The sequence below is a fragment of the Polypterus senegalus genome, unplaced genomic scaffold (assembly GCF_016835505.1).
Source record: "Polypterus senegalus isolate Bchr_013 unplaced genomic scaffold, ASM1683550v1 scaffold_3279, whole genome shotgun sequence".
NCBI lineage: Eukaryota > Metazoa > Chordata > Cladistia > Polypteriformes > Polypteridae > Polypterus > Polypterus senegalus.
The window spans coordinates 1-66,168 of NW_024377817.1; the positions used below are offsets into that span (position 1 = coordinate 1).

The window sequence follows — 66,168 nt, forward strand, 5'->3', positions numbered from 1 at the left end:
ACCCCTCCCAGGCGTCCAAACCCCGGGGCCACTCTTCCTCTCCCACCCACGGCCTTCCCGAGGGACCTGGCATGTCCGCCGGCTCCAGGCGCTGCAGTCGGCTTCCCTGGTTCGGCCGGGCTGGGCTGGGCAGGGCTGGCTGCAAGTTGCTCATCCTTGCGCTCGCTGGCGAGCCTGCCCCGCCTGCGACCCAAGGCGACGATGGTCCCCAGGGATCGCCTACAGTTTGGGTCCTCGCCCCTTTTGGCAACTCATGGTTTTTCTCACACCTGGAATTATCAGGCCTGGCCCAAGTGTACTGTTTGCACAGGGAAGTGCAGTCTGCTTACCTCGGCATAACATAGCAGTCTTCCTCTGCATTGCTCTTATGAAGAAGACAAGCAAGAGTGGGCTGGTGCCTGGAGTTGTAATGCACGCCTTATCAGATAGTTTAATTATTAACTGATTCTTAATGTAATACTGATTGTTATTGAGCAATTAAAATCTTGGAACGGGAATGAACTGTGTTGTCTGCCATCCGTCGCCTGATGATCGCAGAGGGCATTTCCCTACTGACAACAGCGCAGCTTGCTGGAGCCCTTATAGAGGAACCTAGCTCAGCCAGGCGGCTTGATTATTGTTTATAGTATTAATATCAAGGTTGTAGATTTGCTTACATTAGAAAGTTGCGCCGCTGGGATCGCCACTTGAGTCCTCAGCATTCCAGGATGCTGTCGGGCCTATGAGCCCCGCTGTTGGGTGGGCAATGCTCGGACCACCAGCCTGTCCCTGCCGAGCCTCTAGCCCCAAAACCACCGACCACCGAGGCTTCTGACTGCGCCCCTGTCCAGGCCTGTCCCAGCGCCTAGGAGGCTTCCTTTCTATTCAGCAACACTGGAGATGTAGCTGGAAGCTGACTGTTGTCCGGGCCAGTTGGCCACGCTTCACTGCGCTCTTTGTTTGTGTCTCGCGGGATGACGTGGATGGGTTTGAAAGCGCCTTTCCTGGCTGGCTTGCCCGCCCCCAATCCGACCTGGCAAATCCAAAGGACCACGCCTTTCTCCTCCAGATAACTCCCATCAGTCTATGATGTCTTCGAGCGAAGAACAGGGTTTTGTCCAGCATGGAACCCTTGGCTTTTGATCAGCTTGGTCAATTGGCAGCTTTTCCTACGGTTAAAATCAATGCCAGTGCCTGGCTTGTCTATGCAGGTTCCAGCAGAATGATGTAGCTGACTGAATTAATGATAACTAATATTATGTGATTAATTGCAAGCTTTAAGATAGACTTTGCTGTAGACAGCTTTAACTTCAGCATCTCGAATCAGGCCAATGTTTGGGACATGAGAGGGCAGGAATAGCTGTCATCTATCAACTCACCGGTTGCAGAACCCAGAGCAGTCCTATCTTCTGGGCATACAGCAGCACTTGGCTGTCGCTTCTTTAGGTGGCTACCGACGAGCAGGATGGTGTTTAATTCTTACTGAATGTTAACCTGCTAATGTAATTGTCTAATCAGCACTCTGCCTTTGCTCGCCTCTTTTTGGCGCATCAAGAGTAGGGAGGGCTTAACAGCGTTCCTTCCTGGTACCTAGCCGATCGGCCAAAGCCTAACGAGCGCACTCCTCTACCCAGATCCACTCCAGCCCCAGCTCTCGTGCAGCGCCCCTGCTTCAAGACTTCGCTTCGCGCCAGGATGCCTTGCCTTCGGCTGGCTCCAAGGGACGTGTCGAAGTGGAACTGGGTTCGCGGTCTTAGCTCGTCCCGTTCTCCTACGCCTTTTTATGTGGGTCAGGGATGGGTAGGAGTTGTGGCCCCCGCCTTTGCTAGATCCAGGCTCCCAATCCACTTTATCTATAAACCCAAAGAGACCATTGGCTCTTCTTCCAGCCATGGCAGGAAAGTGATCGGCCACTGCCTTACATCACGAGTATTATCTCATTAGACACTGATTTGTAAAGGCCTTGGCTCCGGGGTTGCTACTAGGCGTAGGAAAGCAATAGCAGGGGGCTATTTTAATGAAGACAACTATTATTAATTAATTGTTTACACAGCTATTAGAAAAGACGTTGTGGTGCTGGGAGTTCGGACATCCAGCTTTAAAGTCGCTGAGTCTGTTTATCAGGTTTGTGTATGCGCCACTGGGCCTCTTATTATCTTGAACAGGAGCGAAAGGTCTGAATTCACTGCAGCCCTGGTTTGTAGCCTCCAGGAGCGTCCTTCTTTGCTGTTACTAGGACAAGGATGGTGGGATTGTAGCTGCCCATGGAAGGGAAAGAAGCTCCACCGTACCCCGGATTGATTTAATTATTTAACTAAATAATAATTAATTAATTACTTCCCTTTTCCTCTAATTAACAAGTTCATGGGCTCTGTAGGACGCATTGCTGTATTCCAGCATTCCAACGGTGTCAGGCCTTGGAAGGTGCCGTGTGACAGGGGGAGTGTCACTGACCAAGCCTGTACCGCTAGCAGGAAGCCTTTTCCCCCAACCGGAGTCCTGCAGGCTGGATGCCGTGCAGCGCTGCGGCTGAGTTCACGGCAGCCGGCCTTTTGCAAACAATCTTCACAGTTAACTGTGCTATGGACTTTTGAGGTTTTTTGGGGGGTTTCGGGGATTTTGAGTTTTAGCGCCTTTCCCTTCCTTTTTTTCATCTAGGGGGGGAAAAGGGGCAAAGCGCCCCCCCCTCCGGCTCCCCGCCCCCCCAAACCCCACGCCAAACCCCAAAACCCTGCCCCTCCCCCCCACGCCCCCCAAATCCCAGTGCGCTTTTCTAAAAAAAGGGGTTTTTTCCCCTGGGCCCCTTTGGGACGGGTTCCCCAAGGGGGGCCCGCCGGGGGGGAGCAATGGGTTCCGCCTGGGGTTTTTTCTTTGGGAGCCCCCTTGAAAAATATCTGGGGACCCTTTAAACTGGGGGGGCTCCCGGGGGGTTTTATGGTTTTGGCAAAAGATAGTTCTTATCTTTAAATTTGTTGTCATCGGGGTTTTAAAAGTTTTAACAAGGGGGGAAAAGGGCTTGCTGGCCCCCCGAGAGGAGAGTCTTAGGAGGTGTTTTTTTTACTGGTATAAAATAAAAAATTTTTTTATTTAAAAAAGAAAAACGCTCTTTGAAGGGAATTGTTTTTAAATTTTTCGAAAACAAATTTTTAAAATTTTTTTTTTTTGGGTTTAATTAAAAAAAGGATGGCCGAGGGAGCCTTTTTAGCTTCCAGACCAAAAGATTTGGGGAGGCTGTTAGGGGCCCCTTTTTGGGTGGGGAAAAGGCGGCCCCAAACCCCCTTTACCCCCAAAATTTAGCCCCCAAAAGGGCCCCCGGGGGTCGGGGGCGCCCCGGGGTTTCCCCGGGGGGGGTTCCTTCCCTTTTTCCTTTAACCCCAAAGGTTGAAGGGTCCCGGGGGGCCGGGGGGCCCCCAAAAAGCCCCCACCCCCACGACGCCCCTTCTTTTTTCCCCCCCGGGGGGGGGGGGTTGGGGTTTCCCCCCCCCCGGGTTCCCCCCTTTCCCCCAAAAAAAACCCGACGCCAAAAACCCCCAAAAAGGCCCTGACGCCCCCCCCCAGCCCCCTCCCCCTCCCAGCTTAGGGGCCCCCCCCCAAGGGGTTTTTCCGCGCTGGGCAACCCCGGGGCCCCGGGCCTTTGGGTCCAAGGGGGTTTCCCAGGCCCAATGTAAAGGGGTTTCCCCTTTTCTTTCACTGCCCCCCTTTTTTATTTTAATGCAGGAGATGGGAAGACCCGGGGGGGGTTTTTGGGGGGGTTTCGCCCCGGGCAAATTTTTTTTGGTTTTACAAAACTGAAAATCCCCTTTGGGGAAAAAAATTAGGGAAAAGGAGATAATACTTTTTTTAAAAAAAAATTTTATTAATTAAAAGGGGGGCATTTTCCTTAAATGGGATAAAAAAAAAAACAACAGTTGGCGGGGTTCCATTAGGGGAAAGGGGGCTGGGGGGTTTATTTTAATTTTTTTGAAAAAATTTTTTTAAAAAATTTTTTGTTTAAACTTAATTGGGGTTTATGCCTGAGGCCTTTTTTTGAGTTTTGTTCCAAAAAGCGGCAGGGGGTCCCTTTAAAACCCCTTTTTGGGGGGGTGAAGAGGGGGAAAACCCTGCAAAAGCCTTTTAAGCCCCCGGGCCCCGGTCCCCCAGGCGTTTATGGGGGGTGCCGGGCCCTTTCCGGCCGGTTGCCCCCATTTTAACCCAACAGGGGGCCCCCTAATTTCCAGGGAACCCCCGCTCCCGCCCAACCCCCCTCCCCTTTTTTTTGGCACGGGGGGTGGGGGGGAGGTAAGGTGGAAAACCCCTTTTTCCCCCTGGTCCCCCCCCCAAACCCCCCAGCCCCCCGGGGCCCAATGATGCCCCCCCCCCTCACCCCCTCCCCCAAGGGGTCCCTTAAAAGGGGTTTTTCCCCGCGGAACCCGGGTTTTTCCCCCCCCGGGGGCCCCCTTTGGGCCAATACGGGGTTGCCCCGGGTTGTTTTGGGGGGCTCCCCCGCCGTTGATCTTCCGGGGGGGGGGCCCCCGGGGGGGGCGGCGGGGGGTTTTTGGGTTTTCCTTTTGGAAGAAAATTAGCGCTTGTTTAATATTAACGATTAATAATTAAAATTTTTTTTGGAAAAAAGGAAAGGGGCTTTTTCCCCCAAACTTTGCTACTAACGGGATTTCCCTTTAGGAAAAAAAGAAAGCGCCCGGTGGGGAGTAATTTAGGAAGGGGGAAAAAACCTGCCGAGCAGGAGTTTAAATTTTTTAAAATAAAAAAAATTTTAATTAATTTTTTAAACCCCTTTTAAGGTTCAACGGCCGGGGCCTTCTTTATCTTCCCCAAATTCAAAGTGTCAGGTGGTTGGGGCCGTGTTTGGGGGGGGGGTTTTTTTCTCTCCCTGTTTGGGGAAGGGGGGATTAAAAAAAGGGGAAACCCTCCTGCTGTTCCGCCCCCTTTTCGGGGCCCCAAAGGGAGGGTGGCCCCTTTTCCTTTTTTCCCTTCCAACAGGTTAACCCGGGTTTGAAGAGTTTGGGGGTCCAGGGGTTTTTCCCCGCTCCAGGCCCTTTTTTGTGGGCCCGGGCGGGATGGGGTGGGGGGTGGTTTCTTCCCCCCCCTTTTTCCCCCCCTCCCCCCCTCCCCCCACGGCCAAAACCCCGGCCCTGCTGCCTTTTGCCCCCTCCCTTTGCTGTTGGGCCCCCCCCCTTTTTCCCCCGGGGGAAAATTGGGTTTTGGTGGGGGGGGGGCCCCCCCCCGGGGAAAGTTTTCCGCCTCGGGTTTTTTAAATGTTTCCCCCCCCCAAAGTTCCGGGGTGGGGGAAAAGGGGGGGGCCTGGGGGTTTTTTTTTTTTTAAAAAAAATTTTTAAAAATTTTTATCATTTAAATTGAACCCCTTTGGAATTTTTTTTTTTTGGAAAGGGGGGGAAAGGGGCTTTTGGGGCCCCCCCGGTCGACCGGTAGCGTACCCGGAGCGGTTTTTTTCCCGGAAAAAAAACAGCCTTGGCTGGGGATTGCCCTTTGGGGGGGGGGGCCCCGGGCAGGATTGTTTTTTAACTTAATTTAAAAAAATTTTTAGTTTTTTTTAAAAAATTAGCGGGTGTGGGATTGCTTGTAGTCTTTCCGCTTCCCGTTAGGCCAGGGGGAATTGAAAGGGTTTGGGGGGGGAAAAAATTCCTACGCCCGTCCCCCCAAAAAAAACCCCCCCAGAAACCCCTCCCAGGGGCCCCTCCCCCCCCCTGTGTTCCCTTTCCCCCAGGGGGAGGGCCCTTTTTTTCACTTTCCCCCAAAGGGGTTTTTAACGGGGTTTAAGGTGTAAGGGTGTCTCGGGGGTTCTTCCCCCCCCCCTTTCCCCCCTCCCTTTTTTTTTGGGGGGGGGGGGGGGGGGTGGTGGGGAAACTCCCTTTTTTTCTGTCCCCAAATCCCCACGAAAACCCAAAGGGGAACGCTTTTCCCCCCCCCCCCCCCAAATGAAAGGGCCCCTTCCCCCGCAACCCGGGGTTTTCCTTTGGAACCTTTTTTTATACCGGCCCCAAATGGGCGGGGGAACCGGGGGGGAAGGGGCCCCGGGGGGTTTTGGGGAAATTTCCCCCCAATTATTAATATGGGGTAAGAGGGGGGTTGGGGGCCCGGGGTTTGTATCCCGCCTTTTCAAAATGTATTTGTTAAGTTTTTGATAGTTTTGGGGAATTTTAATTAAAGGAACAAAAAGGGGGGCCCCTCCCCGTCATGGTTTCGCCCCCGGGGGGCCCCTTTTTTAAAAAGGCCTTTCTATTTACAAGGAGGGGAAAAAAGTGCCAGAGCGGTTGAAATTTTTTTCCGAATTTAAAAATTTTTTTTTTTTGAAATTGAAAAAAAGGGGGGTTTTGGGGATTGTTGGTCTTCCTTCCCCCCCCAAAAAATGGAATTTAAACCCGGGTGGGGGGGGTTTACCCAACCTTCCGCTGAAAGCCTTATTAACCCCAGCCAGCGTTTTGCACTGCTATGCCTGGCCCTTTGGGGCCTTTTGGGGGGCCAGGGTCCTCTTTTCCCTTAATCCCAAGGTGCCTGTCTGAAGAGTTTTGAACGGGTCTCAGGGTATCTAGCTTGCCCCGCCCTTTACTGACGCCTCCTTCTTTGTTTTGTGGGCATCTAGGGCGGGATGGAGGGAGATGGTGGTTTAAACGTCCTTTCCCTTTCCTGGTCTACCCCCTCCCCAAATCCCACCAAGGCCAAACACCCAAAGGGACCAACTGACTGTCCCCCCCCTCCCCAGCCCACTCCCACTCCCATGTATCGGCTACTCAAGCTCAAGACAACTCCGGGGTTTTCCCGCGGGCAAACCCTTGGCCGTATCAGGTTGGGTCCAAGTGGGGTGCCGGCCGAATGGTACATGGGTTCACGCCGCGCTTTGTCTTAGGGGAGCTGTTCCTCCTGAGTTGATGCTTACCATGCAGCTGACGAGCAAGACGGTGGGGCTGGCTGGCCTGGGGGGTTTGTGGCACGCCCGGCCTTTCAAGATCAAGTGTAGTATCTGTTCTTATCAGGTTTTATTTTGATACCCCTATCTGGGGACCATTTTATTAAATTGATTTTTGGAACAGGGGGATGTAGGGCTTGTTCGCCCACTCCACGACACCGGTATTGCAGTACTTCCAGGAGCGGTGCACTTTCTCCTTACTGGTATAAACAAGACAAGCGCCTTTGGCTGGGATTGCCTAATGAGGGGGAAGGGAAAGAAGCTCAGCCAGAGCAGGATTATTTTAAATTTTTTAACTGAATAATTAATTAATTAATTTAAATTTAAATTTTGTTTTTTTGACTTTAAATTTAAAAAAAGTTTATGCGTCGTGGACGTTTGTTGTAGTACTTTCCCGCATTCCAACAGATGTCAGGGCTCGGAATTGAAGGCCGCTGTTGTTGGGGGGTGGAGGTCGGACCAAGCCTGTCCAAGGGAAGCCTTATTGCTCCCAGAAACCAAGCAGTCCTGCAGGCTGTCTGATGTCGCTGCAGGCCCCCCGTGTTCGAGGGCCTTGTCCACAGGCGGGGGCCGGATGTGCCTTTTCCCCCTTTATCTTCAAACCCCCAAAAGGTGTGAACGGGTTTTTGAAGAGTTGAACGGGGTTTTCGAGGATATCTAGCTCGCCACCGCCCTTCACTGACGTCCTTCTTGTTTTGTGGGCATCTAGGGGGGGGATAGGGGGGATGGGGTTTAAACGCCCCTTTCCCTTTCCTGGCACCCCCCCCCCAAATCCCACCAGAAACACCCCAAAGGGCCAACTGACTGTCCCCCCCCCCCCCTCCCACTCCCAGCTGTATCGCAAGTTTGACAACCCAGGGTTTTTTCCACGCCGGCAACCCTTTGGGGTTTGTATCAGGCCTTGGCCCAAGGTGGGGCCCCGTCACAGGGGGCCCGGGGAAAGTCACAGGGTTCCCCTCGGCGCTTTTTCTTAGGCAGCTGCTCTCCTGCGTTGATGTTACCAGAGTGACGATAAGACGGGGGGGTGGCTGGCCGGGGAGTTTGTGGACCCCCGCCTTTTTAAGATCAAGGGGAGTATCTGTTCATCAGTTTAATATCTGATACGCCCCATCTGGGGGAAAAATATTAAATTGATTTTTGGGAAAAGGGAGATGGAATAGGGGTTGCCTTTTCCCCCAAACCCGGATTGCAGTACTTCCAGGAGCGGATTTTACTGGTATAAAAAAAAAATTGGTATTTACTTAAAAGGGGGAAAAGTTTCCGGGAGGGATTGTTTAATTTTTCGAAAACCAACAATTATAATTTTGAAGGGGTTTTAAGAAAAGTTCAGCGCCTGTAGGGAGCAGCTTTATACTCCAAAACCCAGTCGGGGAGGCTGGAAATTGAAAGGGGCCCCTGTGGGTGAGGGGGTTTACACCGCCGGGCCCCAGGAAGCCTTCCCCCCCATCCCCCACTTCCCCCCAGGTTGAAACCCCCCGGGGGGGGGGTTTTTTTTTTTGGGGGGAAAAGTTGGAACGGGTGTCTCGAGGATATCTAGTGCCACCTTTCACTGACGCCCCTTTTTTGTTTTGTGGGCATCTAGGGCGGGATGGGGGTGGAGATGGTGGTTTGCCGCCCCTTTCCTTTCCTGGTCTACCCCCCCTCCCCCCAAAACCCACCAAGCCAAACACCCAAAAGGGCCCAACGACGTTTCCCCCCCCACCCCCCCCCACCCAGTGTATCACCTGCTTTCACAACTCCGGGGGTTTTTCCCGGGGAACCCTTGGGGTTTGTATCAGGCCTTTCCCAAAGGGGGGGCCCCGTCAAGGCCGGGAATGTCACATGGGTTCACGCTCGGCGCTTTTTCTTAGGGGGAGCTTTCCCCCCGCTTTTATTTTTCCGGCTACTGGGCAAGACGGGGGGGTGGCTGGCCTGGGGTTTTTTTGGGATCGCCGGGGCCTTTTTGGGTAAGATCAATTTGTATCTGCTTATCAGTTTTATCTGATGCCCCACTGGGGAAAAAAATTGATTTTTTAAAAGATGGAATAGGGCTTGTCGGCCCCCTCCACGATCACCTGGTATTTATTGGAGCTGCACTTTCTCCTTTACTGGTATAAAAAGACAAGCAGCCTTGGCTGGGGGTTGCCTACATGAGGGAAGGGAAAAAAGCCTAGCCAGAGAATTTATTTAATTATTTAACTGAATAATTAAAATTAATTAATTTAAATTTAGTTTAATTTTATTAATTAAGAAAAGTTTTGCGGCCTGTAAGCTAGCTTGTAGTATTTTCCCGCATTCCAAAGATGTCAGGCAGGCCGAAAAAGGCCTTGTGGGTGAGGAAGTGTGTCGGACGACCAAGCCTTCCCCTAGCAGGAAGCCTTTTAAGCCCAGAAACCAAAGGACCTGGGCTGTCGAGGGTGCAGCCCCCTGTGTTCGGGGGGCCGTTCACACAGGGGCCAGGATTTCCTTTCCTTTCATCTTCAATCTCCAAAGGGTGAACGTGGTGTTGAAGAGTTGTAACCGGGGGTCCAGGATACTAGCTCCCACCGCCTTCACTGACGCCCCCTTCTTGTTTTGTGGGCATCTAGGGCGGGGGGTGGAGGTGGGGATGGTGGTTTGCCGCCCTCCCCCCTGCCCCCCCCCCCCCCCCCAAATCCCACCAAGGGCCAAACACCCAAAGGGGGCCAACTGACTGTCCCCTCCCCCCCCACGCCCACCCCACTCCCAGCTGTATCGGCACCCCCCTTCCAAAAAACTCCGGGGGGTTTTTTCCACGCGGGGAACCCTTTGGGGTTTGTATCAGGGCCTTTGGGCCCCAAAGGGGGCCCCGGGCACGAGGCCGGAATGTCACATGGGTTCACGCCCCGGCGCTTTTCTTAGGGGCAGCGCTTCCTCCCGCCGTTGATGCTTACCATGCAGCTGACGCATGGGCGACGGTGGCTCCTGGGAGTTTGTATGCCGCCTTTTTCAAGATCAAGTGTAGCTGTTCTTATCAGTTTAAACGATAGTCCCCCCTCTGGGACCATATATTAAATTGATTTTTTGGGAAAAGGGAGATGGAATAGGGGTTGCTGGGCCCCCCCACGGATCATGGGAGAGTACTTTCCCGGAGCGTGCACTTTTTCCTTTTCAAAAAAAGACAAGCAGCCTTTGGGGATTGCCCTTAGAGGGAAGGGAAAGAAGCTCAGCCAGAGCAGGATTGATTTAATTTTTTAACTGAATAAAATTTAAATTTAAATTTAATAATTTAGTTTAATTTGACTTAATTAAGAAAAGTTCGCGCCTGTAGGACGCTATTGCTTGTAGTACTTCCGCATTCCAAAAGATGTCAGGGGAGGCTCGGGAAATTTGAAGGCCCGGTTTGGGGGGAGTGAAGAGTGTCGACCCAAGCCTGTACCGCTACAGGAAGCCTTTGCCCCAGAAACCAGGCGTCCCAGGCTGGAGCCCCGAGCCTTGCGGGCCTTTTTCCCCAGGCGGCCAGGATGGCTTTTCCTTTTATCTTTAACCCAAAGGTGTGAACGGGTCTGGGAAAAGGGAAGGGTGTTCAGGAACAGCTCCCACCGCCTTTTTTACACGCCTCTTTGTTTTTGGGGGATCAGGGCGGGATGGAGGTGGGGATGGTGGTTTAAAGCCCCCTTCCTTTCCGGTCTACCCCGCCCCCCCAAACCCACCACGAGGGCCAAACACCCAGGGGGGCCAACTGACTGTCCCCTCCCCCCCCCCCCACTCCCCCCCCAGCGTATCCTCCTCCCAAACCCGGGGTTTTTCCCGCGGGGAACCCTTGGCTTTTTATCAGGGCCTTTGGTCCAAGGGGGGTTTTTCACGAGGCCGGGGAAGCCTGGGTTTACGCCTGGGCTTTTTTTAGGCAGCGTTCCTCCTGCCGTTGATGTTTCCGCAGCGACGCATGGGAAGACGGGCTGGCTGGCCCGGGGGGTTTTGGACGCCGCCTTTGGCTAAGATCATGTAGTATCTGCTTTTTCATTTTTTCATACCCCCCTCTGGGGACCATATATTAAATTGGGTTTTTGGGAAAAGGGGATGGGAAAAGGGGTTTTCTCCCCCTCCACGATCACCCGGATTGAGTACCCAGGGGGCTGCACTTTCTCCTTACTGGGATAAAAAGACAAGCAGCCTTTGGGATTGCCTACATGAGGGGGAAAGGGGAAAAAAGTCAGCCGAGCAGGGATTTAATTATTTAACTGAATAATTAAAATAATTAATTTAAATTTAGTTTTAATTTGGGCTTAATTGAAAAATTCAAGGGTTGTAGGACGCATTGTTGTAGTACCCGCATTCCAACAGATGTCGGGGAGGCCGGGAAATTTGAAGGCCGCTGTTGTGGGGTGAGGAAATGTCGACCCACCGCCGTACCGCAGAGGAAGCCTTTTTGCCCCCAGAAAACCCAGTCCTGCAGGCTGTCTGATGTCGCTGCAGCCTGTGTTCAAAGGCCCTTTTACAGGCGGCCAGGATGCTTCCTTTCATCTTCAATCCCAACAGGTGTGAACGGGGTTGAAGAGTTGTGAACGGGTGTCTCGAGGGGTATCTAGCTGCCACCGCCCTTTACTGACGCCCCCTTTTTTGTTTTGTGGGCATCTAGGGCGGGGTGGGGGGTGGAGATGGTGGTTTAAAGGCCCTTCCTTTCCTTTTACCCCCCCCCCCCCAAATCCCACCACCAGCCAAACACCCAAAGGGGGCCAACTGACTGTCCCCCCCTCCCCCCCGCCCCCCCCCACCCCAGCTGTTGGTAAATCGCCGACAACCCCGGGGGTTTTTTCCCCGGGCAAACCCCTTGGGGTTTGACAGGGCCTTGGCCCGGTGGGCCGCTTTTGTCACGAGGCCGGGAATGTCACATGGGTTCACGCCTCGCGTCTTTTGGGAGCTGCTTCCCCCTGCCAAGTTGATGCTTTCCATGCAGCTGACATGGGCAAGACGGTGGGGCTGGCTGGCCCGGGGAGTTTGTGGCCCCGCCTTCAAGATCATGTAGTATCTGTTTTATCAGTTTAATATCATACGCCCCCATCTGGGACCATATATTAAATTATTTTTTAACAGGGGGATGGAATAGGGTTGTTTTTCCCCCCCACGACGACTGGTAGGACTTTCCCGGAGCGTGCACTTTCTCCCACGGTATAAACAAGCAAAGCCTTGGCTGGGGGGCCACTATGAGGGAAGGGGAAGCTCAGCCAGAGCAGGATTGATTTAATTATTTAACTGAATAATTAATTAATTAATTAATTAATTTAGTTTTTAAATTTGACTTAATTAAGTTCATCCTGTGGACCCCTTGTTGTAGTACTTTCCCGACCAACAGACCGGGCCCGGCTCGGAATTAGGGCCGCTGTTGTGGGGTGAGGAAAGTGTCGACCACCAAGCCGTACCGGGGTAGCAGGGAAACCTTATTAAGCTCCCAGAAACCACGGGAGTCCTGCAGGCTGTCGATGCCCGCAGGCCCCCGTGTTCGAGGCCTTGTTCAAGGGGGGCAGGATTTCCTTCTCCTTTCATCTTCAATTTCCCAAAAGGTGTGAACGTGGTGTTAAGAGTTGTGAACGTGGTGTCTCGAGGGATACAGCTGCCACCGCCCCACTGACGCCCCCTTCTTTGTTTTGTGGGATCGGGGGGGGTGAGGGGAATGTGGTTTAAAGCCCCCTCTTCCTTTCCTGGTCACCCCCCTCCCCCCAAAACCCACCACGAAGCCAAACACCCAAAGGGGGCCAACTGACTGTCCCCCCCCCCCCCACTCCCCACTCCCAGCTGTATCGGGCACCCCGTTTTTTGGGGAAACCCGGGGGGTTTTTCCCCGCTGTGGCAACCCTTGGGGTTTGTTCAGGCCTTTGGGCCCCCGGTGGGCCGCTTGTCACGGGCCGGGAATGTCACATGGGGTTTACGCCCCCCTTGTCTTAGGCAGCTCTTTCCCCCCTGTTGATGCTTTCCATGCAGCTGACGATGGGAAAACGGGGCTTGGCCTGGGGGGTTTGTGGCACGCCCCGGGCCTTTTCAAGATCAATGTAGACCCCCCTAGTTTTAAAATCTGATACGCCCCCCATCTGGGACCAAAAATTAAATTGATTTTTTGGAAAAGATGGAATAGGGCTTGCTCCCCACCCAGATATTTGGGATTCAGTACTTTCCCGGAGCTGCACTTTTTCCTTACTGGTATAAAAAAAGACAAGCAGCCGGCTGGGATTTCCTACATGAGGGGAAAGGAAAAAAGCTCTGGAGCAGGATTGATTTTAAAAAATGAATAATTAATTTAAAATTTAAATTTTGTTTAATTTGACTTAATTAAGAAAAGTTTTTCCTTTGGACGCTATTGTTGTAGTATTTTCCCGCATTCCAACAGACGGCAGGCTCGGGAAATTAGAAGGGCTGTTGGGGGTATGGAGTGTCACACCAAGCCTTAGGGGTAGCAGGAAGCCTTAAAGCCCCCCCGAAAACCCCAAGCAGTCCCAGGCTGTCTGATTCGCTGCAGCCCTGTGTTCGAGGCCTTTTTCACACAGGCGGCCAGGATTTCCTTCCCTTTCATCTTCAACCCAACAGGGGGAACGGGTTAAGAGTTGTGAACGGGGTCTCGAGGATAAGCCGCCACCGCTCTTCACTGACGCCCCCTTTTTTGTTTTGTGGGGACTAGGGCGGGGATGGGGGGAGAGGGGGGTTTTAAAACGCCCCCCTTTGCCTGGTCTACCCCGCCTCCCCCAAAACCCACCACAGCCAAACACCCAAAGGGGCCAACTGACTGTCCCTCCCCCACCCCACTCCCACCCCCATGTATCCACCCCTTCCGCACAACTCCAGGGTTTTTCCCTGCTTGGGGAACCCCCTTGGGGTTTGTATACCTTGGCCCTGGGGGCGGGACCAGGCCGGAATGTCACATGGGTTTACGCCCCGGGGGCTTGTCTTTGGGGAGCTGCTTCCTCCCCCCGTTGATGCTTTCCGCAGCTGACGATGGGGAAGACGGTGGGGGTGGCTGGCCTGGGGGGTTTGTGGCATCGCCGGGGCCTTTTTGGGTAAGATCGGGGAGTATCTGTTCTTATCAGTTTAATATTCATACCCCCATCTGGGACCATATATTAAATTGATTTTTTTGGGAAAAGGGGGTGGAATAGGGGTTTTCGGCCCCCCCCACGATCACCCGGTATTGCAGATTCCAGGAGGGGCACTTTCTCCCCTGGGGATAAAAAAAGACAAGCAGCCTTGGCTGGGATTGCCTACTAAGGGAAGGGAAAGAAGCTCAGCCAGAGAGGGTTGATTTAATTATTTAATGAATAATTAAAATTTTAAAAATTTAAATTTTGTTTAATTTGACTTAATTAAGAAAAGTTCATGTCTGTAGGACGCTATTGCAGTACTTCCAGATTCCAACAGATGGGAGGGGGGCCGGGAATTTGGGAAAGGGCCCCTGTTGTGGGGTGAGTGAAGTAGTGTCGGGCCCCCCCGCCTGTACCGCAGAGGAAGCCTTATTAAGCTCCCAGAAACCACGGCGTCCCAGGCTGTCGTTGCGCGCCCCTGTGTTCGGGGGCCCTTTTTCAACAGGCGGGGCCCGGATGTGCCTTTTTCCTTTCCTTTTTAATCTCCAACAGGTGTGAACCGGTTCGAAAGCTGAACGGGGGTCTGGGGGGGATATCTAGCCCCACCGCTCTTCACTGACGCCCCCTTCTTTTTTTTGTGGATCTAGGGCGGGAGGGGTGGGGATGGTGGTTTAAAGCCGCCCCCCTTTTGCCGGCACCCCGCCCCCCAAATCCCACCAAACCCCAAAAACCCAAAGGACCAACTGACTGTCCCTCCCCCCCCCACCCCATCCCACTCCCAGCTGTATCGCAAAGCTTTGCAAATCGGTGGTTTTTCCGCCCGGGGGAAACCCCTGGGCTTTTTATCAGGCCTTTGGGCCCCAAGGTGGGCCCTTTTTTTACGGGCCGGGGGTCACATGGGTTCACGCCTCGGGGTTTTTCTTAGGGGGATGCTTTCCCCCGCCAAGTTTATGCTACCATGCAGCTGACGGGGGAAAAGGGGGGGGTGGGGGTGGCCTGGGGGGTTTGTGGCACGCCCGCCTTTTTGGGTAAGATCATGTAGTATCTGTTTTTATCAGTTTTATCTGATACCCCCATCTGGGGACCATATATTAAATTGATTTTGGAACAGGGGAAAGGAATAGGGGTTGTCTTCCACCCACGATACCCGGATTGCAGTACCCCGGGGCGCACCTTCTCCTTTTTGGAAAAAAAAGACAAGCAGCCTTTGGGTGGGATTGCCTACATGAGGGGGGAAAGGGAAAGAAGCCCAGCCAGAGCAGGATTGATTTAATTATTTAACTGAATAATTAAAATTAATTAATTAATTTATTTTTAATTTGACTTAATTAAGAAAAGTTCATGCGCCCCGTAGGACGCATTGCTTGTAGTACTCCGCATTCCAACAGATGCAGGGAGGCTCGAATTGAAGGGGCTGTTTTGGGGTGAGTGAAGTAGGTCGGACACCGCCTGTACCGCTAGCAGGAAGCCTTTTTCTCCCAGAAACCACGGGGCAGTCCTGCAGGCTGTCTGACGCTGCAGCTCCCCGTGTTCGAGGGGCCCTTTTTCACAGGGGCAGGGTGTGCCTTTCCTTTTCATTTTAATCTCCAACAGGTGTGAACGGGTGTTAAGAGTTGTGAACGTGGTGTCTCGAGGGGCTAGCTCCCCCCGCTTTCACGACGCCTCCCTTTTTTGTTTTTTGGGCATCTAGGGGGGGATGGAGGTGGAGATGGTGGTTTAAAGCCGCCCCCTTCCTTCCTGGTCACCCCCCCCCAAACCCACCAAGGGCCAAACACCCCAAAGGGGGCCAACTGACGTCCCTCCCCCCCCCCACTCCCACCCCAGCTGTATCGGCACTGCTTCCGACAACTCCGAGGGTTTTTTCCCCGGGGCAAACCCTTTTGGGGTTTGTATCAGGCCTTGGCTCCAATGGGCCGTTTCCACCGGGGGAATGTCAATGGGTTCACGCCCGGCCTTGTCTTGGCAGCTGCTTCCTCCCCGCCAAGTTGATGTTACCATGCAGTGACAGGGCAAGCGGGGGGGTGGCGGCCCGGGGTTTGACGCCCCCTTTGGCTAAGATCAAGGGAGTATCTTTTTTTTAGTTTTAAAATCAAAGCCCCTTTTGGGGGAAAAATTAAATTGATTTTGGAACAGGGAGATGGAAAGGGGTTGTTCCCCACCCACGGGCACCCGGATTTCAGTCTCCAGGGGGGCACTTTCTCCCTACTGGATAAAAAAAGACAAGCAGCCTTGGCTGGGGATTGCCTACCATGAGGGAAAAGGGGGAAACTCTAGCCAGGAGGGGGTTGATTTAATTATTTAACTGAATAATTTAAATTTTTAATTAATTTAGTTTAATTTGGGCTTAATTAAAAAAAAGTTTATGGGCCGTAGGATATTGTTGTAGTACCCCCCATTCCAACAGATGCAGGGGGCCCCGAATTTGGGCCGTGTGGGGGGAGTGAAAGGTCGGGCCCACGCCTGTACCGCTAGCAGGAAGCCCTTTTAAACCCCAAAACCAAAGGGGAGTCCCAGGCTTTGATTTCCCCTGCAGCCCCCGTGTTCGGCCTTTTTCAACAGGGGCCCGGGGGCCTTCCTTTCATCTTAACCCAAATGTGAACGGGGGTTTGAAGAGTTGTGAACGGGTGTCTCGAGGGGTATCTGCTCCCCCGCCTTCACTGACGTCCTTTTTTGTTTTGTGGGACTAGGGGGGGGTGGAGGTGGGGGAGGGGGTTTAAAACCGCCCCCCTTTTGCCTGGTCTACCCCGCCTCCCCCAAAACCCACCACGGGCCAAAACCCAAAGGGACCAACTGATGTCCCTCCCCCCCCCACCCCAGCTGTATCGGGGACCCGCTCGCACAATCCCGGGTTTTTCCCCGGGGGGGCAAAACCCTTGGGGTTTGTATCAGGCCTTGGGCCCCCGGTCGCGCACGAGGGGGAAGCCATGGGTTCACCCCCGGGGGCCGGGCTTAGGGGAGCGCTTCCTGCCAAAGCTACCATGCAGCTGACGATGGGAAGACGGGGGGGTGGCTGGCCTGGGGGTTTGTGGATCGCCGGGCCTTTTCAAGATCATGTAGTATCTGTTCTTTTCATTTATCGAACCCCCCATTTGGGGGCCAAAATTAAATTGATTTTTAACAGGGAGGGAAAGGGGGTTGCTCCGCCACCCACGACGACCAGGTTTTCCGGGGACCCCTTTTTTTAAAAACCCGCCTCATTGCCATTGAGGGAAGGGAAAGCCACGGAGGAATTTAATTTTAACAATAAAATTAATTAAAAAATTTAGTTTAATTTGACTTAATTAAGAGTTCATGCCTTAGGACGCCATTGCTTGTGTACTTTCCCGCATTCCAACAGATGTCACAGGCTCGGGAAATTGAAGGCCGCTGGGGGTAAGCAGTGCACCCAAGCCACCGCTGCAGGAAGCCTTTTTAAAACCCCAGAAACCACGGGGAGTCCGCAGGCTGTCTGATGCGCGCGCCGGTTTAGGCCTTTCACAGGGGGCAATTGGCCCTTTCCTTTTTATCTTCAACCCCCAAAGGTGTGAACGGGTCGAAGAGTTGTGAACGGGGCTGGGATATCTGCCACCGCTTCACTGACGCCCCCTTTTTTGTTTTGTGGGACAGGGGCGGGATGGGGTGGGGATGGTTTGGCCCTCCTTTCCTGGTCACCCCCCCCCCAAACCCCCCACGAGCCAAACACCCAAAGGGGCCAACTGAGTCCCCCCCCCCACCCCACCCCACTCCCCCCGCTGTATCGCACCGCCCGACAACCCGGGGTTTTCCCGGGAACCCTTGGGGTTTGTATTGGGGCCTTGGTGGGGCCCCTTTTTTAAGGCCGGGGAAAGCACTGGGTTCACGCCCCGGGGTTGTCTTAGGGCAGCTGCTTCCTCCTGCCGTTGATGCTTTTCCGGTGGGGCGTGGGCAAGACGGGGGTTTGGGTGGCCGGGGGGTTTTTGGCATCGCCGCCTTTTTAAAAATTGGATTGTTCTTTATTTAAATTTCGATACGCCCCCCATCTGGGGACCATATATTAAATTGATTTTTTGGGAAAAGGGAAAAATAGGGGGTTGTCCACCCAAACACCCGGTATTGCAGTATTAGGGGCACTTTCCCTTTACTGGAAAAAAAGACAAGCAGCCTTGGCTGGGGATTGCCCCCATGAGGGAAGGGGAAAAACTCAGCCAGAGAGGATTGATTTAATTATTTAACTGAATAATTAATTAAAATTTAAATTTAATTTAGTTTTAAATTTTACTTAATTTAAAAAAAGTTCATGCGCTGTAGGACCCCTTGCTTGTAGTACTTTCCCGCATTCCAACAGATGTCAGGGGGGCTCGGGAATTAAAAGGCCGCGTGTGGGGTGAGTGAAGGGTCGGACCCCCCCCAAACCTGTACCGCCAGCAGGAAGCCTTATTTAAACCCCAGAAACCAAAGGGAGTCCGCAGGCTGTCTGAGCCCCCAGCCCCCGTGTTCCCCGGGGGGCCCCCACACGGCCAAAGTGCCTTCCTTTCATCTTTAACTCCAACAGGGTGAACGGGGTTAAGAGTTGTGAACGTGGTGTCCGAGGATATCTAGTCCACCGCCTTCACTGACTCCTCTTGTTTTGTGGGACTAGGGCGGGGGTGGAGGTGGAGATGGTGGTTTGCCGCCCTCTTTTGCCTGGCTACCCCGCCCCCCCCAAAACCCACCACAGCCAAAAACCCAAAGGGACCAACTGACGTCCCCCCCCCCACGCCACCCCCCTCCCAGCTGATCGGGGACCCGCTTCCGCCAACCCGGGGTTTTTCCCGCCGGGGAACCCGGGCTTTGTATCAGGCCTTGGTCCGGGGCCCCTTTTTTCAACCCGGGGAAAGTCACATGGGTTCACGCCCGGGGGTTTTTTTTTAGGGGGAGCGCTTCCTCCTGCCGTTTATGCTTACCATGCAGCTGACGATGGGCAAGACGGGGGGGTGGCTGGCCTGGGAGTTTGTGGCACGCCGCCTTTTTGGGTAAGATCAAATGTAGTATCTTTTTATGTTTAATATTATGCCCCTATCTGGGGACCATATATTAAATTGATTTTGGGAAAAGGGAGATGGAATAGGGGTTGCCCGCCACCCACGATACCCGGTTTTCAGTACTTCCAGGAGGCACTTTTCCCCCACTGGTATAAAAAAGACAAGCAGCCTTTGGGTGGGTTTCTGAGGGAAGGGAAAGAAGCTCAGCCAGAGCAGGAATTTAATTATTTAACGAAAATAATTAATTAATTAATTTAGTTTAATTTGACTTAATTAAGAAAAGTTCATGCGTCGTGGACGCATTGCTTGTGTATTTGCATTCCAAAGATGTCAGGGGGGCCGGGAAGGCGCTGTTGTGGGGTGAGGGAGGTCGGGGGCCCCCAAACCTGTACCGCTAGCAGGGTTATTAAGCCCCAGAAACCACGGCAGTCCGCAGGGTCTGATGTGCTGCAGCGCCTGTGTTCGGGGGCCTTGTTCACACGGGGCCCGGATGTGCTTCCTTTTCATCTTCCCCCAACAGGTGTAACGGGGGGTCGAAGAGTTTTGGGAAAGGGCTCGGGGGGGATATCTAGCTGCCACCCCTTTTTCACTGACGCCCCTTCTTTGTTTTGTGGGATTAGGGGGGGGATGGAGGTGGGGATGGTGGTTTAAAGCGCCCTTCCTTTCCTGGTCTACCCCGCCCCCAAATCCCACCACAGCCAAACACCCAAAGGGACCAACTGACTGTCCCTCCCCCCCCACCCCAAACTCCCCAGCTGTTCGACCCCTTTCCCCAAACCCGGTGGGGGTTTTTCCGCCGGGCAACCCCTTGCTTTGTATCAGGGCCTTTGGCCCCAAAATGGGCCCTTTTTCACAGGCCGTGGGAAAGTCACAGGGGTTTACGCCTCGGGGGGTCTTAGGGGAGCTGCTTCCTCCTGCCAAGTTGATGTTACCATGCAGCTGACGCAGGGGAAGACGGTGGGCTGGCTGGCCTGGGGAGTTTTGGACGCCGGGGCCTTTTCAAGATCATGTGTATCTGTCTACGTTTTATCTGATACGCCCCCATCTGGGGACCATATATTAAATTGATTTTTGGGAAAAGGGGAGAAAAGGGGTTGTCCTCCCCCCATATCACCCGGTATTGCAGTACTTTCCCGGAGCGTGCACTTTTCCCTTTTCTGGTATAAAAAAGACAAGCAGCCTTGGCTGGGATTTCCTACTATGAGGGAAGGGAAAAAAGTCAGCCAGAGCAATTATTTAATTATTTAACTGAATAATTAATTAATTTTAATTTAGTTTAATTTGACTTAATTTAAAAAAAGTTCATGGGCTGTAGGACGCATTGCTTGTAGTACTTTCCCGCATTCCAACAGATGTCAGGGGAGGCCGGAATTAAAAGGGTGGGGGGTGAGTGGAGGCGGGGAACGCCGTCCGGGTGCAGGAAGCCCCTTTTGCCCCAGAAACCAGGCAGTCCTGCAGGCTGTCTGATTTTCTGCAGGCCCCCCTTTTTCGAGGCCTTGTTCCCCAGGGGCCAGGGGTGTGCCTTCTCCTTTTCATCTTCAATTCCCAGGTGTGAAGGGGTCAAGAGTTGTAACGGGGCCCCGGGGGATATCTATGCCACCGCCCACTGCGCCCCCTTCTTTGTTTTGTGGGATCTAGGGGGGATGGAGGGGGGAGATGGTTTTAAAGCCCCTTTCCTTGCCTGGCACCCCCCCCCCCAAATCCCACCACGAGGGCCAAAAACCCAAAGGGGCCAACTGACTGTCCCTCTCCCCCCCCCACCCCACCCCAGCTGTATCGGACCGCTTCCCCAAACCCAGGGTTTTTTCCCCCCGGGAAAACCCTTGGGGTTTTTATCAGGCCTTGGCCCAAGGTGGGCCGCTTTTCACGAGGCCGTGGGAAAGTCACATTTCACGCTCGGGGGCTTTTTCTTAGGCAGCTGCTTCCCCGCGTTGATGCTTTCCATGCAGCTGACCGGGGAAAAAACGGTGGGGGTGGCCCGGGGGTTTTTGGCACGCCCCGCCTTTTTCTAAGATCATGTGTATCTGTTCACGTTTTTATTTTATACGCCCCATTGGGGACCAAAATTAAATTGATTTTTAACAGGGAGATGGAATAGGGGTTTTTTCTTTACTAAACGACCGGGGATTGCAGTACTGGAGCTGCATTTCCCCTTTTCTGGGATAAAAACAAACAGCCTTTGGGTGGGGGTTGCCTTATGAGGGAAGGGGAAACTCAGCCAGAGCAGGATTGATTTAATTATTTAACTGAATAATTAATTTAAATTTAATTTTTATTTAATTTTATTTAATTAAAAAGTTCATGCCTGTAGGACGCATTGTTGTAGTACCCAGATTCCAACAGATGTCAGAGGCTCGGAATTAGAAGGCCGTTTTTGGGGTGAGGAAATGGGACACCGCCTGTACCGCTAGCAGGAAGCCCCAAGCCCCCAGAAACCACGGGAGTCCCGGGGTCTGATGCCGCCCCTTTTTCGAGGCCCCCGTTCACACAGGCGGCCAGGTGTGCCTTTTCCTTTCCCCCCTTCTTTCAAAACCCCCAGGTTTTAACCCCCCCCCCCCCCCCCCCCCCCCCCCCCCCCCCCCCCCCCCCCCCCCCCCCCCCCCCCCCCCCCCCCCCCCCCCCCCCCCCCCCCCCCCCCCCCCCCCCCCCCCCCCCCCCCCCCCCCCCCCCCCCCCCCCCCCCCCCCCCCCCCCCCCCCCCCCCCCCCCCCCCCCCCCCCCCCCCCCCCCCCCCCCCCCCCCCCCCCCCCCCCCCCCCCCCCCCCCCCCCCCCCCCCCCCCCCCCCCCCCCCCCCCCCCCCCCCCCCCCCCCCCCCCCCCCCCCCCCCCCCCCCCCCCCCCCCCCCCCCCCCCCCCCCCCCCCCCCCCCCCCCCCCCCCCCCCCCCCCCCCCCCCCCCCCCCCCCCCCCCCCCCCCCCCCCCCCCCCCCCCCCCCCCCCCCCCCCCCCCCCCCCCCCCCCCCCCCCCCCCCCCCCCCCCCCCCCCCCCCCCCCCCCCCCCCCCCCCCCCCCCGGGGGGGGGGGGGGCCGGGCGGGGGGGGGGGGGGGGGGGGGGGGGGGGGGGGGGGGGGGGGGGGGGGGGGGGGGGGGGGGGGGGGGGGGGGGGGGGGGGGGGGGGGGGGGGGGGGGGGGGGGGGGGGGGGGGGGGGGGGGGGGGGGGGGGGGGGGGGGGGGGGGGGGGGGGGGGGGGGGGGGGGGGGGGGGGGGGGGGGGGGGGGGGGGGGGGGGGGGGGGGGGGGGGGGGGGGGGGGGGGGGGGGGGGGGGGGGGGGGGGGGGGGGGGGGGGGGGGGGGGGGGGGGGGGGGGGGGGGGGGGGGGGGGGGGGGGGGGGGGGGGGGGGGGGGGGGGGGGGGGGGGGGGGGGGGGGGGGGGGGGGGGGGGGGGGGGGGGGGGGGGGGGGGGGGGGGGGGGGGGGGGGGGGGGGGGGGGGGAAAAAATTTTTTTTTTGGAAAAAAAAAGCCCTGGTTTTTGGGGGGGGGAAAAACCCCCGGGGGGTTTTTTTTTTTTTTTTTTTTGGTTTTGGTTTTCGGGGGGAGGGGATAAAACCCAAAAGGGGGGGGGGGGGTTTTTTTTTTGGGCCACCCCGGGGTTTTTCCCCCCCCCTTCACCCCCTTTTTTAAAACCCCCCCCCGGGGGTTTTCCCCAGGGGGGGGGGGGGGGGGGGGAGGGGGGGGGGGGGGGGGGGGGGGGGGGGGGGGGGGGGGGGGGGGGGGGGGGGGGGGGGGGGGGGGGGGGGGGGGGGGGGGGGGGGGGGGGGGGGGGGGGGGGGGGGGGGGGGGGGGGGGGGGGGGGGGGGGGGGGGGGGGGGGGGGGGGGGGGGGGGGGGGGGGGGGGGGGGGGGGGGGGCCCCCCCCCCCCCCCCCCCCCCCCCCCCCCCCCCCCCCCCCCCCCCCCCCCCCCCCCCCCCCCCCCCCCCCCCCCCCCCCCCCCCCCCCCCCCCCCCCCCCCCCCCCCCCCCCCCCCCCCCCCCCCCCCCCCCCCCCCCCCCCCCCCCCCCCCCCCCCCCCCCCCCCCCCCCCCCCCCCCCCCCCCCCCCCCCCCCCCCCCCCCCCCCCCCCCCCCCTGGAACCCCCCCAAAAAAAGGGGGGGGGGGGCCCAAAAAAAAAAAAAGCCCCCCTTCCGTACCAAAGGGACCAACTGACTGTCCTCCCTCCCCTCGCCCACGCCCACTCCCAGCTGTATCGGCTACCTCGCTTCCGCACAACTCCGAGGGTTTTTCCGCCGTTGTGGCAACCCTTGGGCTTTGTATCAGGCCTTGGCTCCCAACGGTGGGCGCTTTTGTCACGCGAGGCCGTGGAATGTCACATGGGTTCACGCCTCGGCGCTTGTCTTAGGGCAGCTGCTTCCTCCTGCCAAGTTGATGCTTACCATGCAGCTGGACGATGGGCAAGACGGTGGGGCTGGCTGGCCTGGGGAGTTTGTGGCATCGCTTCGCCTTTTGGCTAAGATCAAGTGTAGTATCTGTTCTTATCAGTTTAATATCTGATACGTCCCCTATCTGGGGACCATATATTAAATTGATTTTTGGAACAGGGAGATGGAATAGGGGCTTGCTCCGTCCACTCCACATCGACCTGGTATTGCAGTACTTCCAGGAGCGGTGCACTTTCTCCTTTACTGGTATAAAACAAGACAAGCAGCCTTGGCTGGGGATTGCCTACTATGAGGGAAGGGAAAGAAGCTCTAGCCAGAGCAGGATTGATTTAATTATTTAACTGAATAATTAATTAATTAATTAATTTAGTTTAATTTGACTTAATTAAGAAAAGTTCATGCGTGCCTGTAGGGCGCTATTGCTTGTAGTACTTCCAGCATTCCAACAGATGTCAGGCGAGGCTCGGAATTAGAAGGCCCTGTTGGGGGGTGAGTGAAGTAGTGTCGGACGACCAAGCCTGTACCGCTAGCAGGAAGCCTTATTAAGCTCCCAGAAACCACGAAGCAGTCCTGCAGGCTGTCTGATGTGCTGCAGCGCCTGTGTTCGAGGCCTTGTTCACACAGGCGGCCAGGATGTGCCTTCTCCTTTTCATCTTCAATCTCCAACAGGTGTGAACGTGGTGTCTGAAGAGTTGTGAGCGTGGTGTCTCGAGGGATATCTAGCTCGCCACCGCTCTTCACTGACGTCTCCTTCTTTGTTTTGTGGGCATCTAGGGCGGGATGGAGGTGGAGATGGTGGTTTAAAGCCGTCCTCTTCCTTGCCTGGTCTACCCCGCCTCCCCAAATCCCACCACGGCCAAACACCCAAAGGGACCAACTGACTGTCCCTCCCCACGCCCACTCCCACTCCCAGCTGTATCGGCTACCTCGCTTCCGCACAACTCCGAGGGTTTTTCCGCCGTTGTGGCAACCCTTGGGCTTTGTATCAGGCCTTGGCTCCAAGGTGGGCCGCTTTTGTCACGAGGCCGTGGAATGTCACATGGGTTCACGTCTCGGCGCTTGTCTTAGGGCAGCTGCTTCCTCCTGCCAAGTTGATGCTTACCATGCAGCTGGACGCATGGGCAAGACGGTGGGGCTGGCTGGCCTGGGGAGTTTGTGGCATCGCTCGCCTTTTGGCTAAGATCAAGTGTAGTATCTGTTCTTATCAGAGTGGAGAACTGCTTGTTTTTTCCATTGGGATCGTGTTTATATATAATTCCTTTTGACGGCGATTGAAGCTCTGCTCTCAAAGTCAGTAAGGAAGCACAAGAGCTGTTTTTACGGCTATTGAATTCTTGATTCTGAGTAAAAGTAGGTTGGCTGAGTCCACCACTTTTTACAAAGCTTCAAGAGTTTGAAACCAAGAAAACAGAAAAGAAGAAGAAGTTTGAGGAGGACATCTGCATAGCTCCACCCACCAAGAAGAGAGCTGATATCTTCCAGGAAAGATTCATCTCTCATCTGCAGACTACCTCCATCTGGAAAGAAGAAAAGACTACGAAAAGACCAAGAATGGATTCCGCTCCAGTTTCTGCTGATGCTCCTGCTTCAGCTCTTGCTCCTACCTCTGCTTCTGCCCGGCTAGGAAGACCTCCGAGAAGCTGGGAAAGGAGAAGGCAGCTACTCCCAGCCTGGAAGATCAGCCCTCTTCTGGCCCTTCTACGTCCCAGGCCGCAGCTCACCTGACTCCAGCCCGAAAGTTCCAGGATGGCCCCCGCCTCTGGAACCCTGGATGAAGCAGACGGTGAGTGCTGAGGCTCAAGGAGGTGGAGGGAAGGATCCCTGAAATGAGTGCAGAGACCTTTGGGAAGAAAATGGTCATGGAGCAGGGATTCTCCAGAGCAGATACATTGAGCATACAGACATTCGCTCTGGGCCTCTTCTATGTTACGTTTGCCTCCATTGCGGTCTGCAAGCGCTACTGGGAAATGGTCCAGAATGCAATGCCGGACTCCCCCTTTGCTCGCTTTGTGGGGAATTGCCCCATACAGAGAGAGGAAAGGAGAGTGACGATTGCCATGAGGAATCCCCATACGCCTGGCAAGGACATCTCCACGCTCCTGAAGCGCTTCTGCACGGTGGTGAGGGAACCCACCCAGATCCAGGATGGGAATGGCTTCTGGACGGGTAAGTGGTCGGTCATCGTCAGGTTATGGAAGGACAACGCCTCTCCAAACGGTCTCCAGCACCTACCGCAGAGCTTCTCCTTGGGAAACTCGGCGGCAATCCTGCACTACCCTGACCAGCCAAAATCCTGCAGGAGATGCGGAGCGATGGGCCACGTGCTGAAGGAATGCAAGGAGGCCGCTTGCAGGAACTGCCGTGTGACTGGCCACGAGACGAAAGACTGTCCCAGGAAAAAGACCTGCAACCTCTGCGGACAGACCAGCCATGTGTACAAAGACTGCCCTCAGAGACAGAAGTCCTACGCCGCTGTGACCTCAAACAGTCTGCACGGAGGAGGACCAAACCCAATCTGCCTGCCGAAGGAAGCCCAAACTGAAGTCCCCCTGCAGCACCGGCGTGCACAGGCAATCAGGAAAAAGGACAAAGGAGGAAAGACAAAGAACTCCACCCCTCCCCCCTCGACCCTCCCTCCTTCCACCACTGAGGCAGCTCCCCCCTCCCATGCTGCTTCAGAGCCCTCACCTCCACCTCCCCCACCCACCCTCAACCCGGAGGATTTTCCCCCTCTCGTCGCTCCTACAGGGAATCGGACAAGGAAGAGGAGAAGTCCAAACAGCCCAGAGGAGGACCAGAGAAGGAAGAAGACAGCAGAGCCCCCATCTGAATGTCCACAGCAAGAAGACGAGGAGACCCAGATGGAAGAGGAGCTGTTTCTCGAAGCAGCTCTAAACTTCCAGCCTACCCACAACGACATGGACAACCTGGCACAGATCAACCGGCTGCTTCAGATCGAGACCCGGGGCCGACAGACCAAGTCCCACCTGACCGAGGCGACTAGGGGCCTGGCCCACACTAACCTCTCCACCTTCCTCCCAGATGGCTACTCTCATTATTTTCCATCAACGTGAGGAGCATCAAGGACAAACTGAGGAGACAGACGGTGATGACCTTCCTGTCCGCTCAGAACTGCGATGTGTACATGCTGCAGGAGTGTGCCCTCCCACCCTCTAGAAACTACCGCCACCTGGGCAAACAGTGGTCTCACGGCCCTTCCTACTGGTCGGGAGGTGGTGAGAACAAGGCCGCGGGATGCCGTCTTGTCAGGGGAACCGTTTACGCTGGACTCCGTCCGGGAGCTCGTCTGCGGCGGCTGCTGCTGCGTCGACGGCTCGTGGGCGGGTGAGCCTGTCCGGCTCATCTGCGTGTACGCACCCCTGGGAAGAACGGCGTTGGAGCTTTTCCAGACCCTGAGGCCCCAACTCGCCACTTCCAGGGCGGTGGTGATGGCGGAGATTTCAACTGCCCCTGGAGGAGGACGGCGCAGCTCAGGCACATTCGCCAGACTGGACACCACATCCAGGCTGCTCAGGGAGATGGTGACGGAAGCTTCCTGTCGGACACGGCAGGGACTACCGGGCGGGCTCGCCAACTACACCTGGAGCGGTCCCACGGCTCGCCTCGCCCCGGATCGACTTTGTCTTCGCCTCCAGAGCAGTGACAACCGAAAAGTACACATTGGTTCCGTGCTTCTTCTCAGACCACAGGGCGGTTCACTTCCAGGGATCCCTCGGCCAAAACTTTCCGCATGGCCCGGGGTCGTGGAAACTGAATTGTAGCCTCCTGGAAAGGGAAGACGTCATGCAGGAGCTAAGGACCGCTACGCCGCTTGGAAGGAAGAGAAATGCCACTTCCAGAAAGTAAGCGATTGGTGGGAATTTATTAAAGTTAAACTCCGCAGTTTCTTTCAGGCCAAAGGAAGACGACAGGCGTGCCAACGGCAAAGGGAATTCTGCAGACTGCAGAAGGAGCTGTGGTCCCTGCAAGAGCTTCACCAGTGCGGCTGGGACGTGAGACGTGAGTTGGAGGAGACCAAGGAGAGCCTGAGGAGGCACTTTGAGGAGGAATCCAAACGCATTGTCTTTCGATCCAAAGTGGAGAACCTGGAGAAAGGTGAGAAGTGTAACTCCTTTTTCTTTAGGAAACTCCACTCCGGCCACACTCCCCTGAGAGAACTGCGAGACGATGGAGGGGTCGTCAAAACGGGAAAGGAGGCAGTGATGGGAGTGGTCCGGGACTACTACAGCAGCCTCTACTCCCCAAAGACGACCGAAGCAGACGCAACCGACCGGTTCCTAACAGGTATTAACAAAACCTTGGATCCCACAGGTGAGTCTGCTCTGAACGCACCCTTGACGCTGGGGGAGCTGCACTCTGCCGCCAGATCCTTCAGGGCCGGCAGGACCCCGGGCAGTGACGGACTACCAGCCGAAGTGTACGTCGCGCTGTGGGACCTCATCGGCCCGGACCTGCTGGAGCTCTACCGGGAGATGGTGGCGGAGGGCAGAATGCCTCCGTCGTTGAGAGAAGGAATGATCACGATCTTGTACAAACAGAAGGGAGAGAGATGCGAGCTGAGGAATTGGCGCCCCATCACCCTCCTGAACGTGGACTACAAGATCCTGGCCAAGGTGATAGCCAACCGGCTAAAAAAGGTGATCGGACAGGTCGTCCACCCAGACCAGACCTGCGGCATCCCCGGACGCAGGATCGCCGACAGCTTGGCCATGATCAGGGACTCGGTGCACTACGTGAAGGAACGCCGCATCACCGCGGCCTTGGTCAGCCTAGATCAAGAGAAAGCCTTCGACCGGGTGTCCCACGAGTTCATGATCAAGGCTCTGCGAGGTCTCGGAATGGGCGACACGTTCTGTTCGTACATCAGCCTGATGTACCGAGACATCTCCAGCATGGTGCTGGTGAACGGCTGGAAAACTGACCCCTTCCGGTCCTGTCCGGGGTCAGACAAGGCTGCCCTCTCTCCCCTCTTCTCTTTGTCTGTTGTATAGAGCTCCTGGCGGAACGGATCAGAGGAAGACCGGAGATCAGAGGATCACCGCACGGGACCGGACAGAAGAGATCAGATGCTCCCTCTACATGGACGACGTCACCGTGATCTGCGCTGACCAGAGATCGATGACGGCGCTGGCGGAGATCTGCGAAGACTTTGGACGTGCTTCGGGAGCAAAGGTCAACTGCGGGAAGTCAGAGGCGATGCTCCTCGGGGAATGGCACCTGACACCCTCCGCCACCCTCCCTTCACCATCAGGCGGGACTCCATCAAGATCCTGGGCAGCTGGTTGGCGAGAGAGGGAGCGGCCCTGAAGACGTGGGACGAGAGACTGGCCAAAGTCAGACAGAAGATCGGGCTCTGGAGCCTCAGGGACCTCACCGTGGAAGGCAAAGCGCTGGTGCTGCGGAATGAGATCCTCCCGGTCCTGCAGTACCCGGCCCAGGCATGGCCACCCCTCGCCACTGTCTGCAGAGCCATCACCAGGGCAGTCTTTCACTTCATCTGGGGCTCCAAGATGGACAGAGTCAAGCGGGCAGTCATGTACAAAGAACCCCAAAGGGTGGGAAAGGCATCCCCGACATCCCCACCCTGCTCAGGGCCTTCTTTGCCTGCAACTGCATCCGCAGGACACTGACGGAGTACAGCAGCGGATCGTCCGGAAACGCCATGTCCCGCTTCTTCCTCCTGCCAGTCTGGAAGAGACTCGGCTGGGACAAGTGGGACAGCTCCTACCCTTACAACTGGGACACTCCATGGTTCTACACGGATGTTGTCCGCTTCGTAACGGAACACGGACTTCAGGGAGTCAAACCGGACCTGTGGAAACCGAAAACCATCTACAAGCTCATCAGAGCCAAAGACACGACGGAGCCTATCGGAACCCTACCATCAGCGACAGCCACGGTGGTCTGGGAGAACATAGCCTCCAAAGAACTGACAAACAGGCACAGGGATCTGGCGTGGATGGCTGTGCGGGGGGGACTGCCTCTCCGCGCGTTCATGCATGCCAGAAATCTGTGCAGATACAGACACTGCCCGTGGTGCATCCAGCGGGAAGAAGACGCACTGCACCTCTTCTGGGAATGCCCAGTGGCACAGTCACTCTTTGACGCCCTGGAAGAGGAATTGGAAGAGTCGGTACCCAGAGACAATCTTTCGCACCATTCGGTGCTCTATGGACTTTTCCCGGGTACCCACTCACTGGAAGCCACCGAGGAGGCATGGCGTCTCATGTGCTGCGTGAAGGACGCTCTATGGGTCGCCAGGAACCGCCTGTCCTCAGGAGGGAAAGGATGACAATCCAGGACTGCTGCAGATACATCCGCAGCCTCCTCAAAGACTATTCTATCATGGACTCCTTGAAGAACTGAGGATATGCAAGACCACCTCGCCCTCCAAGAGGTTTATTGATGTAACCTTTGGTTTACTGCAGCCTTCGGCAAAGCCCCCTCTTTGAGGACAAGCTTTCAGGGACGGGACCAAGTCGAGACTGCAATAACTTGTAAATAGTAACAGAATGTGGAACACTGTATTGAATGTAATGGAAAATAACCGAATGTTATTGACAAAACACTTAATATGGCATGTAAGATTGTAAAGATTGTGATTTTTATATACAAATCACCCTTGTATATGTAAATAAGGTGTTGTAGGTAATGTATAGTGAAAGACTGTATCAGTCTATAGCTGAATACAGTCATCTCTGTTGGAATTGTAGATTGGTATAGATTGTAAGACTATTAGACTGTGTTTTATATATATTACCCAAACATATATGTAAATAAAGTATATTTTTTCAAAAATCTGTTCTTATCAGTTTAATATCTGATACGTCCCCTATCTGGGGACCATATATTAAATTGATTTTTGGAACAGGGAGATGGAATAGGGGCTTGCTCCGTCCACTCCACGCATCGACCTGGTATTGCAGTACTTCCAGGAGCGTGCACTTTCTCCTTTACTGGTATAAAACAAGACAAGCAGCCTTGGCTGGGGATTGCCTACTATGAGGGAAGGGAAAGAAGCTCTAGCCAGAGCAGGATTGATTTAATTATTTAACTGAATAATTAATTAATTAATTAATTTAGTTTAATTTGACTTAATTAAGAAAAGTTCATGCGTGCCTGTAGGGCGCTATTGCTTGTAGTACTTCCAGCATTCCAACAGATGTCAGGCGAGGCTCGGAATTAGAAGGCCGCTGTTGTGGGGTGAGTGAAGTAGTGTCGGACGACCAAGCCTGTACCGCTAGCAGGAAGCCTTATTAAGCTCCCAGAAACCACGAAGCAGTCCTGCAGGCTGTCTGATGTCGCTGCAGCGCCCCCTGTGTTCGAGGCCTTGTTCACACAGGCGGGCCAGGATGTGCCTTCTCCTTTTCATCTTCAATCTCCAACAGGTGTGAACGTGGTGTCTGAAGAGTTGTGAACGTGGTGTCTCGAGGGATATCTAGCTCGTCACCGCTCTTCACTGACGTCTCCTTCTTTGTTTTGTGGGCATCTAGGGGCGGGGATGGAGGTGGAGATGGTGGTTTAAAGCCGTCCTCTTCCTTGCCTGGTCTACCCCGCCTCCCCCAAATCCCACCACGAGCGCCAAACACCCAAAGGGACCAACTGACTGTCCCCCTCCCCCCCACCCCACTCCCACTCCCAGCTGTATCGGCTACCTCGTTTCGCACAACTCCGAGGGTTTTTCCGCCGTTGTGGCAACCCTTGGGCTTTGTATCAGGCCTTGGCTCCAAGGTGGGCCGCTTTTGTCACGAGGCCGTGGAATGTCACATGGGTTCACGCGTCGGCGCTTGTCTTAGGGCAGCTGCTTCCTCCTGCCAAGTTGATGCTTACCATGCAGCTGGCGCATGGGCAAGACGGTGGGGCTGGCTGGCCTGGGGAGTTTGTGGCATCGCTTCTCGGCCTTTTGGCTAAGATCAAGTGTAGTATCTGTTCTTATCAGTTTAATATCTGATACGTCCCCTATCTGGGGACCATATATTAAATTGATTTTTGGAACAGGGAGATGGAATAGGGCTTGCTCCGTCCACTCCACATCGACCTGGTATTGCAGTACTTCCAGGAGCGGTGCACTTTCTCCTTTACTGGTATAAAACAAGACAAGCAGCCTTGGCTGGGGATTGCCTACTATGAGGGAAGGGAAAGAAGCTCTAGCCAGAGCAGGATTGATTTAATTATTTAACTGAATAATTAATTAATTAATTAATTTAGTTTAATTTGACTTAATTAAGAAAAGTTCATGCGTGCCTGTAGGACGCTATTGCTTGTAGTACTTCCAGCATTCCAACAGATGTCAGGCGAGGCTCGGAATTAGAAGGCCGCTGTTGTGGGGTGAGTGAAGTAGTGTCGGACGACCAAGCCTGTACCGCTAGCAGGAAGCCTTATTAAGCTCCCAGAAACCACGAAGCAGTCCTGCAGGCTGTCTGATGTCGCTGCAGCGCCCTGTGTTCGAGGCCTTGTTCACACAGGCGGCCAGGATGTGCCTTCTCCTTTTCATCTTCAATCTCCAACAGGTGTGAGCGTGGTGTCTGAAGAGTTGTGAGCGTGGTGTCTCGAGGGATATCTAGCTGTCACCGCTCTTCACTGACGTCTCCTTCTTTGTTTTGTGGGCATCTAGGGGCGGGGATGGAGGTGGAGATGGTGGTTTAAAGCCGTCCTCTTCCTTGCCTGGTCTACCCGCCTCCCCAAATCCCACCACGAGCCAAACACCCAAAGGGACCAACTGACTGTCCCCTCCCCCACGCCCACTCCCACTCCCAGCTGTATCGGCTACCTCGTTTCCGCACAACTCCGAGGGGTTTTTCGCCGTTGTGGCAACCCTTGGGCTTTGTATCAGGCCTTGGCTCCAAGGTGGGCCGCTTTTGTCACGAGGCCGTGGAATGTCACATGGGTTCACGTCTCGGCGCTTGTCTTAGGGCAGCTGCTTCCTCCTGCCAAGTTGATGCTTACCATGCAGCTGACGCATGGGCAAGACGGTGGGGCTGGCTGGCCTGGGGAGTTTGTGGCATTGCTTCTCGGCCTTTTGGTTAAGATCAAGTGCGGTTTTAGTTATGTGAGTCGCGTGACCCTTTCTTTCTTGCTTGCTATCCAGGTGTGCTGATATTCTGGAGGCGATATACCCTGTGGGACCTGAAATTGGGGTATTGAAGGTGGGGAAAGGTCAATGATTTGTTGTATTTGGGAGTGAGAAACACCTTGCGGTTTTACTCGAAGATTACAGCGGATTTGGACTGTTTCATTCATCGGGAGTTTAAAGATAAATTGCTCCGACAAGCTTTTGGAGTGGACATGCAACTGGTGCTTTGCATACAAGATGGGCATTATGGGTCTTTTGTGACTTTTGAATCAAAAGTTTCATTAGACTTTGCTTGGAAAATGCTTCAGACACGTCACCAGATGGCCATTGTCTCTTTTTAAAGTGCAGCCGTTATGGAAAAGGGACTGGAAAGTCATTATTGTGCATATGTTTAATCCTTGGGTGGAAGACGATGCCATCATGGCCTTCTTAAGGAGATATTCTACTGCAGTTTTTTTCTTCGGCGAGTGACAGATGATGAAGGGGTTTGGAATGGACGCAGGCAATTCAAAGTTCAGCTGAAAAAGGACTCCTCTTCTGTGGATGGCCTGACTCACCCACCATCCTCTTTCTCCCTAGGACCGAATAAGGGCTACCTTTTCTATGGTGGTATGCCCACGAGATGTGGCAAATGTGGAAGAGATGGACATGTAGCCAGATATTGTTCGGTTATGATCTGCCGGAATTGCAATAAGGCTGGGCACAAAGCTAGGGACTGCCCAACTCCAAGATGCTGTCCCATTTGTGGACAGACAAACCATTTGTATCACGCTTGTCCAGACAAGCAAAAGCCCCAAGAAGATGAAGTTGCTGTTGTCTTTGTGGAGAAGTGGATCACACCCAAGCGCGGGAGCGATGTGGCAGAGAAGATTTCGAGGACACTGCCGAGTTACCCTGTGGATTACCTACAGAACAGCCCGCTAATGAACCTGTTCATGAGAAAGAGAATGAGAAGCAGAGTCAGCTGGAGGCTGTGGACGTTTTGCAAATGTCGCGGACTGCAAAGAAGATTTTTGCTGAGTTTGAAAGCAAAATGGATGATCTCCTCGACAGTGACACAGACAGTGTTGCTAAGAATACAGAAACAACAGTTCTGACAAGAATGACTTCAACGAATGAATTGTGGGAGAGTGCCTCACTGACCAAACGGAAGAAAAAGGCACGTCCCAGAGAGGTTTCGGAGCCTGCACAGGAACCGAGGTGAGAAAGGACAATTTACAACCAATCACTTTGCTCCTTTGCAAGGTTTGGAAGAGATGGATCAAGCAAAAGATTTAGACATACCAGGAGGAAACTCTGTGGTCACTACTATTACTGAGGTGCCGGAGACTCCGATGCCAGCCTTCTTGGACCTGCTATTTAACTAGTAAGCCTGCGTCGGTGATGGCTATGGAGACACGCTGGTAGGACTTCATTTTAATGAACCAAATGCCCAGCTCTTTTTAGACCATCCATGGATGTTTTCACGGACATCATGGCAGGGATAGATGATGGGGGCGGTCTATGCTGACTTGCCATGACAAATGACACATTTTTTGACTTGTGTGACTGTCAATGCTAGAGGTTTGCAGGGGAAACAAAAAGAGGGAAGGGGTTTTTCTATGGCTAAGCAATTTTCCTTTTCAAATATGTTTTTTGCAAGAGTTCACCTCAAATCTGCAATTGATGTGCACAGCTTTTCTAGGGATTGGGAGTGGGGCCATCTCTATAGGCAGTAAGTGGAGTTTCTCCAGTGGGGTGGGTATTTTGTTCAGGGGGCACGATTGGACGATTGGCCCTCCAACTATAGTGGTGCCGGGGAGAGTGCTGATGGTGGATGTGGTTAAAGACGGGACCTTTTCTCGTCTTTTCAATGTGTACACATCACCTCACAAACAGCAGCGTGCTGCTGTATTGTGATCTTGAAACCTGCTTGAATTACGGACAAATTGGTCACAATGGGGGGAATTTCAATGTTGATAAAGACAAATGTGATGGACAAGATTACACTGGCGAAGGTTTGAGCTCTTGGTGGGCAATTACTTGTTAAAAGATGGTTTTAGGTGTTGCTCCCCTTCTGCAAAGGGGTACACATGGAGCAACTCAAGAGGGATATGGTGTCGACTGGATTATTTTTCCCATTCTGTCCGGATAGAGAGTAGCGAAGTTTTACCTGTTTGGTTTTCTGACCACTCTATGCTCATTTGTATGCTGCAGGTACTGGGAGTGCGGTGGGGGAGGTCACTGGAAGTTGAATGTGTCCTTTTTGCTTGATGTGGATTTCATGACCTCCATGGAACAATTCATACAACAGCAGCTCACTCATCGTGTCAGGTTTTCTACTTCTTTGGAGTGTTGGGAACATTTGAAATATAAACTCCAGTTGTTTTCCGTCTATTATGGGAGGCAGAAGCACGGAAAGAACAGAGAGTTGTTAGTCGGCTACAAGAGAGGCTTGCACATGAATATATTCTTTTCAATAATGGTCAAGATTATGACGAACAGGTGATTAAAAGCCTCAAAGAAAAACTTTCTCGGGAAATGATCACTAAAGCAAAACGATATTTTGTGAAAGCCAGGATGACATTTAAAGACAATGACGAAATAATGTCCTCCGCTTTCTTTCAATCGGTCAAACACAGACAACAAAAGAAAGTGATTTCAAAACTTAAAAATTCACAAGGAATTGATGTCACCGACATCAACGACATGTTACATGTAGCCCACCGTTTTTATCAGCAATTATTTGAAGGGCAGTTGGTTGATGAGGATACGGCAGAACACATTCTGCTGTTGATGTACAGGTTACTGACACGGAATCAATCCAACTAAATGCATTACAAACCTTGCAGGAGCTGATGACGGCTTTGGATACAATGGCAGATGGTAAAGTTCCCGGCGTCGATGGCCTACCAAAGGAATTCTACAAAGCGCACTGGCAAATCATGGGTCCATTGTTGCTGTCAGTCTACGAAGAGGTATTTGCCACTGGCAAACTCACCCCTACAATGTGAAACAGGGTTTTCACCCTGATATACAAGAAAAGCGATGCAGCAGATTTGACAAATTGGCGTCCTATCACCTTGCTGACCTTTGATTACAAATTGTTAGCAAAGGTGCTGGCACTACGCATTCGTAAAGTTTTGCCAGGTTTGCTTCACCCTGATCAGACCTGTGAGGTTCCAGGGCCGGACGATACATTGGAGCCTATCCTTGGTACGAGACATTTTTGCTTGGGCATCTCAAAGGACAGTACCGATGATAATGGTTGCTTTGGATCAGGAAATGGCATTTGACAAGGTAAACCATCAGTTCCTCTTTATAGTTCTTTATAAAATGGGTTTCAAGGGCCATTATTTTATGCTGGCAGCGCATTTTGTATGCTGATGTAGGTAGTGTAGTCAGTGTCAATGGCCATATGAGTGCCTTGGGATCACAGTGCTCCGGTGTACGACAGGGTTGCCCCCTGTCACCTCTGCTCTATGTGCTATATGTTGAGGTGCTAGCTGCACAGGTACGGAAGGATTGCACCATCAGAGGCCTACTGCTTCCAGGTGGGGGCGGTGAGACAGTCAAAATCATACAATACGCAGACGATTTCACACTCGTTGCCACGGAGGAGGATGATGTCCACAACTGTTTTAAAATTTTCGACAATTTTGAAAAAGCAACAGGCTCTAAGATCAATAAACAAAAGTCCTCAATGATGTGGCTTGGAAAATGGAGTGGGAGAACGGATTCCTTGGATGGACTCACATTTCAATTTGATGCAATTAAAATCTTGGGCGTCAAATTTTACAGAGAAGAAAGTGCGCAAAGAAACTGGGAAGAATGCCAAAATTAAACAACGCCTCGGTCTTTGGACCTTGCGTCATCTCTCCTTCGTGGGCAAGAGTTTAGTTCTCAAAGCAGATGTTTTGCCACTTTGTACTTACTTAGGGATGGTTTACCCGCTAACTAGGTTTTTTGGTAGACGATTAAAAAAGATAATTTTTCACTTTATGTGTGGAGGGTAATACGAATCGGTCAGGAGAGTGGATATGGAGATGTCAGTGGATAATGGTGGCAGGAGTGTCATTGATTTTCAGTTGAAACTAAACTACATCTACTATGCAAATGTGTGTCAAACACTGATGATCCAAGAGAATGTAAAACAAATATTTTGTTTGACTATGGTGTGAGGATCTTCTTCAGATTTCATTATGTTCAAATGCCATGGTCTATCTTCAGCATGGGGGACAGCATTATCAACAGTTGGAAGTCATGAAAAAGCACTACCCTGCCTTTCAAGACGAACCTAAGGTAAGATCACAGAAGACTCTGGGATTCATACTGTTCCTGTACTGATTGGTACAATGTCCATCCATAGTGGCGGTCCATACAAAGGTTTGGAAACTAGCGCAACCCACTCAAATCGACACAAGGATTTGAACTGGCTGCTGCTATGGGGAAGAATCTCAGTAAGACAACGCCTCTACAGACAAACTTTCTAGGACTCCGGTGTGCCGACGTCTACTGTGTAACGATGAGGAGACCATAAAGCATGCATTCTGGGAATGTCCGTGGGTTTCCCAAGTATGGCAGGAGACAGAAGGGTTTCTGCATAGCAGTGGGTTTCCAGTAATTTTGACCTATCCTGTTATTTTTTCGTTTACTGGTTTAAATCATTTTTCAAATGCGTTAAGACTCCTTTTGATTATTATACTTAGTTCTATTAAATTTGAAATTTGGCAAGCATGGTGGAATAATAGAAGTCTCTACCCAGAGAGTGGTGCAGAGAGTAGAATATCAGATTGGTCTCACAGTTAAATGGGACATTCAGAGGTGGGATTTTGGCTGCCAAAGAGCATTGGAAAGGGTTTTCTATTTGGGAGAGCAGGAATGTTGCTTGGGTCACTGTGGAAACTAAGCTCTTGAGTACAGACATTTGTTGATGATTAGGGAATGGGTCTGACATGAAACTTTTGTTTCCCTTTTCTCTGTGTACATGTAAAAGTTCATGTATATGTCTGTAAATACCGATTCTTATGTGTCTACAGTTTTGTTTAATAAAAAAAAAAAAAATCTGTTCTTATCAGAGCAGAGAGCCGCTTGCTTTTTCCATTGGAATCGTGTTTGCAATATAATTCCTTTTGATGGCGATTGTAGCTCTGCTCTCAAAGTCAGTAAGGAAACACAAGAGCTGCTTTTACAGCTATCTAATTCTTGATTCTGAGTGAAAGTAGGTTGGCTGAATCCACCACTTTTTACAAACTTTCAAGAATTTGAAACCAAAAACAGAAAGGAAATAAAGAAGAAGAAAGATGTCTGAGGGGGTTCATTTGCATAGCCCCACCACCAAGAAGAGAGCTGATATCTTCCGGAAAGATTCATCTCTCATCTGCAAGCGACCTCCATTTGGAAAAGATAAGACCAAGAATAGATTCTACAACCCTGGCTCCAGTTTCTGCTGATGCTCCTGCTTCAGCTCTTGCTCCTACCCCAGCTAGGAAGACCTCTGAGAAGCTGGGAAAGGAGAAGGCAACTACTCCCAGCCTAGGAGATCACCCCTCTTCTGGCCCCTCTATTTCCCAGGCCGCAGCTCACCTGACTCCAGCCCGAAAGTTCCAGGAGGCCCCCCAGCTCTGGAACCCTGGATGAAGCAGATGGTGGTGCTGAGGCTTAAAGAGGTGGAGGGAAGGATCCCTGAAATGAGTGCAGAGACCTTTGGGAAGAAAATGGTCATGGAGCAGGGATTCTCCAGAGCAGATACATTAAGCATAGAGTCATTCGCTCTGGGCCTCTTCTACGTCACGTTTGCCTCCATTGCGATCTGCAAGCACTACTGGAAAATGGTCCAGAATGCAATGCCGAACTCCCCCTTTACCCGCTTTGTGGGGAATTGCCCCATACAGAGAGAGGAAAGGAGAGTGACGATTGCCATGAGAAATCACCATACGCGTGGCAAGGACATCTCCACGTTCCTGAAGCGGTTCTGCACCATGGTGAGGGAACCCACCCAGATCCAGGACGGGTAAGCGGTTGGTCATCGTCAGGTTATGGAAGGACAACGCCTCTCCAAATGGCCTCCAGCACCTACCGCAGAGCTTCTCCTTGGGAAACTCGGCGGCAATCCGGCACTACCCTGACCAGCCAAAACCCAGCAGGAGATGTGGAGCGATGGGCCAGGTGCTGAAGGACTGCAAGGAGGCCGCTTGCAGGAACTGCCGTGTGACTGGCCACGAGATGAAAGACTGTCCCAGGAAAAAGACTTGCAACCTCTGTGGACAGACCAGCCACATGTACAAAGACTGCCCTCAGAGACAGAAGTCCTACGCCGCTGTCCCCTCGTACAGTCTGCACATAGGAGGACTGAAACCCAATCTGCCTGCCGATAGGAAGCAGATACTGAAGTCCCTCCCCGCAGCACCGGGCGCGGCACAGGTAATCAAGAAAAAGGACAAAGGAGGGAAGACAAAGTACTCCACCACTCCCACTCAACCCTCCCTCCTTCCACCACTGAGGCAGCTCCCCCCTCCCATCCTGCTTCAGAGCCCTCACCCTCCACCCCCCCCCTCGTCGCTCCTACAGGGAATCGGACAAGTAAGAGGAGAAGTCCAAACAGCCCTGAGGAGGACCAGAGAAGGAAGAAGGAAGAAGAGCCCCCATCTTATTGCCCACAACAAGAAGACGAGGAGACAAAGCAGCTCTAAACTTCCAGCATGCCCACAATGACATGGACAACCTGGCACAGATCAACCGGCTGCTTCAGATCAAGGACCCCGGGGCCGGTAGACCCGAAGTCCCGCCTGACCGAGGCGATGACTAGGGGCGCCTGGCCCACACTAACCTCTCCGCTTTACTCCTTACAGATGGCTACTCTCATTATTTTCCATCAACGTGAGGAGCATCAAGGACAAACTGAGGAGACAGATGGTGATGACCTTCCTGTCCACTCAGAACTGCGATGTGTAAATGCTGCAGGAGTGTGCCCTCCCACCCTCCAGAAACTACCGCCACCTGGGCAAACAGTGGTCTCATGGCCCCTCCTACTGGTCGAGAGGTTTCGAGAACAAGGCTACAGGGATCGCCGTCCTTGTCAGGGGGAACTGTTTCACGCTGGACTCCGTCCAGGAGCTTGTCTGCGGCCGGCTGCTGGTCGTTGACGGCTCGTGGGCGGGGGAGCCTGTCCGGCTCATCTGCGTGTATGCACTCCCAGGGAAGAACGAGCGCTTGGAGCTTTTCCAGACCCTGCGGACCCAACTTGCCACTTCCAGGGCGGTGGTGATGGTCGGAGAAGGACAGGCGCAGCTCCGGCACATTCGCCAGACTGGACACCACATCCAAGCTTGATCAGGGAGATGGTGACGGAAGCTTCCCTGTCGGACGCGGCAGGGACTACCGGGACGGGCTCGGCCAACTACACCTGGATCCGACCCGACGGCTCGACTCGCTCCCGGATCGACTTCATCTACAGAGCAGTGACAACCGAGAAGTACACATTGGTCCCGTGCTTCTTCTCAGACCACAGGGCAGTTCACTTCCAGGGATCCCTCAGCCAAAACTTTCCACATGGCCCGGGGTCATGGAAACGGAATTGTAGCCTCCTGGAAAGGGAAGACGTCATGCAGGAGCTAAGGACCGCTTACGTCGCTTGGAAGAAAGAGTAAACGGCACTTCCAGAAGGTAAGCGATTGGTGGGAATTTACCAGAATTAAACTCCACAGTTTCTTTCAGGCTCTGCGAGGTCTCGGAATGGGCAACACGTTCTGTTTGTACATCAGCCTGATGTACCGAGACATCTCCAGCACGGTGCTGGTGAACAGCTGGAAAACTGACCCCTTCCCGGTCCTGTCCAGAGTCAGACAAGGCTGCCCTCTCTCCCCTCTTCTGTTTGTCTATTGTATAGAGCTGGCGGAACGGATCAGAGGAAGACCGGAGATCAGAGGGATCACCACACCGGGACAGGCGAGAGATAAGATGCTCCCTCTACATGGGCGACGTCACCGTGATCTGTGCAGACCAGAGATCGATGACGGCGCTGGCGGAGCACCGCGAAGACTTCGGACGAGCTTCGGGGCAAAGGTCAACTGCGGGAAGTCAGAGGCGATGCTCCTCGGGGAATGGCACCTGATGCCCTCCACCCCTCTCCCCTTTTTTAATCAGACGGGACTCTATCAAGATCCTGGGCAGCTGCTTCGGCGGAGAGGGAGCGGCCCTGAAGACGTGGGACGAGAGACTGGCCAAAGTCAGGCAGAAGATCGGGCTGTGGAGCCTCAGGGACCTCACCGTGGAAGGCAAAGCGCTTGTGCTCCGGAATGAGATCCTCCCGGTCCTGCAGTACCCGGCCCAGGCGTGGCCACCCCTCACCACTGTCTGCAGAGCCATCACCAGGGCAGTCTTCCACTTCATCTGGGGCTCCAAGATGGATAGAGTCAAGCGGGCAGTCATGTACAAGGAACCCCAAAAGGGAGGGAAAGGCATCCCCGACATCCTCACCCTGCTCAGGGCTTTCTTTGCCTGCAACTGCATCCGCAGGACACTGACGGATTACAGCATCAGATCGTCCGGAAACTCCATGTCTCGTTTCTTCCTCCTGCCAGTTGGGAAGAGACTCGGCTGGAACAAGTGGGACAGCTCCTACCCTTACAACTGGGACACTCCATGGTTCTACACGGATGTCGTCCACTTCGTAAGGGAACACGGACTTCAGGGAGTCAAGCCGGACCTGTGGAAACCAAAGACCATCTACAAGCTCATCACATCCAAAGACACGACGGAGCCTATCGGAACCCTACCATCAGCGACAGCCATGGTGGTCTGGGAGAACATAGCCTCAAAGAACTGACAAACAGGCACAGAGACCTGGTATGGATGGAAGTGCGGGGGGGAATTGCCCCTCGGCTCGTTTATGCATGCAAGAAATCTGTGAAGATACAGACACTGCCCGTGGTGCATCCAGCGGGAAGAAGACGCACTGCACCTCTTCTGGGAATGCTCAGTGGCACAGTCACTCTTTGACACCCTGGAAAAGGAATTGGAAGAATCGGTACCCAGAGACAATCTCTCGCACCATTCGGTGCTCTATGGTCTTTTCCCGGGTACCCACTCACTGGAAGCCGCAGAGGTTATGGCGTCACATGTGCTGCGTGAAGGACGCTCTATGGGTCGCCAGGAACCGCCTAGTCCTCAGGAGGGAAAGGATGACAATCCAGGACTGCTGCAGATACATTCACAGTCTTCTCAGAGACTATTCTATTCTGGACTCCTTGAAGAACTGAGGATATGCAAGACCACCTCTCTCTCCAAGAGGTTTATTTAACCATAGTTTTACTGCAGCCTTCGGCAAAGCCCCCTCTTTGAGGAAAAGCCTCAGAGACAGAGACCAAGTCAAGACTGCATTAAATTGTAAATAGTAATAGAATGTGGAATGCTGTATTGAATGTAATGAAAAATTAATGAAGGTTATTGACAAAACACTTAATATCGCGTGTAAAGATTGTGTTTTTGTATACAAATTACCCTTGTATATGTAAATAAGGTGTTGTAGGTAATGTATAGTGAAAGACTGTATCAGACTACAGCTGAAAACAGTCGTTTCTATTTGAATTTGCAGATTGGTATAGATTGTAAGACTACTAGACTGTGCTTTATATATATTACCCAAACATATATGTAAATAAAGTACATTTTTTCAAAAAAAAATCTGTTCTTACCTGGCAGGGGAGATACCATATGGTTCTTCTCTGTCAGGTGTAGGGAGCGCCCCACAGCCTCGGATCCAGCGCAGGATAGGTTGGCATGTCCACCATCCTGTTGTCTGCTTCCCTTGGTGCGCGGAGAATTCAAATTTTGCAGGTGAAAGATGGCGGAAGCACTGTATTCTAGCAGTTTGGCGGTAGGACCAACCATGGATCAAGAATTTGGAGCGTCTGGGAGACCTGTTTCACGGATACTTGTGGATGGACGAGACAGGAGGAACGTGGTTCGATTCGAGTTAAAGAAAGGACAAATGGATCGAGGACACTTCAGCAATGAGGTGCTGCAGAGGATCTTAACTTTTATGCCGGGTGAGATTGACTACCTTTTTGCGTTCCCGGGTAAGACCCTTTTTGAAGTGGTGTTCAAGAATAGAGGGCTATATGATAAGTGTCTGAGAACTGTGAGCAAGGAGAAAGATGATAATCCAGTTTTGGGAAGATTTTTAATCTTACCATTAAGTGATAGATTGGATAAAAAAAATTAATGTTATTATGTATACAGAGGTCAGAATCCAGGATATTTCAACTTGGCTCTTGCAATATCCATCCATCCATCCATTGTCTAACCCGCTGAATCCGAATTCACGGGGGTCTGCTGGAGCCAATCCCAGCCAACACAGGGCACAAGGCAGGAACCAATCCTGGGCAGGGTGCCAACCCACCGCAGGACACACACAAACACACCCACACCCACACACCAAGCACACACTAGGGCCAATTTAGAATCGCCAATCCACCTAACCTGCATGTCTTTGGATTGCGGGAGGAAACCGGAGCGCCCGGAGGAAACCCACGCAGACACGGGGAGAACATGCAAACTCCACGCAGGGAGGTCCCGGGAAGCGAACCTGGGTCTCCTAACTGCGAGGCAGCCGCCCCCTCTTGCAATATTGTGATGTTAAATCAAGTATGCAGATGACAGATGAAGATGGCATAAAGAATGGGTTATATAGGTTTGATGTGGTATTGAGAAAAGATGATGAAACCAAAGAGGTGAGACATTTGCCTCCAGTTATACAAATTGGGACAGTGAGGGGGCACGTTTTTTACCCAGGCCAACCGCAAGTATGTAGAAGATGTGGAAGCGAAGAACATAAAGCAGTGGAGTGCGAGATAATTAGATGCAGAAATTGTAAAGAGGAGGAACATAGTACAAAGGAATGCAGGAAACCGATAAAATGCAATCTATGTGGGCAGGATATTTCACGATTGTCCGGTCTCCTATGCCAACATAGTTAAGAGGAACGGGAGGAATGAGGAGAAGGTGATAGCACTTTTAGATGAAGAGTCCAAGGAAGAAAGAGAAATGGAAGAAACTAAAAGTGAAAGTTTGCAAGGAGCAGAGAAGAGGAAGGATGACAAAATAGAGGTCATAAAGTCTGCAGGAATGAGGAGTAGAGAGTATGAAGAAGAAGAAGAATTTAAGAGTAATGGAGAAAATAACTTCTTGGCCTTTTTAGGAGATAAGACAGAGACTACAATAGTAGAAAAGAGACTGGAGCAATCATCGCAAAATATTCTATTCCATACGGAAGACATTATGGAAATATTAAGTGGAGCGGCAATTCTGTGTCAATCATCGCAGCAGGAGCTGGTAGAAAATTTAGGTCAGGAAAAAATAAAAGAAAATAAAGAAGCAATGCAAGTCAACCCCAGTTTACAAAAAAAACGGGGGTCAGATTTATTATTACCAGTTAGTCCTGAAAAAATAGACGAAGGTGGAGGGAAAGTGCAGGAATGGTGTTTAGCTCCCTTGTATTTGGAGGCAAAGGATATGGAAGGATTTGTATGTACGACAAGGATGAAGGGAGTAGAAGAATGGAAAACAGAGAAAAGCTGCAAAAACCCAAAGAAAAATATTCCCATCGTAACTAAAGAGAAAATAGGAGGGGAGGTAGACTACACTATGTTTAAAAAAAAAAATGAAGATAAAAATAGTTACTTTGAATGTAAGGAGCATTCAAAGAAAAGAGAGGAGAAAATTAGTGTTCTCCTTCCTGAGTAGTTTAAAAGTAGACATAGTGTGTATACAGGAATGTGGCATACCCTTTAAAGGATCATATAAAGAGTATGAAGAGGATTGGAAAGGTGGGGAGTCCGTCTTTTCAGGGACGAATGGAAATAAAAATGCAGGGTTAGGGGTTTTAATAAAAATGAAAGGAATAGAAATCAAAAAATATGAAGAAATAAATAAATAGTCATGGGAAGACTAATGAAAGTTCATTTGGCAATAGGAAACAATGTAGTCAAGCTGATTAATATTTATGCTCCAACAGTAACTGTCCAGAGGATGGAGGTGTTCAGATTATTGGGAATAGCAATGGCAGCTGAAAATAATTTAATTGTGGTGGGTGACTTAAATTGTGTGAGTGATCCAGAGCAGAGAGGGCAACAATTGGATAGAACAGCAAGAAAATTAAATGAAATTATAAAGGATTGTCAAATGACAGATGCCTTCCAGGCGTTGAAAGGAGGTGAAAAAGGAGATACATGGAGAGGAACAAGAGGAAGATTGTCTAGGACTGAATATGTATTGGTTGACAAAAACTTTGACTCAAAGACCGTTTGCTGAGGGCCAGTTTTTTTCTCGGACCATTTAATGTTAGAGGTGGAAGTAAGAAAAGGGAACGAAGATGAATCAACAGACTTTCTTTGGAAATTAAATGTAATGTTGTTGGAAGATAAGAGAATTCAAAAACAGTATAAGCAATATTATAAAGAGTGGGAAACTTTAAAAGATTGGTGTGGGAGCCAAAAGGAATGGTGGGAATTAATGAAAAACACAAGAGCTTTCTTTCAGAAGAAAGATAATGAAAAGAGTAGAGAGGAGAAAGAAGAAATACAAGTTTTACAAAATAAACTGGAAAAAATTGTATAGGTTTGATGTGCGGGATGAGGAAACTGAAATAGAGATAAAGGATAATTAAAGAACTGGAAGAAGTATACAGGAAGAAAGAAGAAAAAATAAAGTTTCAAAGTAGAGTTAGAGAACAAGAAGAAGGAGAAAAATGCTCTTGGTTTTCAAGAAAATAAAGCAGAAGAACAAAAGCGAATATAAAAACTGACGGATAAAGACGGGCAGGTTAAGAGAGGAAATAAATACTTATTGGACATTATAACAACGTATTATAAAGGAATATATGAAAACAAAGAAATTAACTATGAGTGCATTAACAAACTGGAGGAAACTATAGCTAGCGGAAGAGAGGAAGCTAGCTAAGAGGAACAGAAAGGAAGGCTGTGTCGGGAGATTGAAATGCAGGAGTTGGAGGAAGCTATTAAAATGTGCAGTAGGGGCAAAACTCCAGGAATAGACGGTCTACCCATAGAATTTTATGTGACTTTTGGGGATTTAATAAAAGAAGATATGCAGAGTCTATTTTTGGAAATTGTAAGGGATGGAGAAATGACAGAGACAATAAAAAGGGGCATAATAACGTTGATACCAAAACAAGGATAGATGGTCGACATAAGGAATTGGAGACCAATACAACTATTATGCCAGGACTACAAAATATTAACAAGAGTCTTGGCAAATAGAATAAAAGAAGCTTGAAAATGTGATAAAAGAGGAACAAGCATGTGTAGTGTCAGGTAGAAGTGCGTTAGAAAATTTGTGTGTGTTGAGAGATTGCATATATTTAATGCAAGAAAGAAGAATGGATGTGGGGATAATCAATTTAGATTTAGAAAAGGCCTTCAATAAAGTGGTCCATGAATATATGTGGAGGATTTTATAGATAGTTGGGGTACCAGTGAAATTTCTAAATTGGATAAAGACAGTGTATAAAGGAATCACAAGTAGAATTAGAGTAAATAATAAGTTATCAGAAGAAATACAAGTAGAAAGGGGAGTAAGGCAAGGGTGTCCCTTATCAACGGTTCTATTTATAATAAATATTGAACCATTAATAAATCTGGTAAGAAATGAGACAAGTATACGGGGAGCTAAAATCCCAGGAAGTGGAGGGCAACAAATTAAAGTATGTGCATATATGGACGATGTGAGCATAATAGTTAGGGATGTTAGCAGCATAAATCAGGTAATTGAACATACAGAAACATTTTGCAGGGCATCAGGATCACAACTGAACTTAGAGAAATGTGAGTGTGTGTTATGGGGCAACTGGAAGGAAAAACCTGAGGGAAAGATAAGACTCTTCAATAGTGTTAAAATATTGGGAGTAATACTAGGGAAAGATAATATAGAAAAGAAACAATGGAAGGAAATGTTAAAGAATATAAATAAGAAAACAGGGTTTTGGAGATTAAGAAACTTGACTATGGAGGGCAAGAGTTTGCTGGTGAAAGCAATAATAATTCCAAAATTATCATATTTGGCCACCATTTTTTCCCCCGTGAAAAAAATATTTAAAAAGATAAGCTGTTTTTTGTTTTTATTGGGGTCCAAATGTGAGAAAATTGCTAGAAAAGTAATAATAAAGCAAAAAGAAAACAGAGTGAAAAGATTCCCAAATATAGAAGAGCCGATGATAAAACATAGGGCTACAGTAATAAATATGGCATTAAATAAGAAAGGTAAAATGGCTGATATGGTAAGATACCAATTGGGCTTTTTTTTTTTTTGGGTCTCGTCTGATACGAGAGATGGGCGTCTGAAATGGAGCTCCAGCTTAGCGGTGTTATTTTTCATATTATTTGCTTATTATCCTGAGATATCCTGTATTTATTCAGCCCGAGAGGGACTGCTACAGTATATCTAAGCACATATAAACATGGCCAACAAGAAGGGGGATCCGAAAGAATCGAAAACTAAAGCTACACCCAAGCTAAGATCAGCAAGCCCTGGTTCAAGATACAGCCTTTCAGAGACAGACCTGTATCAGATGGACGAAAGCACAGACTCCTCGGGACCACGGTCTGCTACATGTCGGCGGTTGAGAGCGATAAGGGGAGCGAAGGTGCAATCGTGAGTGCAGATCTGGATAGCTCGCCGATCGGAGAAGATCACCTGAAACTGGAAAGGGCCTTGAAGTCCGCGGCTTCAATTACACAATTACGCGAGCCGGGAGCAGCGGGGACACCGGCAACACCAGAGTCTGCTGCTTCATCTACGGTACAAGAAAGCACAACTGAACTGTCTGAACTGAAGGTGTTGCTCGCTGAGCTCATGCAAGATATAAAGAAAAGCGAGAAGGCTAATGAGAAAGCAAGGGCAAAGGCAAGCGAAAAAATGAGACAGGAGGCGAGACAGGAGTTGAAACAGGCAAATGAATGGCTGTGTCAAGAGGTGCGACTTGAGCTTCGACAGGTGCTGGGTAAAATTTTAGAGCGCATTCAGGAAAACTCGGTTAAACTGAGCACGTTTACTGATCAATTGGAGGATCTGAAGGAGACATTCACGAATCGGATTGAAATGGCCGAAACTTTAGCTGCCAGTGCCGAGGAAAAAGCAGTAAATGTCAGCTCCGAATGCAAAAAACTCTGAGAAAAACTCTGAGATAGACTGGCTGCGTTGGAAGATGGGAGTAGAAGGTATAATGTCAGAATTGAAGATCTGCTTGAGAATCGAGAAAGTTCAAACCCTGTGAAATTCGCAGCTGAACTTTTTTCTAAAATAATTTGGGACGACTTTAAAGCAGAATCTGAGATAGCAGTGGCTTACCGTGTACGCGGATCAAACACCGTTAGACCCAGACCAAGATCTTTTATAGTTCATTTTGAACGATTATCATTTAAGCTAGAGGTGATGGCACTCCTCAGGAACAAGGAAGATATTATATATGAAAATAACCACATTTTTATCTTCCCTGACTTCTCTCCAGCAACAGCTACTAAACGCGCAGCCTTCTACAACATTAAACAGCGGTTATGGCAAGCCAGCGTCAAATACAGCCTCTTGTATCCGACAAAACTGAAAGTGGAATAGCAGGGTCAATTGTATGTCTTCGCTAGCAAGGAAGAAACAGAAAAGGAATTAAGAAAGCTGATCCCGGGACTATTCTGACACATAATAGTGAGTCATGGAGGTTAATCATAAAGCAAGGATTAATAATCTACTGTCTGATCTATTTGTTTTAAAATACAGGTTTTTATCAGCATATATTCTCATATATTCTCATTATTACTTAGTATTACTAAGGCACTATCTGTTTATGTTTAATTGTGCTTAATTATTCTTTTTTCTCTTTTTTTTTTCTTTTGTAATTATTTCATCTCTCTACCTAAACGAGACTGTTCAATATCATACCCTTGGTTTATTGTTATTGCTATTACTGCATTAAGACTTGTTCGCGCTTATTCTGGACACATTTTTAACACCATCCCCCGGGTTTATTATCTGGGTGTATTATCTTAATGCACTAAAATTGCTGTAGACACATATATATATATATATATATATATATATATATATATATTGTCACGTACGAGTAGGAGGCGCGGATTGATTCGATAGCACCTGGGAAACCATTCGCCGCCAGGGAATGGCGGGGTATTAACTTTCTCCCTCTGCTTCCTCGTAGAAAGAAAGACCTTCCTGCACCATAGGCCTGGATTGACCGCAGTGCGATACTTCCGCCCTTCCTCCGCCATCTTGCCCTGACGTCATCCTTCCCATCCTCCCTTGCGGTCCTTCCCGGCATCCCTCCACTTCCGGCTCCTCCCCAATAATGGCCGCGCGGCCAGGAGTCGGCGCGTCGCGTTATGAACTGTTTTGTTTATGCAAAGACCTGTTTTCTTTTTTCTGTACAATATACGGGGCCGGAAACCCCAACCCTTATTGCTGTCTCCTCGGTCCTTCACATCTGGCGTAGTCGGCAGGATAGAGAGATCCCGGAATGACGGAGGGACAGGACCTCAACACGGTGCTGCAGGCATGAATGACCAGCTCCAGGCGCTGCAGCTGCGCAAGCCGCCACCACCGGGAGCTGGAGGCCACGAAGGCCAGGTTAGTGGAAGCCCAACGGGCGAGACCAGACCCGCCCAGGCAGCCGCCTCCTCCTTTAGTCCCGATGGGCCCTTCGGAGGACGTCGACGCGTACCTGGGCATGTTTGAGAGGACGGCCACCCGGACGCAAGTGGCAGCGGTCCGAGTGGGCGCCCATCCTGGCACCATACCTGAAGGGACCCGCTGCGGCCTATTATGACCTCCCTGAGGAGGAGGCCGCTAATTACGACCTCCTCAAGCCCGAAATACTGGCCCGCTACGGCATTAGCCCGGGCCAGCAGGCGGCCGAATGGCGGAACTGGGTCTTTGACCCTGAAAAGCCCGCTCGCGCCCAGGCGTTCGAGTTCTGGGGCAAGATGGGCCGCTGGCTACGGCCAGAGGGACCCGGGCGGAAAGTGGTCGAGCGGGTGGCCTGTGAAGGGCTGGTCAATGCGATGCCCAGTTCCCTCGCCCAGCAGGTCCGGGGACACGCCTACCAGAACATGTCGGGCCTCCTCGACGTCCTGGAGCGTCAGTTGGCGGTCCTCCCGACTTGGGGGTCAGAAAAGCCTGCTCGCGAACCGCAGGGACGGGCGGCCACCCCCGAGCCCCCTCGAAGCGCTGCAGAAGAGCCAGCCAGAGCCAGAGAGGAGGGACGCCCCGCTGTTTCAAGTGTGGCGAGACCGGTCACCTGCTACCAAACTGCCCGCATCACATCGCCCCGGAGCCTATGGACTGCAGCTGGACGTCGTCGGAGAGGTATTGTACCCCGCCGCATCCCTTGGCGAGTCCGAATACGGGAGTGGTGTTGCTAAATGGGCACGCCGTGGTGGCTTTGTTTGATTCGGCAGCAACATTACCATTGTTGCTCGCCGCTTTGTCTTACCGCAACAGTGGTTAAAACAGCATTTGTTGGTCACTTGTGTGCATGGGGGGACTAGGTCATATCGTTCCGCTCACTGCTATGTCACCTGGAAGGGGGAACCAATCCAAATGACGGTCGCTGTGTTACCTGACCCCCCCTTCCCAGTGATTTTGGGACAAGACTGGTCTAAAAGAATCAGCGGTAAGCCATTCGCCGCTCCCGGGGCCTCGTTGGATCTTGTTATGAGGGGAAAAGGCACCCTCCCGCGGCCTCCACGCCGTGCACAAGGGCAGGCCCTATGGGCTGGTGTCTCGGGGACCTTTCCGTGGCTACGGACCTTGACCCGAAGATTCCGCCGAGAAGGGACTAGCCAGGGAACTCTTCCCGGGCCCAGGCCCCAAGACCCTCGGCGCCTGGACCATCAATTTCGGTCCACGCCGGCCTCCTTTAAGAGGGAGCAGTGGAATGATGACTCCCTGCGCTTTGCCCGGAATGCGGTCGTTCTGCCTAACAGCTCAACAGCGGACGGATCCACACCGCGGGAACCCTTCTTTGTCCTTGAGAATGATCTGTTGTACCGAGTGGCTACCCATGAGGCGAGGTGCGGAAGTTGTTGCTAATTCAGCGCACCTTCCGGCGGGAGATATGCGAGCTGGCACATGCTCACCTCCTAGGCCACCTCGGGGCGAAAAACACTGGAGAGGATTAAGCTCCGCTTTTACTGGCCTGGGATCAATGAGGAGGTCCGGCGGTTCTGTCAATCCTGTCCGGAGTGCCAGACCCGCCAGATTCCTAGGAGGGACCGTGCTCCTCTAGTCCCTATTCCCCTCGTGGACATCCCCTTTGAAAGGATAGGGGTCGATTTGGTGGGACCCCTGGAGCCCTCAACCCGTGGCCACAAGTATATCCTAGTCATGGTGGACTATGCCACCCGGTACCCAGAGGCGGTTCCCCGCGCCCGCTAATACTAAAAGCATCGCACGGAACTGGTTAATTTGTTTTCACGCGTGGGCATACCCAAGGAGGTCCTCACGGACCAGGGTACGCCTTCACTTCGGATACGTTCAAGGAGGTAGCCAAATTACTGCAGATAAAGCACCTGAAAGCGTCGGTCTATCACCCGCAAACTGACGGGTTGGTCGAACGGTTTAATCAGACGCTTAAGCAGATGCTCCGCAAGGTAGTCAGCGCGGACGGCAGGAACTGGGACCAGCTCCTCCCGCTCGTGCTTTTGCCTACCGGGAGGTACCCCAGGCCTCTACAGGCTTCTCCCCATTTGAATTGCTATACGAGGCGACAACCCCGGGAATCCTCGACATCCTAAAAGAAGGCTGGGAGGCCGAGGCTCTTCCCTCCTCTAACATTTTGGAGTGTAAGCGCCAACCTGCGACCGACTCACAAAGATCAGGCCCCTCCTAAAAGAGCATCGCGTGACTCGATGCGCAAGCAGCGCAGGCCGGTGTTACAACCGCAACTCCGTCCTCAGGGAGGGGGACCGAGTTATGGTGCTCGTCCCGACCTCCCACTCGAAGCTGCTCGCTCACTGGCAAGGGCCTTACGAGGTTAAGGAGAGAAAAGGACTGCGTCGACTATTTGGTGAAACAGCCCAATCGTCGACCCGAGTGAGAGGATCTATCACGTCAACCTGTTAAAGCCCTGGAGAGAAGAGAGGAGCTCCCCAGCTCCCATAGATCACTCTCCCTTTTAAGCACAACTGCCCTTAACCTCGGCGAAGAGCTGACCCCAAGCAGCGGCAGGAGTTAGCCCAAACACCCCGAGCCATCCCCGAGGTAGTGAGCGAGTCACCCGGCGGACGCGCTGATTGAGCACGACATAGTCACGGAGCCCGGGGTAATCGTCCGGGAGAGGCCCTACAGACTCCGGAGGCAAAACGCGAGAGGTCGAACTGGAGGTGAAACGATGTTGGACATGGACATAATTGAAGAGAGCCATAGTCCCTGGTCCAGCCCTATTGTCCTCGTCTCCAAGCCAGACGGCTCCTGGAGGTTCTGTAACGACTTTAGGCGTCTGAATCAGATCTCCAAGTTCGATGCCTACCCCATGCCCCGCATTGACGACCTCCTTGGCGGCTGGGTACGGCTCGTATCTGACTACCCTTGACATGACAAAAGGGTATTGGCAAATTCCTTTAACGGCATCCGCCAAAGGAGAAAACGGCCTTTAGCACCCCTAGCGGGCACTGGCAGTACAAGGTCCTCCCATTTGGGCTGCACGGGGCCCCGGCGACCTTCCAACGCCTGGTAGACAGAGTGCTGAAGCCCCACCAGTCCTATAGTGCCGCCTACCTGGATGACGTTGTCATCTATTCCGGCACCTGGGAGGAGCATCTACTGCAGGTCGCAGCTGTCCTCCTAACACTGGCTAAAGCCGGCCTCCGCATAAACCCCGGAAGTGTTTTTGGATTAAAGGAGGCCAAATATTTAGGCTACCTCGTGGGACAAGGACAGGTGCGCCACAGAGCTCCAAAGTTAAAGACATCTTAGAATGGCCCGTCCGAATACCAAGAAACAGGTGCAGGCTTTCTTGGGGCTTGCGGGTTACTACCGCCGGTTTGTTCCCCGCTTCTCCGAAAGAGCAGCACCCTTGACTGACCTGACAAAAAGGGCGCCCCTATCGTGGTGTGGACCGACAAAGCAGAACACGCTGCTCAGTGACCTAAAGAAGGCCCTAACGCCGGCACCTGTGTTACGGGCGCCCGATTTTGGGCTCCCGCTTATTCTTCCAGACCGACGCCGGACACAGGCCTGGGTGCCGTGCTGAGCCAAAGCGCCGATGGTGTCGAGCACCCTGTGATGTACCTTAGCCGAAACTGATGGACCGGGAGACCCGCACGCTGCAGTGGAGAGGGAGGCCTTGGCCATTAAGTGGGCAGTGACCCACCTCCGTTACTACCTGCTGGGTCGCAATTCGCTCTGGTGACTGATCACGCTGCACTTCAGTGGATGTCCCTACACAAAGAGTCGAATCCGCTGGGTCACCAGGTGGTTCCTGGACTTACAGCCGATAAGTTCACTGTCACTTATCGGCGGGCACCCTTCAGGCCAATGCCGATGCCCTCTCTCGTATTCACGACCTCTCGTTAGGTCCGCCTCACCTGACGGTCCTGGGCTAAGGGGGGATCGTGTCACGACGCAGTAGGAGGCGCGGATTGATTCGAGCAGCACCTGGGAAACCATTCGCCGCCAGGGAATGGCGGGGTATTAACTTTCTCCCTCTGCTTCCTCGTAGAAAGAAAGACCTTCCTGCACCATAGGCCTGGATTGACCGCAGTGCGATACTTCCGCCCTTCCTCCGCCATCTTGCCCTGACGTCATCCTTCCCATCCTCCCTCTGCGGTCCTTCCCGGCATCCCTCCACTTCCGGCCCTCCCAATAAAATGACGCGACGCCAGGTCGTCGCTATGAACTGTTTTGTTTATGCAAAGACCTGTTTTTTTTGAAAAGTTCTGTAATATATGGGCCGGAAACCCCACCTCTTATTGCTGTCTCCTCGGTCCTTCACAATATATATATATATATATATATATAGCAAAACTCTTTTTTTAGACTATATTCGTAACAGATATCTCTATCTTTTAACCCTAAAGCGCACTGCATGGGGCTTGTTTGCTTTGGACGTGCTCTGTCTCTGGGTATGTCAGAGGACTGGGACTGTGTGAAGTGGGTTTTAGCCTCCCTTGGGGAGGCAAAAAGGGAGGGTGGGGGGTTAAGGGGGGGAGAGAAAGAGAGCAGGCTTGATCTATACCTAATCTATCATCTCAATCTTTATAATTATAACTATCAACGTAATAATAAGCTGCATGGCAACAACTCTTGGGGAAATAGGAAATTAAGACCTAAACTATCTCACTTCCAGTTAAGACTATAAAATGACATCAAAAACTCAGAATCAGTGTCTCCATGATGGGACAGTTAACTTCGTAAGCTGGAATGTTAAAGGCCTGAATCACGAATTAAAGAGAAAGAAAGTACTTTCTCACCTAACAGGTCTAAATGCTAAAATAGTATTTTTACAGGAAACCCACTTACTAAGCAAGGATCAGTTCCGGCTGCAAAAGACTGACTGGCCAAATGTTCCATTCTAGTTTTACAAAGAAAACTAGAGGGTGGGAATTCTCATACATAGAACAGTACCATTTGTAGCATCAGATGTAGTATTGGATCCTGAAGGGAGATATGTATGGTCATGGGAGACTTATCTAACTGTAAAATGATTTTGATAAATGTTTATGCACCTAATGTTGATGATAAGGAATTTATACAAAATTTATTTGCATCCATTCCCAATCTGAACACTCATAAACTTATAATGGCTGGGGACTTTAATTGTGTTCTAAATCCACTTTTAGATAAGACTTCCTCCACAGGGGGAACGGCAACTAACACCGCAAAGATAATTACAAAGTTTATAACTGATCACAACTTATCAGATCCCTGGAGGTTTTTAAACCCAAATTCAAGAACATATTCTTTCTACTCACCAGTACATCATTGCTACTCAAGGATTGATTACTTCTTTATAGATAATAACTTCTTGCCTAAGATTAAATCTTGTAAATATGATGCTATTGTTATTTCGGACCATGCACCTATGATCTTGGAGCTGAAATTACTAAGCCCCATACACTCACCCCACAGATGGCGCCTCAACCGCTTCTATTAGCTGACGAGAATTGTACTGAATTTATATCCAAACAAATCAAATTCTTTCTAGAGACAAATACATCCCCCGAGATCTCTGCAGGAATACTCTGGGAAACTCTTAAGGCCTTCTTAAGAGGACAGATTATCTCATATCTTTCCCACAGAAATAAATCCGAGGCCAAGAAAGTAGCAGAGATAAAAAACGAAATTACTAAAATAGATGAAGAACATGCCAGACTACCAAGCGAGACTCTACAGAGGAGGCAGGCTCTACATTCAGAATTAAACCTCTTGACAACTAAAGAAACTGAACAACTAATTTACAAATCCAGACATCATTACTATGAACATGGAGAGAAAGCTAATAAGCTTTTAGCTCAACAAATTCACAAGCAAGAAGTGCACAATGCAATCTCGGTAATTACTAACACGAATGGAGATAAAATCATCGAACACAAAAATATAATGCACACTTTCAGAGACTACTATAAATCCCTATATACTACTGAGTTTAAAGAAGACAATACACAATCTAATGCATTTCTGGATACATTACAGATACCACAAAAGACGCTTTTAGTGTGGAGGAACTTGATAAACCTCTGGCATTATCAGAATTACTAGATGCTATAAAGTCACTCCAAGGTGGAAAGCAGCAGGCCCTGATGGCTACCCTGCAGAGTTTTACAAGAAATTCTCCCTCAGCTACCTCCCTCCTATTAGCAACATTTACAGAAGCCAGAGATAACCAATCTCTCCCGCAAACCTTTTCGCCAAGCACTAATCACTGTCTTTCCAAAACAAAATAAGGACTTATTACAATGTGCATCATACAGACCAATTTCACTTCTGAATAACGACGTTAAAATACTCTCTAAAATCATAGCTAGAAGGATGGAGAAAGTGCTCCCCTCGTAATATCACAAGACCAAACTGGATTTATTAGGGGCGACACTTATCTTCAAATCTTCAACGCCTGTTTAATGTAATATACTCACCAACTAAATCAAACACCCCAGAAATATTATTATCATTGATGCAGAAAAGCATTCGACATGATTGAATGGAAATACCTTTTACTATTTTGGAGAAGTTTGGGTTTGGCCCTGAACATTTGTGCATGGATTAAATTACTGTATACTAACCCAGAAGCTTCAGTTTGCATCAATAACATTTGCTCAGACTACTTTAAACTAGAACGTGGCAATAAGACAAGGATGCCCTTTGTCACCACTGCTGTTTGCAATTGCCATTGAACCACTGGCAATACATTGTCGAAATACTGATCAGATAAAGGGGATTAGCAGAGAAGGACTGGAACAGAAAATCTCATTATATGCAGATGACATGGTACTGTATATATCGGACCCAGAAAATTCTGTGCCTGCAGTCTTAGCAGCACTCACAGAATTTCAAAAGCTCTCTGGTCTCAGAATTAATCTGAATAAAAGTGTACTCTTTCCAGTGAATTCTCAAGCATATAATATTAGATTAGACACCCTACCTTTTATCATTGCAGAACAGTTTAAATACCTCGGGGTAAACATCACCGGTAAACATAAAGCTCTTTATCAACAAAATTTCGCGTCTGCATGGAAAAAATTAAACAAGACTTGCATAGATGGTCAACCCTTCATCTCACACTAGCTGGAAGAATTAACACTGTTAAGATGAATATTCTTCCTAAACTCCTTTTTTTATTTCAAAACATCCCAATATACATTAATAAATCATTCTTTAAGCAATTAGATTCAACAATAACCTCATTTATTTGGAATTCAAACATCCACGCATCAAAAGAGCGACCCTACAAAGACAAAAGGCAGAAGGCGGCATGGCTCTACCTAACTTCCAGTTTTATTACTGGGCAGCAAATATACAGGCGATAAGAACCTGGACACAAATAGAAGAACATACACAGGCATGGACCGCAATAGAAGTAAAATCCTGCAGTACTTCTTTGTATTCCTTGCTCTGTGCTCCAATAAACACACGCTATCGGCAATACACTAATAACCCAATTGTGCTCCACTCACTTAGAATCTGGAACCAATGTAGAAAGCATTATTTTGAGAAGCTTCTATCTGTGGCACCCTGCAAAGAACCACCTCTTTCAACCTTCACAAACATATGCAGTTTTTAATATCTGGAAAAATTTGGAATTAACTTGCTTAGAGATCTTTATATAGACAAGCGCCTTTGCATCCTATGAACAATTACATTCCAAATTTAACATTCCAGCTACAAATTTCTTTCACTATCTTCAAATCAGGAACTTTGTTAAACAGAACCTTCCAGATTTTCCTCATCTTGCACCCTCATCCACGCTGGAAAAATATTGCTCAATTTCAAGGAGTTAGACTCCATCTCTACAATATATAAAATCATTTTACAATCCCTTCCTTTCAAAGATCCAAGAGGACACTGGGAAAATGATCTCTCAATTAATATATCAGAAAAGGAGTGGAAAGTAGCAATGCAGAGAATTCACTCAAGCTCCATATGCAAAGCATACAATTATACAACTCAAAATTATATATCGAGCACATCTGTCTCGACTAAAACTCTCAAAATGTTTCCAGGGCATGATCCAACCTGCTAGCGCTGCAGCCAAGCCCCAGCCTCACTAGGTCACATGTTCTGGGCCTGCACCAAATTAACATTATTCTGGACAAAAATTTTTAATTACCTCTCAGACAGCCTTGGACTCACAATCCCTCCTAACCCATTAACAGCTGTGTTTGGGGTTCTTCCAGAGGGCTTAAAGTGGAGAAAGACAAACAAATTGTGATTGCATTCACTACACTGTTGGCACGCAGACTTATTCTGATAAACTGGAAGAACCCAAACTCTCCTCTTTTAAGTCAGTGGGAAACTGATGTGTTATATTATTTAAAATTGGAAAAAATCAAATACTCAGTTAGAGGATCTGTGCAGACTTTTTCAAAACATGGCAGGATCTAATCAGTAATATTTTAAAATAAGTTTATAAAGCACAGAGAATTTATTAATTTAGGTATTTTAAAAGCCTTAAATTTTAATGCGTTTGGCTCTCTCTCTCTCAGGGTGGGGATCGATCTGTTCTTAACTAATTTTTTTTTGTAAAACTTGATTGCTATGTATTGATTGTAATAAAATTAATAAAAAATAAAAAAAAAAAAAGAGATACCAATTGGAGTACGGAGCTGAGGGAAAGTAAAACTGTTAAAATGAATAATAACAGACCCTTTCTTTAATAAATAATCCCTCGCTATATCAGCCTTCAACTTTTCTTAGATTACTCATCCTTGGATTTTAAATGTAAGCATATCTAAAAATGTTGCACAATTAGGCAAGTTGTATTTTGAGGATTAATTTTAATATGGAACAAACACAGTGCTATCAGTCAATCCAAAATGTTAAACCTGAAACCTGAATGTTTCACAAAAGTGAGTGTGAACATCATCAGGGGTACATATGTCGCACAATTATTAGGCAACTATTAGTGTGCAGATTTATTATGCAACTAAAGGAAAATGAAAATTTTCCCATCTCACTTTTTCTTTTTCATCTGTTATAGTGAGAATAATAAACAAACACCTCAAAATTTACAAATAAAATCTCGACATTTCAAAAATAAATCAATCAATCAATGACCAATATAGCCACCCTTCTTTCCAAAAACAGTCATAAGCCTTTCCATTCATTTGGGCTCTGTCAGTTTTTTGATCTGTTGCGATCAGCTTTTTTTGGGCAGTGACTACAGCCTCCAGGACACTCTTCAGAGGGTGTATTGTTTTTCTCCCCGTAAAAACCCAAACGTTTAGAATGCCCCCAAGTTTCGATAGGGTTTGGTCAGATGAGGAAGGGGCCATGTCGTATTCCTTCATCTTTAAGGCCTTTACTGGCTGTACGCAGTGGAGAACTTGATGCAAGTGATGGGCATTGGCCTGCATAAAAATCATGGTCTTTTCCTGTATCCTTTTGAAGAAAGTGTCTTGAAAAACTGGTGGGTTTGGGAGTTGATTTTGGGTTCATCTTCAATGCAAAGGTCCAACTAGCTCATCTTTAAAATACCAGCTCTACCAGTACCCCCACCTCCCCCGTTGGGTGAGGCTCGTGCCCATTACTGATCCACAGGTCCATCCATCTGGTCCATCAAGAGTCACTCTCATCTCATGGGTCCCATAAAACCTTGAAAAAATCTGTCTTCAGATATTTCTTGGCCCAGTTTGGCGTTTCAACTTATGTTTCTTGTTCAGTGGTGGTTGGGTTTCAGCCCTCCTTACCTTGGCCATGTCTTTGGAGCACTGAAAACCTTGTACTTCTGGCCACCAGGTAGGTTGCAGCTCTGGAATATGAAAGTAAATGGAGGATATTGGGTTCCTGGTGCTTACATTTGTTCTTACTCAAATCTTTGGCAGCTAATTTGATCTTTTGTTCTCAACCCCGTTTCTTGCGACCCTGTTGACTAAATCCAAAATGTTTGATGGCTCTGTGATCACACACCAATATCTTAGCAATTCCAAAAGTGCTGCATCCCTCTGAAAAGCTTTTTAAATTTTTGACTTTTCAGGGGTCAGTTAAATCTCTTTTTTGGGCCCCTTTGCCCCAGGAAAACTAGCTGCCTAATAATTCTGCACACCTTGATATAGGGTGTTGATCTCCTAGGCCACACCCTCCCCATTACACAAATACAATCACCTGGCCGGGGCTTAAATCCAATAAGCATTCAAGTTAATACAGCGGGTTGGAATATCGAAAAATGATGATATGGTCAAAATACTCACTTGCCTAATAATTGTGACACAGTGTATATCTCACGGGTTTTTGCTGGTTGCGGTTTGTCGGACAATGTGTTTTAATTTATGGTACTGCTTCCTCCCGTTCGTTTGCCAGTTTTATTTCATACAAGGGGCCTTTGGCGGATGGCTTAAAGCTACCAATCAGAGCATGTATTACATATTTAAATAAAACTCCTCAATGATATACGATATGCTTCGCGCAGTGCTTGATTGTTTGTTTCTCTCTCTCTCTCTCACTCTCTTTGCCTGGGGAGGGGTGTGAGCAGAGGGCTGTTTGCACAGAGGCTTTGCCTATAGGATAGGAGACTCCTCTAAAAATCCGCTTTATGCAGTGTTTGGCATACTTAAAAGCACAGAAGCACGTATTGATTTTGATTGTTTGCTTTTCTTAGTGGCCTCCCCTCTCTCTCTGAAATTTCTCTGCTTCTGATCGCCTCCTTTGAAGAAGATATGTTTGCATTCTTAATTGTGAGAAAAAACTGTCATCTCTGTCTTGTCATGGAGCACAGTTTAAACTTTTGACTAAAAGGTGTTATTCATGTCTAGAGGGCTCTAATAATGTTAACAGTATGGAGAGTTTATAAGGGCTTAAAATATATAAAAATAACCATACAAACATATGGTTTCTACTTAGTGATTTTATTATGGGGGTTTCTGGAACACAACCTTGATCGAGGAAGGATTACTGTATAGTAAGGAGGGGTACCAATATGGGAAGGAAAAGAGCCCTGAAAGATATATAAAAAAAAAAAAAAACACAAAAATGTTTAAAATAAACATATGACTGAAGATCAAGCAAGAAAGTATGGCAACAGAATAATGAAAAAGAATTGACTAAATAGACAAAAGGATTTGGGTTGGTTAAGCATACATGAAGTACTACCAACAAATGCTGCAATGTATAAAAAGCGGTAGCAAAACCTTGAAATGTCAAGAGAGAATTGTACAGAAATAGAAACATGGCACATGTGTTTTGGCATTGTGAAAAGCACAGGAAATTTGGAAGGATGTATTAGGGAAATCCGATGGGATTGTGGGAAACATGATATTACAAAGGAGGGTACTGTAGGATTAGTGGGAATGATTTGAATGAGAAAATGGGAAAAAGTCAATGGAAACTAATTAATATAGTGAAAAGAAAATATATGGTGGGAAAAGGGAAAATGAACTGGCATACATAATAAGGATGTTTCAATTCAAAGACTGTACAGAAATGTGTGATAGAAGTAGAGGAGGCACGGAAAATAAAAGAAGATAATAAATAAAATATGAAATAAGAACAAGGTATGAAAGATAAAGGTAAAAGACCTTTTATGGAGTTTCTTTGGGGAAAAAAATTATATATATATATATATATATATATATATATATATATATATATATATATATATATATATATATATATATATATATATAACGTGGTGTAAAAGGTGATGGGTGGCAGTGAATTAGCAAATGGGCCAGACTGTGTGGGGCTCAAAGCTAAGACACTGAATATAAAATTAAATGAAGTGAAAGGGGACAAGCAAAATAGTGTTTGTCTTAAGTAATGAAATTTAGACAAAAAAAAAATCTGTTCTTATCAGGCGGAGAGCCACTTGTTTTCCATTTTGGATCGTGTTTGCAATATAATTCCTTTTACAGCGATTGAAGCTCTGCTCTCTAAGTCAGTAAGGAGAACAAGAGCGTTTTTTACCGCTATCTAATTATTGATTCTAAGTGTAAGTAGGTTGGCCGAGTCCACCACTTTTTGCAAAGTTTAAAGAATTTGAAACCAAGAAAACAGAAAGAAATAAAGAAGAAGAATAGCTCCAAAAGCATAGCTCCACCCACCAAGAAAAGGCTGACATCTTCATTAAAGATGCTTTGCTCATCTGCAGACGACCTCCATCTTGAAAAGATAAGACATAGAATAGATTCTGCAACCCTGGCTCCCAGTTTCTGCTGATGCTCCTGCTTCAGCTCTTCTCCTACCTCTGCTTCTGCCCGGCTAGGAAGACCTCCGAAGCTGGGAAAGGAGAGGCAGCTACTCCCAGCCTGGAAGATCAGCCCTCTTCTGGCCCTCTACTTCCCAGGCCGCAGCTCACCTGAATCCAGCCCGAAGGTTTCACGCCTCCCGGCTCTGGAACCCTGGATGAAGCAGATGGTGGTGCTGAGGCTTAAGAGGTGGAGGAAGGATCCCTGAATGAGTCCCTGAGACCTTTGGGAAAAAAATGGTCATGGGTAGGATTCTCCAGAGCAGATACATTGAGCATACAGTCATTCGCTCTGGGCCTCTTCTATGTCATGTTTGTATAAGGTGTATAATTAGACCAAAGGGAAAAAACAGACACTCCACCAGGGCATCTGTAATAGAAATTTAATTCAAATTAAAACAAAAATATATCAGCAGTTCAGAAAGAACCATGCAGTTTTAAATGCTGTTTATTGAACATTAGCTCTCTTGGCACTAAAAGCTGTTTTGGTAAATGATATAATATTAAGTACAAAATCTGATCTGTGTCTTCACTGAAACTGGCTTAGTAAATATGACACTGTTCCCCTAGCTGAGAGCTCACCAGATGGATACTTGTTCCTTCATAAGTCTAGAGATTCTGGTGGGAGGAGGCCTTGGAATAATTCATTGTAACAAATTGCAAATCACTCCTAAAATTCAGGCAACTTTACATCCTTTGAGGGCATTCATTTTAAATATTAAAACAGATTCCAACACAATTATAGTGCTAGTCTACAGACCACCAGGGCCATATTCATTGTTCATGACTGAATTGCAACCTTCTCTCTGATTTGGCTATAAATTATGATCACGTAGTTCTGATGGGATTTTAATGTACACATTGATGGAAACGACACTTTTACTTATTTGTTAAATTCAGTAGGATTTTGCCCAGATTGTCAAAGGTCCAACTCATAATCATAACCATACATTAGATTTAATTATAACTTACAAAGTTGAAATTCAAAATTTAAATATTACTCCATTAAATGTAGTTATTTCCGATCACTTCTTAATTACGTTTGATTTAGTTCTGCCCATGCCAAGCCACTACAGAATTAAAAAAAAGACAGTCGACATCTAGATTGTAATTCTGCTTCAAAATTTATAGATACCTTGAGTAAGTCGGTGTAATTGTGGAAAACCATTTAGATCAGTTAACATCAAATGTAAACGTGGAAAACAATTAGATCAGCTAATATCACATTATAATGTGACCTTGAGAATGCTCTGGACACAGTGGCTCCCCTAAAACAAAAGTGATCAAAGCACATAGAAACTCTCCTGGTTTAATGAAAATATCAGAAGCCTTAAAATTAGAGTGTGAAAACTGGAGCGCAGATGAGAACAACAAAGCTACATGTCTTTCAAATTGCATGGACAGAGAGTGTAAATAAAATATAAAAAGCCCTCTTTAAAGCCCGCTCAGAATACTATTCTGCATTAATAGATAGCAATAATAAAAATCCTAGGGTACTTTTTAGAGCAGTGTCTAAATTAACAAATGGCAATTCAGACCAACAGTGCAAAATACCATCAGATATTAGCAGTACAGACTTTATGAACTTCTTCAATGAGAAAATTAAAAAATATAAGATCCCAGATCTCACCATCACAGTACAACCCAAATACTAGCTTACCCCCAGACCCTGTAGCACATTGCATTCACACTTTAGTAATTTTAATCCTGTAACTCACCAGGAAGTCTTAACTTAATTACTAAAATGACCCACTACTTGTTCCTAGATCCAGTGCCAACAAAACTAGTAATAAGTGCAATGGATGTTCTTGCAGCGCCTATTCTAACCGTTATCAATAGTTCATTACTGCATCTGTACCTGATGCATTAAAAGTGTCAGTCATTAAACCTTTACTTAAAAAGTCAGACCTAGACCCACACATACTAAAATAACTATGGCCTATTTCAAATTTACCATTTTCTCTAAAATACTAGAAAGTAGTCATCCAGTCAGCTTCAGTCACACCTTAAGCGTTACAATTTATTTGAAATTCCAGTCTGGCTTTCGCACTGGTCATTAGTACAGAAACAGCACTAACACGGTTGTAAATGACATTCCTGATATCCTCTGATGAAGGAAACTCCACTGTAATTATGTTGTGGGACTTAATGCAGCATTTGACACATTGACCATTCTATTTTACTGCACAGGCTAAAGCGATGTTGGGCTTACAGGCCCGTGCTCGCTTAGTTCAGTTCTTATTTATCAAATCGATTTCAGTATGTACAGAAATGTCAGACAGTACTCCATTATACAGAAGTTCAATATGGTGTCCCCCGGTGCTCAGTACTGGGACCTTTACTATTTTCACTTTACATGCTTCCACTGGATCTCTCATTAGGAAACAATGTTAATTTTCACGTATAGATGACACCCAGTTATACCTTTCATTTAAATCAAATGAAGTTTCTCCGATGTTGTCTTTAATAAGTTGTGTTAGTGAATTAAAGGAATGGATGAATGAGAACTACTTGTCTTTAAATACAGATAAAACAGAGATGTTAATTTATGGAGGAATGAGCTGATCACAGCAATATTTTGTAACATTTAACTCAGTTGGAATCCCAATTAATTTTACTGAATCAGCCCCCAATCTAGGAGTTATCTTTGACTCTAGCATGTCATTTAAAGCGCATATTACAAAGTCGTCCAAAACATGTTTTTCCATCTTAAAAATATGTTTAGGAATTAAGGCGCTTTCTAAATAAACAGGATTGTGAGAAATTAATTCATGTATTTATCTCTAGTAGGATTGACTACTGCAATGCGGTGTTCACTGGCTGTTCAAACTGTTCTCTATACAGCCTCCAATTAATCCAAAAATGCTGCAAATTATTACAAGAACAAGAAAATATGAACACATAACCCCAGTTCTTAAATCTTTACACTGGCTCCCAGTTAAGTTCAGGGCAGATTTCAAAATCCTCCTTTTAACATATAAAGCATTAAATGGCCAAGTCCGACACTTGTCTGAACTTATCATGACTTACAAACCTAGCACATTAAGATCTCAAAATGCCGGTCTGCTTAGGATTCAAGGATTAATAAAATAACAGTGGGAGGTCGAGCTTTTAGTTACAGGGCCCTAAACTGTGAGATGATCTTCCTGCTTCCATAAAAGATGCCCTTCAGTCTCAGCCTTTAAATCCCGGCTGAAGACTCACTACTTCAGTTTAGCATATCCTGACTAGAGCTGTTGATTAACTGTACAGACTGCATCTCTGTTGTTAGTCATTAGCACTATAACATAAGTAACAGGATAGTTAGAAATGAATACTAACCCTCACCTATTCTGTTTCTTTTCTCGGTACCCAAATGTGGCAATTGGTGCCACGGCCCACCTGCCAAGTTGTTTGCCTGCCTATGGTCCCTGATGGAGGATCATAGGAATCATGAGAAAGAGGGGTCCTTTCATGAGACAGCGTTTCAGCCGTGGCATGGCCAAATGGGGAGGCAGCTAGATGGATCCAAACCTAATTATGTCATATCATCTACTGTTAAACCGTACTTCTAAAATTTTTATTATGCTGTCTTAAGGAATTGTTCTGTTCTGTATATTGTATTGTATTGACCCCTACTTTTGACACCCACTGCGCCCAACCTACCTGGAAAGGGTCTCTCTTTGAACTGCCTTTCGAGGTTTCTTCCATTTCCCTACAAGGTTTTTATTGGGAGTTTCCTTGTCTCTCAGAGAGTCAAGGCTGGGGGCTGTCAAAAAGGGAGGGCCTGTAAAAGCCATTGCGGCACTTCCTGTGTGATTTTGGGCTATACAAAAATAAACTGTATTGTATTGTATTGTTTGCCTCCATTGCGATCTGCCCAAACGCTACTGGAAATGGTCCAGAATGCAATGCCGTACTCCTCCTTTACTAGAGAAAGGACAATTGCCATGATGAAATCCCCATACTCCTGGCAAGGACATCTCCACGTTCCTGAAGCGGTTCTGCACCGTGGTGAGGGAACCCACCCAGATCCAGGGCGGGAATGGGGTGAAAGCGGGTAAGTGGTGGTCATCATCAGGTTATGGAAGGACAACGTCTCTCCCAAAAGGCCTCCAGCACCACCGCAGAGTTTCTCCTTGAGAAACTCGGCAGCAATCCCACACTACCCTGACCAGCCAAAATTTTGCAGGAGATGCGGGCGATGGGCCGCGTGCTGAAGGACTGCAAGGAGGCCACTTGCAGGAACTGCCGTGTGACTGGCCACAGGGACGAAAGACTGTCCCAGGAAAAAGACCTGCAACCTCTGCGGACAGACCAGCCACATGTACAAAGACTGCCCTCAGAGACAGAAGTCTATGCTGCTGTGACCTCAAACAGTCATGGAGGAGGACAAAACCAATCTGCCTGCGATAGGAAGCAGAAGTGAAGTCCTCCTCCCAGCACGAGCGGCACAGTAATCAAGAAAAAGGTTGAGTAAGTTATGTAATGTTCGAGGGAGGAACAGTGGGTAGGGATGAAATGGAATAAAAAAAGGGGTATTACAGTTTCCAGGTCAAGCTGAAAAGGAAGAAAACAGTGCTATAAAGCACCTACCACTATTCAGCTGGAGCTGCCAAAGGGTAATTTTCTATCTTGGTCAGCCCAAAATGTGTAGAAAATTTGACCAAATTAGCCACATAAACGTCAAAAAAGCAATATCGAAAAATGCCGTAAATGCAATTTAATTGGGCATAGTGGGAAAGCATGTCAGGAAAAGTAATATGTAACCTTTGTGGGGACCCCACCCATAGTTTCAGAGACTGTCCAAAGTCCTTTCGAACATCAGCAAAAAGGAAAAAATAAAGAGGTGATGATACAAATAAATAGAAATACGAAGATAGTAAGGAAGGGAAGAAAGCATGTTTTGTTTAACTCCCAAATGGAAGGAAAAGAACAA

The 66,168-nt window shown here is 49.6% G+C and overlaps 5 non-coding genes and 4 pseudogenes across 5 annotated transcripts; all 9 read left to right on the plus strand.

The window, feature by feature from the left end:
- Window positions 1-6,933: 6,933 nt before the first annotated feature.
- LOC120519492 lies at window positions 6,934-7,099 on the plus strand (annotated as a pseudogene).
- Window positions 7,100-7,951: 852 nt separating this feature from the next.
- LOC120519493 lies at window positions 7,952-8,118 on the plus strand (annotated as a pseudogene).
- A 5,745-nt stretch (window positions 8,119-13,863) lies between these two features.
- On the plus strand, window positions 13,864-14,045 carry LOC120519487. The gene has a single exon (XR_005631536.1). It is a non-coding gene; the product is annotated as a U2 spliceosomal RNA (small nuclear RNA).
- Window positions 14,046-14,915: 870 nt separating this feature from the next.
- Window positions 14,916-15,086, plus strand: LOC120519486 (annotated as a pseudogene).
- Window positions 15,087-18,862: 3,776 nt separating this feature from the next.
- LOC120519489 lies at window positions 18,863-19,028 on the plus strand (annotated as a pseudogene).
- A 4,282-nt stretch (window positions 19,029-23,310) lies between these two features.
- On the plus strand, window positions 23,311-23,496 carry LOC120519490. The gene has a single exon (XR_005631538.1). It is a non-coding gene; the product is annotated as a U2 spliceosomal RNA (small nuclear RNA).
- Window positions 23,497-24,414: 918 nt separating this feature from the next.
- On the plus strand, window positions 24,415-24,596 carry LOC120519488. Its single transcript, XR_005631537.1, has one exon. It is a non-coding gene; the product is annotated as a U2 spliceosomal RNA (small nuclear RNA).
- Window positions 24,597-30,048: 5,452 nt separating this feature from the next.
- On the plus strand, window positions 30,049-30,230 carry LOC120519491. The gene has a single exon (XR_005631539.1). It is a non-coding gene; the product is annotated as a U2 spliceosomal RNA (small nuclear RNA).
- Window positions 30,231-31,167: 937 nt separating this feature from the next.
- Window positions 31,168-31,355, plus strand: LOC120519485. The gene has a single exon (XR_005631535.1). It is a non-coding gene; the product is annotated as a U2 spliceosomal RNA (small nuclear RNA).
- The last annotated feature ends 34,813 nt before the right edge of the window (window positions 31,356-66,168 follow it).